Source organism: Delphinus delphis, chromosome 6, assembly GCF_949987515.2.
Source record: "Delphinus delphis chromosome 6, mDelDel1.2, whole genome shotgun sequence".
NCBI classification, from domain to species: domain Eukaryota; kingdom Metazoa; phylum Chordata; class Mammalia; order Artiodactyla; family Delphinidae; genus Delphinus; species Delphinus delphis.
In genome coordinates, this window is record NC_082688.1 from 29624579 (window position 1) to 29696667 (window position 72089).

General features: G+C 34.6%; 1 pseudogene; it reads left to right on the forward strand.

Moving 5' to 3' along the window:
* Positions 1-8600: 8600 nt before the first annotated feature.
* On the forward strand, positions 8601-53606 carry LOC132427640 (protein zyg-11 homolog A-like; annotated as a pseudogene).
* Positions 53607-72089: the final 18483 nt, after the last annotated feature.

The window sequence follows — 72089 nt, forward strand, 5'->3', positions numbered from 1 at the left end:
AGTACAGAGTGAAAACCATATAAAGCCACAGGGAGGGAAAGATGGTCATCTGCGAGCCAAAGAGAGGCCTCACACAAAACCAACACTGCTGACACCTTGATCTTGAACTTCTAGCCTCCAGAATGTGAGAAAAAAATTGTCCATTGTTAAATTCACCTAATCTGTGGTTACAGAAACCCTAGCAAATACACCTGTGTAACCGGCACTGAGGTTATAAACAAAAACAACAGAATGTTAAATCCTTCAAGGCCAGACATGGTAGATAAAAGAGATGTTTTGAACCTTTTTTATTGGTGTGTGTGTGTGTGTGTGTGTGTGTGTGTGTGTGTACACAGAGAGAGAGAAATACCAATTTCATTTATGTATGTCAATATGATGTCAATTCATTAAGATATGTTAAATATTCTATTGTGTTTGTTTGCCTGTATGCATATATATGTGACTTGCAAAACAATTCAGACTTGAATTATTTGGTGTCAAAAAGAAAATTGTGGTAGAATATGTCATTAGACATGTATATAGAAAGCCATGGAATAATGTACTCTAATATATTCAAGGGATTTTATATTTAGTGATTTACTGAAAAAAAATTTAGAGATTAGAAAATCAGAAAAATTTAAAAATATTCAGCATTGTGATCTTTCCAAAAGTTTGGGAAAAATGCTCTTTATTCTTACTGATTATCCATTGCTCCATAATTTGATTTTTATCATATGTAAATTTTAGGAATATCATACAAAGTTAAATGAAAATAAATGCTTGCAATGCAAACTAAGTAATTGAGAAAGTTTTGAGATGCTTGGTAATATGAAACATCAAAATAAAAAACTTCAAATCATAATAATTGCTATAAAATACATATTTAATTTTTCTGATATAGGCAAATATAGTTGATTTTATTTAAGATTTTGTATTCAATACCATTCATAAATTATTTATGAATTTTCATAATTTAGTTATAGATTTCTTAGATCTAGTTATGATTGGAAAATTTAATATTGTAAAGATATCTGTTTCCTCCAAGTTGATTTATACTTTCAGGGTAATTCCAATCATATGTCACAGGTTTTGTTGATATTGGCCAACTGATTCTAAACTTTCTATTAAAATGCCATGAAGAGCCAAGGTAACCATAAGGAAAAAAGAGCTGTAGGATTTATACCAACAGATATCAAGACATTATCCAGCAACCAACATTAGGACAGTGTGATTTTTGTGCAAGTGTAGACAAATGGAGAAATGGTATAAACTAAAGAATCCAGAAATATACCTACTATTATATTGATCCTTAATTTTTGACACAGTTGCCAATGCAATTCAATGGGAAATAAAACAACTTGTCCTGAAGTAGTGCTAGTTCACTTTGGAATTCATACTGGAAAATAATGCATCTGAACATCTAACATCATATACAAAAATCAATTCCAAGTGGATTGCATATTTACATGTGAAAACTATAGCAAAAACACATTTTTGACTAAGAGTAGGAAAAAATCTCTTCAAGATAAAAAATATTTCAAAAAGAAGAAAATATGAATAATTTGGACCATGTTAAAGTTAAGAAAATCAAAACATATCATTAAGAGAGCAAATATCCAAACTACATAGTGGGAGAAAATGTTTGAAATATATAATTGACAAAGACTCATATCAGGAATGTATCATGTTCTTAAGTCAGTGAATAAACGAGAGACAATATAATTGGAAAAAGGGAAAAAGACTTTATAGTCACTTCCCAAAAGAAGATATACAGATGTCAAACAGCTGAAATGATGATCAACATTAATAATTATAAATAAAATGTACCGTAAAATGAGATATCAGTACATTCCTGTCATAATGAATAAAATGAAAATATTTTCTGATTTTATGTCCTCCCTGTATTACTATTATATATCCATGACTCTTGCCATGTGATTTTTGCCAGACTTCACATTAAAGTAGGAAAAGTATTGCCTAACTCTGGACAATTGATATTTTTTTATTTAGTCTTTTTTAAATTGAAGTATAGTTAACACGGTGTTGTGTTAGTTTGAGATGTACAACAAAGTAGTTACATAGTTCCTTCTGTTGTACAGTAGGTCCTTGTTGTTGATCTGTTTTATACATTGAAGTGTGTATCTGTTAATCCCAAACTCCTAATTTATCCCTCCCCACCTTTCTCCTTTGGTAACCATAAATTTGTTTTCAATATCTGTGAGTCTATTTCTGTTTTATAAATTATTGCATTTGTATCACTTTTTTTAGATTCCATATATAAGAGATATTACTTGATATTTTTCTTTCTCTGTCTGATTTACTTCACTTAGTATGATAATCTCTAGGTCCATCCATGTTGCTGCAAATGGCATTATTTCATTCTTTTATTATGGCCGAGTGATATTCCATTGTATGTACACCACATATTCTTTATCCATTCATCTGTCAGTGGACATTTAGGTTGCTTCCTTGTCTTGGACATGGTAAATAGTGCTACTATGAACAATGGGGTGCACGTATCTTTTTAAATTAGAGTTTTCATCTTTTCGTGATGTATGCCCAGGAGTGGGATTGCTGGATCATATGGTAACTCTGTTTTTAGGTTTTTAAGGAACCTCCATACTCTTCTCCATAGTGGCTGCACCAATTTACATTCCCACCAATAGTGTAGGAGGGTTCCCTTTTCTCCACAACCAGTCTAGCATTTATTATTTGTAGACTTTTTAATGATGGCTATTCTGACCTGTGTGTGGTGAGACTTAATATTGAGCATCTTTTCATGTGCCTGTTGGCAATCTGTATGTCTTCTTCAGAGAAATGTCTATTTAGGTCTTATGCCCACTTTTTGATAGGGTTGTTTGTTTTTTGATATTGAGCTGTATGAGCTGTTTGTATATTTTGAAAATTGACCCCTTGCCAGTCACATCATTTGCAAATATTTTCTCCCATTTTGTAGTTTGTCTTTTTGTTTTGTTTGTGGTTTCTTTTGCTGTGCAAAAGCTTTTAAGTTTAACTGGGTCCCATTTCTTTCTTTCTTTCTTTTTTTTAATATAAATCTGATTTTTAAAAATTTATTAATTTATTTTTGGCTGTGTTGGGTCTTCGTTTCTGTGCACGGGCTTTCTCTAGTTGTGGCAAGTGGGGGCCACTTTTCATCGCGGTGCGCAGGCCTCTCACTGTCGCAGCCTCTCTTGTTGCGGAGCACAGGCTCCAGATGCGAAGGCTCAGTAGTTGTGGCTCATGGGCCTAGTTGCTCCGCGGCATGTGGGATCTTCCCAGACCAGGGCTCAAACCCGTGTCCCCTGCACTGGCAGGCAGACTCTCAACCACTATGCCACCAGGGAAACCCACCATTTCTTTATTTTTGCTTTTGTTCCCATTACTCTAGAAGATGGCTCCAAAAATACATTTCTGCAATTTATGTCAAAGAGTGTTCTGCCTATGTTTTCCTCTAGGGGTTTTCTAGTATCCAGTGTTACATTTAGGTCTTTATTTGATTTGAGTTTATTTTTGTGTGTGGTGTTAGAGAATGTTCTGATTTCGTTCTTTTACATGTAGCTGTCCAGTTTTCCCAGCACCATTTATTGAAGAGACTGTCTTTTCTCCATTGTGTATTCTTGCCACCTTCGTCATAGATTAATTGACCATGAGTGTGTGGGTTTATTTTTGGGCTTTTTGTTCTGTTCTATTGATCTATGTGTCTGTTTTTGTCCCACTACCATACTGTTTTGATTACTGTAACTTTGTAATATAGTCTGAGGTCAGGGAGCCTGATTCCTCCAGCTCCATTCTTCTTTCTCAAGATTGTTTTGCCTATTTGGGGCCTTTTGTGTTTCTATGCAAGTTTTAAAATTATTTGCTCTAGTTCTATGAAAAATGCCAGTGGTAATTTGGTAGGGATTGCATTCAATCTGTAGATTGCCTTGGGTAGTATGGTCATTTTAACAATATTGATTCTTCAAATGCAAGAACATGGTATATCTTTCCATTTGTTTCTGTGGTCTTCAGTGTTTTTCATCAGCATCTTATAGTTTTTGGAGAACAGGTCTTTTGCCTCCTTAGAATTGTTTATTCCTAAGTATTTGGTGTGATGATAAATGGGATGGTTTCCTTAATTTCTCTTTCTGATATTTCATTGCTAGTGTATAGAAATGCAACAGATTTCTGTATATTAATTTTGTGTCCTGCAACTTTACTGAATTCATTGATGATCTCTAATAGTTTTCTGGTGGTATCTTTAGGATTTTATAGTATCATGTCATCTGCAAACAGTGACAGTTTTACTTCTTCCTTTCCAATTTGGATTCCTTTTATTTCTTTCTCTTCTCTGATTGCTGTGGCTAGGACTTCCAAAACTATATTGAATACAAGTGGTAAGAGTGGGAATCCTTGTCTTGTTCCTGATATTAAAGGGAATACTTTCAGCTTTTTAACCAATGTATATGATGTTAGCTGTAAGTTTGTCATATATGGCCCTTATTGTATTGAAGTATGTTTCCTCTGTGCCCACTTTCTGGAGAGTTTTATCATAAATGGATGTTGAATTTTATGAGAAGTTATTTCTGCATCTATTGAGATGATCATATGTTTTTTATACTTTAATTTGTTAATATGGTATATCATATATATATAGAGAGAGAGAGAGTGAGAGAGATTTATAGGTAATGAAAAATCCTTGTATCCTTGGGATAAATTCCACTTGATCATGGCATATGATCCTCTTAATATATTTTTGAATTTGGTTTGCTAGTATTTTGTTGAGGATTTTTGCATCTATGTTCATCAGTGATATTGGCCTGTAATTTTCTTTCTTTGTGATATCTTTGTCTGGTTTGGTATAAGGATGATGGTGGCCTCATAGGATGAGATTGGAAGGATTCCTTCCTCTGCAATTTTTTGGAATAGTTTCAGAAGGATAGGCATTAACTCTCTTTAGATGTTTGGTAGAATTCACCTGTGAAGTTATCTAGTCCTGAGCTTTTGTTAGTTGGGAGATTTTAAATTACTGATTCAATTTCAATACTGGTTATTTATCTGTTCATATTTTCTTATTCTTTCCCGTTTCTTCTAGGTTGTGCATCTTACGGGCATATTGTTGCTCACAGTAGTCTTTTATGGTCCTTTGTATTTCTGTTGTGTCAGTTGTAATTTCTCCTTTTTCATTTCTGATTTTATTGATTGGGCCCTCTCCCCTTTTTCTTGATGAATCTGGCTAAAGGTTTATCAGCTTTATTTTTTCAAAATATCAGCTTTTAGTTTCATTGATTTTTCTGTTGTTTTTTTCCATCTCTATTTTATTTTTTCTGCTCTGATCTTTATGATTTCTTTCCTTCTACTAATTTTGGATTGGGTTTGTTCTTTTTTCTCTGGTTGCTTTAGGTGCAATGTTAGGTTGTTTATTTGAGATTTTTCTTGTTTCATGAGGTGAGCTTGTATCGCTATAAACTTCACTCTTAGAACTCCTTTTGCTGTTTCCCATAGGTTTTGGAGCTTTGTGTTCTTGTTCATTTCTAGGTGCTTTTTTATTTCTTCAGTGATCCATTGGTTGTTAGTTGCATATTTTTTAGTCACATTTTTGTGTTTTTTGCAGTTTATTTTCTTGTACTTGATTTCTAGTCTCATAACATTGTGATTGGAAAAGATGCTTGATATGATTTCAGTTTTCTTAAATTTACCAAGGCTTGTTTTGTGGTCTAGCATGTGATATATCCTGGGGAATATTCCATGTGCATTTGAAAAGAAGGTGTATTCTGCTGCTTTTGGATAGTATGCTCTATAAATTTCAGTTAAGTTCATATGATCTAATGTGTTATTTTTTTTCCTTATTTAGTTTCTGTCTGGATGATCTCTCCATGGATATAAGTGTGGTGTCAAAGTCCCCTACTACTATTGTGTTGTTGTTAATTTCTTCTTTTATGTCTGTTAATATTTGCCCTATATATCGAGGTCCTCCTGTGTTGGCTGCGTATATATTTACAATTGTTATACCTTCTCGGATTTATACCTGGATCATTATGTACACCTTTGTCTCTTATAACAGTCTTTATTTTAAAGTCTATTTTGTCTGATACAAATATTGCTACTGTGGCTTCCTCTTGATTTCCATTTGTGTGGAATACTTTTTTCCATCCTCTCATTTTCAGTCTATATGTATCTCTAGATCTGAAAAGAGTCTCTTGTAGGCAGCTTATATACAGGTCTTATTTATATATCTATTCAGCCAGTCTATGTCTTTTGACTGGAGCATTTATTCCATTTACATTTAAGTTAATTATTGATATGTATGTTCTTACTGCCATTTTGTTAATTGTTTGGATTTGTCTTTGTAGTTCTTTTTCCCCCTTTCTTCTTTTGTTCTCTTACGATTTTATGACTATCTTTAGTATTATGTTTGGATTCCTTTTTCTTTTTTGTGTGTATATCTACAATAGATTTTTGGATTGTGGTTACCATGAGGTTTTTGTACAGTAGTCTGTATATATGCATGATTGTTTTAAGTTGCTTATCTCTTAATTTCAAATGCATTTTAAAAACTATGCACTTATACTCTCCTCCCCTCACAATTACTGTATTTGATATCATATTTTACGTCTGCCTGTTTTGTGTATTCCTTAACTGATTATGGTGGATACAGATGATTTTACTAATTTTGTCTTTTATTCTCTCTACTAGCTTTATGTGTAGATGATTTCCTATGTTTTCTGTATGTTTGCATTTACCAGTGAATTTTTCATTCTGTAATTTTCTCATTTCAAGTTATGGCCTTTTCTTTTTTGCCTAGAGAAGTTCCTTTAACATTTGTTGTAAAGCTGGCTTGGTGGTGCTGAATTCTTTCAGCTTTTGCTTGTATGTAATGCTTTAGATTTCTCTGTCAAATCTGAATGAGTGCATTGCTGGGTATAGTATTCTTGGTTGTAGGTTTTTCCCTTTCATCACTTTAAATATATTGTGCCCCTCCCTTTCAGCCTGTAGAGTTTCTGCTAAAAATAATCAGCTAATAGCCTTAAGGGAATTCCCTTGTATGCTATTTGTTGCTGTTAATATTCTCTTTTTATCTTTGTCATTTTGATTTCAGTGTGTCCTGGTGTGTTCTTTGTGTTAATCCAGTATGCGAGTCTCTGCCTTTCTTGGACTTAGCTGACTGTTTCCTTTCCCGGGTTAGGGAAGTTTTCAGCTGTTATCTCTTCAAATATTTTCTCAGGCCCTTTCTTTCTCTCTCCTCCCTCTGGAATCACTATAATGTGAATATTAGTGTGTTTGATATTGTCCTAGAGGTCTCTTAAACTGTCCTCATTTATTATCATTCTTTTTTTTTCTTTTTTCTGTTCAGCAGCAGTGATTTCCACTACTGTGTTCCAGATCACTCATCTGTCCTTCTGAATCATTTAGTCTACTATTGATTCCTTCTAGTGTATTTTTCATTTCAGTTATTACATGCTCCATCTCTGTTTGGTTGTTCTTTTTATTTTCTAAGTCTTTGTTAAAAACTTCTAACTTCTCACTCTGCATCCATTCTCCTCCCAAGTTCTTTGATCCTCTTTCAGATCATGACTCTGAACTCTTTCTCAGGTAGATTGCCTGTCTCCACTGAGTTCTTCTTCTCAGCTTTTACCTGTTTCTTCATCTGGAACATGTTTCTCTGCTACCTCATTTTGTCTAAGTTTCTGTTTGTATTTTTATGTATGTGGTAGGTTAGTTACATTTCTTGACCTTGGCAAAGTGGCCCTCTGAAGGAGACGTCCTATGCATCCCAGCAATGTAACTCCTTCTTGTCACTCAAGCTCTGTGCTCTAGTGGTTCCCCCTAAGAGGGCTGTGCAGGTCTTTCTTTTGTGGGAGGCAGACTACGTGGGTGGTCTGGTAGGCTTGGTTGACTCCTAGTCTGGTTATTTGCCAGGGCTTTATTTGTACACATGCTGTTCGCTGCTTTTTAGTGGGGCCTGGTCAGGAGGTGGATGCTTGTGGAACCCTAGGTGGTCCCAGGGCAAGTGCTGGCTCACAGGTGGGCAGAGTCAGGATATCGAAGACACTAGGGCTGTTCCCACACATTGGCAGGTGAAGTCAAGTCGTGGGGTTAATGCCTGACTACAGTCATGCGGAGCTGTTTCCTGGAGTTTGGCTTCAGGGCCCAGGGATCCCAGAGTTCATTTCAGATTGTTGGCATTGGGGACCTGGTTCCTGACACAATTGGGCATTGAGTCCAGGGTGTTCTGAAGGTTGTGTTGGCCTGCTAGTGGGCAGGGCAAGGGCCCAGCTGGTCCCAGGGTAGGGTCTGGCCTATGTTGGTGGACTTGTTCCACAGGCTACGGGATCATAGTTTTCTTGCTTCTGGTGTCTGGCCTCTGGTGGGTGAGGTTGGTCTGGAGGCTTGTGCACGCTTCCTGGCAAGAGGAGACAGTGCCTGCCCACTGGTAGGAGGAGCTGAGTCTTGGCCCTCTGGTGGGCAGGGCCATGTCCAGGGTGGGTCTAGTTGTTGCCATGGGCCCAGGAAGACTTTAGGCAACCCGTCTGCTGATGGGTGGGACTGTGTTCCCTCTCAGTTATTTGTTTGGCCTAAGGTGTCCCAACATGAGTGCCTAGAGGCTGTTGGGTGGGGCCAGGTCTTGGTGGTAATGAGCCAAGATGTCAGCTGCCAGCAGCAGCAGTGTTCGTGCAGCTGAATGTTCCCGAATATGTCTGAAAGCAGTATCCATGTCACCAGGGTTAGCTGCTGCCACCCTCTGCCTCTCCAGGAGACTCTGTAAGACCAGCAATTATGTCTGGCCCATGTTCCTATCAAATGACTGCTTTTTCCCTGTGTCCTGGTGCACATGAGATTTTGTACATGCCTTTTAAGAGTGGAGTCTATATCCCCCAGTCCTGTGGGACTACTGAGATTAAGCCCCACTGGCCTTCAAAGCCAGATGTTCTGGGGGCTCTACTTCCCTGTGCTGGACCCTCAGGCTGGGGAATCTCTTGTGGGGCTCCGAACTCTCACTTTTTGGGAAGAACCTCTGTGATATAATTTTTCTCTAGTTTGTGGGTTGCCCACCCCCAGGGGTAATGGGATTTGATTATATTGCCAGTCTGCCCCTCCTACCCATCTTGTTGTGGTTCCTTATGTCTTTTATTGTAGAAGGTCTTTTCTGATAGGTTTCAGTTTTTTTCATTGATGGTTATTCTGCAGACAGTTGCGATTTTGGAGTCCTCGTGAGAGGAAGTGAGCTCAGGGTCTTTCTACTCCACCATTTTGGCCACTTCAGGCAATTGATTTTTCACTTGCCCACATGACTTGATTTTGCCAACAGAATGTGGGCAGAAGTAACACTGTGCCAATTCTGGGCAAGAGGCTTAAGAGGGTGCAAGGTTCCTTCTTGTTCCTTTTGTGGTCCTTTTAACTGTTACGAAAAGAACATGTCTTGGTCCAAGGACAATGAAAACATATGAAGCAAACCTCAGTCAGACCTTCAGCTTGAAGCAGAGCCCTACAGCTGATCCTGTGAGCAAGAAAAGTAGGAGTTAGTTATCGTAAACCACTGAGAATATGCAGGAATATCTGCGTAACATAAGTTGGTGATGCTGGAGAGTATTAGGAACTCTCATTCTATGCTGGTGGGAGTTAAGTTCTAACAAGTTTAGAAACTATTTGCTGGTGATTGATAGGTAGGTAGGTAACTTGCTAGTATAAATTTATAGATATAGGTATCCTATAAGTCAAAAAATCCACTTCTAGTGAGAGACCTGACAAAAATGTGCACATATGTATATCCAAGTCCAGACTTTAAAGGTTATTAACAGTACCTTTCTAATCAGCAAAAACTTATAACAAACCAGATGTTCAGCAATAGTGGATGGATAAAGAAATCATGGTATATTCACTCAATGGAAAAATCTTTAGAAATAAAAATACTGCTTCACACAACGGCATGAATCTTAAACATAAAGTTAAGTTAAATAAGCCTAACACAATAGAGGCAATACTATGATACTATTTACATGAATTATAAAATCACCCAGTTTATTCTTCAGTGTTGAAGTAAAGATAGTGGTTACTTTTGAGGTAGGGGTAGTGTGTGGATTGGAGCATGAAAGGGTCTTATGTGGAGCTCATAATATTCTATTTTTTCATTTGGATAGGGGTTACATGGATGTGTTTACTGTGTAAAAGTTTGATGAGCTGAAAGCTTATGGGTTGTGCCTTTTTTGTATTTTTATGTTTGTAACTTTTTAATATTACTTCAGAAAAGTATACTAAAAAGAGAGAGAGATTTAGCCTTTGGAGTTAAAGTTAGACTGACTAGATTTTAAAAACACAGGTTTTACGACTGTCTTAAAATGGTTGAATGGTCAATTTTCAGATGATTTCCTTTAAATCAAAAGAGATGTTTGGGGAATGCACATGTGCCTCCATGCTGTTTCTGTCACTAGCCAGAACTACACACAAGATATGGGATTGGATTAAAGAAAAGCCAGATTCAAGTTGAAAATCTTCCATACAAAATTCTCAAACTTATATGTGGTTTGAGTTGACCAATAAAGACTTAATTCACTTCATTCTCTGCTGTCTCTCAGTTTCCATATCGAAAGTAAATCCCAGAGGTGATGGATATGTTGTTGACTCAGTGGGAGGAATCCTTTCACGGTGTATATATGTATCTAATTATCATGTTGTACACTTTAAATATCTTACAATTTTATTTGTCAGTTGTATCTCAATAAAGCCGAAAAACCAGGAGGATAACACATCTGGGATTTAAGAAATAAACCAATTTAGGGAAAAAAAACAAACCCAGTAAATCCCGGAGATAGCACTGACAACCTCTTTATAATGAGCCTGCCTCTTTTCTGTCGTGTGTGCTATTGCATATCATCTTAGACTCTGTGCTCTATTGTTACAAAGCAAATCATACTCTTACGAGTTGTAGCCACTCAGGACTTCAAGTGCTTCTGTCTACAGCTCTACCTGAAATTCTACTCCAGACTTGGATCCAGGGATTTGTGTAGCAGAATGGGGAACAAATCAGCCCAACATTGTTTCACTATCTCTTTTGCTCCTTGGGATAATCATTAGGCAATTTTTTTCCTCAATGAACCAAAACATGATAATATAACAGCAGTAATAGTTAGGTGCTTACAGTAATTTTCCAACTACTTCTCATGCTTGCATCTTTAAACTTTCTTCCTCAATCAACCAAGAGTAATCCTTAGGACACCACATCTCAATTTCCAGGTTTTATTGCCTTGTCACTAGCAATAACAGAATACAAATACATCATACATATTATATTTACAATTTTACTAAGTATTTTTAAAGTAGAATGTGCATTTTCCTCCCAAATTTCTGGTAATTTGACTTAAAACTTAACAAAAAGGGAGAATTACTGATTCTATGGAAATCTGTTATAGTATTTTTCTTTTTTTCTCTTTTTCTTTACCTGACCTACAAAAGTTTTATCTGATTATCGATAATTCTTTATTTACTGACATAGGGGCAACTGGAACAACAGCAAAATAATAAGCATCTGAAATCACTGGACAATCTCCCATACATTTTTACAATAAAAGTATTTTAATTCTTATAGTATTCTCTTAGTAGTAATTACTTTATCCATCTTACACACATGGCAACTGAGGTTCTCAAAATGATATGGTGTATATCAAATGGTATTTGTTTTGGAGAGAACTAATTGAATTCATTGTTCAGCTTCTGCATATATGATATTTGTAAGTTAGAACAGATAATTTAATGATTCTTACGTTCAGTTAAGTATACATTTATATTTGTATTTTTTGTTTTTTAAAATTATTTATTTATTTATAGCTGTGTTGGGTCTTCGTTTCTGTGCAAGGGCTTTCTCTAGTTGCGGCAAGCAGGGGCCACTCTTCATCACGGTGCATGGGCCTCTCACTATCGCAGCCTCTCTTGTTGTGGAGCACAGGCTCCAGACGTGCAGGCTCAGTAATTGTGGCTCACGGGCCCGGTTGCTCTGCGGCATGTGGGATCTTCCCAGACCGGGGCTCAAACCCGTGTCCCCTACATTGGCAGGCAGATTCTCAACCACTGCGCTACCAGGGAAGCCCTTTGTATTTATTTTGACAATCAAATAGAATAGTATAAAAACGCTAGCACACTGTAACACCTCAATAAATATTGGATACATTTCCCTCAACTTCAGAAGACTAATAATGTCCAGAAAGTAAAAAATCTTGTTAATGGCAAAACCGTATTTCAAACTCAAATCTGTCAGGCTCAAAAGCTTGTAATTTTTATTCCTTAGACAGAGGGATTTTATAGAATTATGGTAATACTGGAAACAGGCCAGATTTTCTACCAAGTGCTCTAGATGTGGTGACAAGATATTATAAAATAGTATGTTATTTCCACAGGTTTTATGGCTGAGACTGTAAAAAAAAAAAAAAAAAAAGTTGCCACAATTATCCAGTCAGACATAAAGTTTATATGTATTTAAACTGACTGTATATAATAAATTTGTTATTAAAATGACTAAAACTTTAGCTGTTCAGTATATAAAATAGCGGTAAAGGCTAAAATAAACAATAGAAGCACTGAATGCCAAATGCCACTCAAAATGTAAATGTAGTAATATATTAATATAATTAAAGATAAAATTGGTCTCTAATTTAAATGCAATTTGATGACAAAAAGAAACAATAAATATATCAAGAAGAAAGATTCCCCAGTGTTGATTGTTACAGCACCAAATATGCCAGTTTTATTGTACTAAGAGTAAATCCTGACAAAATAGACAGTTTCCTGCCTTTTTTCTCTTCTCCTCCTTTAAAATAATTGATAAGAATCACAAAGAGGGTGAAGGACAGCAAGCAACAATTCAAAATACTGTTAGGTTTTACTATGGAAAGAGACTCAGGATATCAGTTGAGTGAATATTTTCCAGTATGTTATCTAAAGACACCTGTGAGGTACCAGATTCATTTGGGTAAAACAAAAAATAAATCCCAGGCATACTATTTTTAAAGTGTGTACATATATTGTGATTATATACATCCAAACATTTGTTAATTGTACGACTCACACAACCATTAACTTTATGCACTTTCTCAAATGATGCGTGACAAAGTACAATTATCATCATGTAGAATAGTAAATATATTTTAATATTAAAGCAGTAATCTAAGGTTCCACTTCCATTATGGCTGAGAGAATCCTATCAGATCAGTCCTCTCAAGGTACTAACCATAAATTCTAAAAACCAAAACATAAAACCTGCTTGAAGGCACTGGAAAATGAACAAAAGCAGGCAGAAACTGGAAGAGAGTTGACAATTGAAAGGAAAAAAAAACAGCCTTGGGTAGGCTTTAGGATTTTAGCCTAAGAATAAGTCCCTATTTGTGCCATGTGAGACAGCTAAAATTCCAAAGAAAACCTGCAGTTTTAGTGGCTTGAAGACACGGAGGGTAGAATTCAGGGAAACTAAAGCTGTTGAATATTGGGGCAGGAAATCCTAGAAAAAAGAGAGAGCACAAGAGTGAGGGAACCCAGATTCCTATGAATAAACTCTGTTTAAATATCCACTGAAACCTGAGCCATGAATGCATGGGGCAAAATCCAAATTATCAAAAACTGAACAAAAATTTGAGCTGCCGCTCTCCACAAAGGAGATAGAGTTTGCAGTTTGCCTCTTCAGATTAACATAACAGAATCTATCATTTTTATATTACATACAGGGATGTGTGTGTCCATATTTAGTTCTTATACTCATCAAATCCCAATAGTAAGGAATTATTCTCCACTAACAATGTGATCTCGTGTACAAATCCAGTCTCTCCAGATATTTACATAGGTTCCCAGAGTAATTTGTCCACAGTTTCCCCATCCTCTAAACAGTTCTAGAATATTGGTCAACACTTGTCTTACTGCATGCAAGGAGGACATGAATCTGGAGGGGCAGAGACAGAATGCTATAGTCTGAATGTGTCTTCCCCCCTTCCCCAGATTCATATGTTGAAAGCTAATCCCCAGTGTGATGATATTTGTAGGTGGGTCTTTGGGAGATGATTAGGTCCTGAGGGCAGATCCCTCATGAATGAATTTAGTGCCCTTATAAAAGAGACCCCAGAAAGCTTCTGTACAGCAAAGAAAACCATCAAGAAAATGAAAAGGCAACCTACTGAATGGGAGAAAATATTTGCAAATCATATATCTGATGAGGGGTTAATATCCAAAATATATAAAGAACTCATACAACTCTAACAGAAAAAACAATCAATTAAAAACTGAACAGAATATCTGAATAGACATTTTTCCAAAGAAGATAATACAGATGGCCAACAAATACATGACAAGATAATCTACATTATTAATCCTCAGGGAAGTGAAAATCAAAACCGCAATGAGATAACCCCTCACACCTTTTAGAATGACTATTATCAAGAAAACTAGAAGTAGCAAGTGTTAGTGAGGATGTGGAGAAAAGGGAACCCTCGTGCACTGTTGGTGAGGCTGTAAATTAGTGTAGCCACTATAGAAAATGGTATGGAGGTTCTTCAAAAAATTAAAAATATAAGTACCATATGCTCCAGCAATTCCACTTCTGGGTGTCTATCCAAAGAAAACAAAAACACTAATTCAAAAAGATATATGCACCCCTGTGTTCACTGTAGCACTATTTACAATAGCCAAGACATGGAAAAAAACCTAAGTATCCATGAATGGGTGAATGGATAAAGAAATTGTATGTACATATATACAGCTATATATGTTATATATAGTTATATACATAAACTAAGCTCAGATACAGAGAACAGGTTTTTGGTTGGGAGAGACAAAAGGTGGGGTCTGTGAGAAATGGGTGAACTGTTCTTGGTGTTGTTTTTTGTGTTTATTTTTTTTTTTAGTTTAAATAAATTGAATACCAAAAAATTGCTCTAATTTGCAAAAGTAGCTAAAGACAGAGCTAATAGCTAAACCTAATTCTGTTTGACTCAAAAGCCTATGAAATTTATACCACAAAAACTTTCAGGAAAAATAATTCTAATTCTAAACATACTGTTTCATCATATGTTTACCCAAAGGAAATGATAAAAATCGTTTTTTTTTTTTAATTTAAAATTATATGTATGGTAAAAGAGAGTCATCATTTTCTGAAAATGTGGAGAGAATGTTTTAAATTTTTTTTAATTTTAAAGTACAAGAAACATTTTATGTCTGTACAGTTCTATTGATAAACTGGTTATATCAACCCAAGATATAAGTAAGATTATCAGGGAACCTTAGCTCATCGTAGCATTTTCATTGAGGCACAGTCTGCAATTTAAAATGTTCAATAAAATGCTTTTATTACTGTGCAAGCTGTACATAAAGTGTTGCATTTGAATATGAAAGGAACACTTTCTGTTTTCTAAAGAGGCTATCAACTAGATCAAGATGCATCTCCATTATTCTTACCTCTCCCTGCAGTTATCAATGAGGAAAACTAAATACTACTTTAAAAAATGAAAAAAATTAAATTTCCAGGTTATAAGCAGATTATAGACGAGGAAGTTTATAATCTAAGAGATGACTTGTTTAAAAATATTTTAAGAGGAACTCAATGAAAAACAGATGATGGTGTACTAAAGAAACTGTTCTGAGTTATATGAGATGAAGGTTGAATTTGACAGGTTCTAAAGATCATGCAGATCTTTGAGTGTTCATATATGAGGAGTATGTTATCATATAGGGACTTGGGCTCTGGAGTCAGACAGACCTAACTTTAATTACTCTTCTTAATTGCTCTATGTAACTCTGTGTATACAGTATTATATAAATTTTCTCTGACTCAGTTGTCCTATTCGTCAAACGAGGATCATAAGAAATAGTGTGTATATATCATAGAACCGATGTAAAATTATATGAAACAATACAGGTAAATATCTATTGGAGAGCTGGGCTTTTTGTAAACAAATTCTAGTTGTTGTGTGGAAGAAAAATGTGAGGATTAGAAAAGCAGTAGAATTCTTTATATTTTACATACTGAAAGTTACTAAGTCATTATTCATAGCATTGCCTCAGTTCTAATCAGTTTAAGCCTAAAGGCAATACTTGAGTTATTTGAATTGATGCCATTTGTTAGAAAACATTTTTTCAAAAATGATTCACTGAATAGGCCCATGATGTATCCATCAAAATTTTCAATTCCTCATTTGCCCACAGTAAAGTAATTATACACTATCAAGATTTTACTTGTTTATTTGGAAAATTGAGTAAGAGAAAACATTTAAAAAGAAAACATCATTTGTTCTTCTGTGCTAGACCCTTTACACAGTTTATTTCATTTAACCATTTTAATCTCTCAAGGTTAGCTATTCTAAGTCTCTTAGGTGAGAAACTTGATCTTATTAAAATAATTAGTAAATTAAAATAAATCACCATTTTCTATAAAATTATTTTCATTTATACATCTTAATTTTGACTCCAGGAAGCTGCATTCATACATGCTTTGCTCAGTTTTTACCTGTAATCAATATATAAGATCCTTTGTTTTGAGGTAATAAATCACCATTTGATTTTTCATGACAGAAGACAAACATTTCCCAGGGTCCTGGATTTATCAACTCCTGTCCTTCCTGAAATCTTAACCAAAGTCTGACTGTTCTTTTTCAGTGTTCTTTGTTTTTCATTCTCTGAAACTTAACTCTTCTTATTAAAATCCACTGCTACTATGTAATTCAAATACTTCTACTTAATTTTGTGAAAACACTCATGATTATTCCCCTTTAACTGTATTCTTACTGTTTACTTAGCTGAGGATGGACAGCTTCTTGTCTTCTTTCTCTTCTATAGCATGCCATGGTGATAATGTACAGATTTCTCATAGAGACTTAATTTCTTATATACGGATACCCTAATGCAGCATAAGGAAACCTCATTGTCATTCTTCTTAGGAGGTAAAGGAAACAGAACAGAATCAGCAGGAAAACAACCATGTTCAGCAGATTGGTGCTTCTTGCATTGGGATTTTAAATTGAGGATGCTGAAATTAGGATGAATTAGGAAAAAAAAACAGTACTCTGGTGGGTTCATAGAAGTTCAGAAATATATTTAGTCCCATTACTTTAAGGAAATGATATAGAGGAAAAGTAAGCCAAGTAAACAAAGAATACCACATACAGAGTACAAGGTCTTACACAGTTACATTTAAGACTTAATCTTGCCTATTGGCTTCCTGGCATTTTGCTTGGAATCACTTTGCATTTGGGTAAAATTAAAGTTTTTCTACTCTTAAGTCTTTCTAAAGAGAAAGATGATATGTCTTTCAATTTATGCTAAGGAAAAAGGATTAAGGAAAAAATAAAGAAAAATGATAAGGATGTACATAAATGAATGGGCAGTTATTCTTGAATAGAATTATAAATTAGTACAATTTTTCTGGAAGAAAATTTGGCAATATCTATCAAAGTGTTAAATTATCTTAGATCTTCAAACTTTACTTTTAGAAATATATTGTAGGGACTTCCCTGGTGGCAGTGATTAAGAATCTGCCTGCCAATGCAGGGGACACGGGTTCGAGCGCTGGTCCAGGAAGATCCCGCATGCCACGGAGCGAGTATGCCCATGTGCCACAACTACTGAGCCTGTGCTCTAGAGCCTGAGAGCCACAACTACTAAGCCTGCGTGCTACAACTACAGAAGCCCGCGTGCCTAGAGCCCATGCTCTGCAACAAAGAAGCCACCGCAGTGAGAAGCCCGTGCACTGCAATAAAGAGTAGCTTCTGCTCACCACAACTAGAGAGAAAGCCCGCATGTAGCAATGAAGACCCAATGCAGCCAAGAATAAATAAATAAACAAAAATAAATATAATTAATTAAAAAAGAATGTATTTTAAAAAAGAAATATATTGTAGGGTAATGATAAATAACAAGGGCAAATGTATATATTTATATTAATATGCTATATATTTATACATAGTAATATATATATATATACATATTCTTGTATAACAAAAGTAGTTATAATACATAAAATTACTGTGTGTTTACTAAATACAAGCCACTGTGGGTTTTGCTTATTCTACTCATTAAATCCTGAGGGCATTGTTATTATAAGAACAACAACCACTAACACTAACACTGATGTTCCATGTAATGTGACTGCAAGGCCCAGCCTTTTAAAGAAATCACATACTGTAGTGGAAAACTAGAAGAAACATAGATTCTAAAAAATAGAAATTTAATTATATAAATTATTAGACAAGTATATAATGTAATACAAGTAGCCATTTAAATGATATCAAGGAGACATATTCATGGCCCCGGAAAGAGTTCAAAATATACATAGTCATATATGTATTTTCCAACAAGATAGCTGTTATGAAACTGTATGTGTAATTTCATTTCATGGTATGTATATGCATGGTATGTGTATGTGCAGATATATGGAAATATATATATACATATGCATGAATTGTGTGTATATCTCAGTGTATATATGTACATTCATATGCATACATACACAGACAAGTATACATATACTTGTTTCTATACATATTTGTATTTGTACACATGTATGCATGTATATGTAGATGAATGTGTCTCCTGATATCTTTGTGTATGTATAATTATATATACAATAAAAGTGTGCATATGTATATTATACACACACATAGAGACATGCAAACATATATATGTGCATATCTGAATGCATATATGTGTACCCATGTGTGTATATATGTACACAAATGCATATATGTATATATGCACCTATGACTGCATGTGTGGTGTCTATAAATGAGCAGATATCTTTGTATCTAATATGATTGTTACTAGAGGTATATCTATTTTATATATATATATATTTTTTTAATGCAGTATATATTTTATTACTTTGTACTAATACATTCTCATATTACACAGGCAATTTAGTGGACGAATGTTTCTTTTGATATTTGAATAATCTGAAAGAACACAAACAGAATTATACATAAAAAATACTCATTTTGATAACAATAACAAAAAAGACAAGTTAAATAACAACATGATTTCTAATAATGTCACAAACATTCATATATACATGTATGCTTACATATAGCTTACTTTAAAAACATTTGCTGGTCATTTTGTATCTGAAAGACTGAAAGTTTTGCCAAATAATTTATGGATATATTTTCCAAGCTGGAGAGATAAGATGGTATTGACACTGGTATTGATGGTATTGATCAACCATCACACTCAATCTTTTGAAAAGAGAAAAAGTTTAATTTGAAATATAACCACAACAGTGCTGATTCACCAAAGTTGTACTTAAACTTACATCATTTAATGCCGGCCTGTAGACAAAGTAGTGGTTTTTAAAAACTACTTTTTCTTCTGTCTGTTTTCCTACCTAAATTTCTTACTATCATAAACTTCTTAATTGCTTCCATTGGGTATTTTAAGAAATAATTTTATCTGTAAAAAATGACTATTTTTCTTCTCAATATTTTAATCTTTTAAAAATATCTTGTTCTATTTCATTTGCTAGGAGCAAAGTAGAAATGTAAAATCAATGTCGAAATCCATAGTTTGTACTTGATTTTAATAGGATTGCTTTTAATGTTTCTTCAGTAATGTATAATGTAGAGGTCTGTTGGATGATCTTAACTTTTCAGTTATGTGAAAAAATAGATATACCTGTTTGCATTAATTTGTTTGAGATAGATTATGTGTCAGTTGCAACAGCGTGAGTCAAACTAAACAGATACTCATTTTCTTTCCCTTATATCTATCATAATTATAAAATTCACTGTTCCTTTGATTTCTGAGAAAACACATCAAGTATGTTAATCCTTTCTTCACAATTGCCAAACATGAATTTAAATTTAAAATGTGATGATTTTAACTGTTTGCAATTATTTATTATCACATCTTCTGTTATAAATTACTTTGCATCCTGCTTTAAATTATTTCACCTTTAAATTATTATTCATTATCATTCCATATCATTAAAGAGACTTCACTCCTTGGCTACAAAACGTGCTAATATATGCTAGTGGGATGTAATTTTTAAAGTGTCTTGTTTTCTGTTTTCATAGCTTTTTTGTGTGTGTGGTTTTGTGGAAGTCACACTGTATACCTCTAATTCAAGATGTCAGAGCTCCAAAAACACCTTCTCACTTATCAAATAACTTAAAAATAGAGGGTCAAATTTTTAACTTTTTTCCTAATATTACATAAATAGCTGGGTAGATGGATAGATAGATACATAGATGGATATTGGTACAGTTATAAATGTGCATAAGCATACCCCTCATTTATACACACACACACACACACACACATGCACAACACATGTATATGCACATATGTGTATGGATGCATGCATATATACTACATATGTTTGTATGTGTGCATGTATGTATGACATGGCTGTGTGGTAAAATAAAGCAAAATCTCATGGTCATGCCAATATTTCTTAAACATCTGTGAATTCCTCTCAGATCAACCCCTTCAATCAAAATATTTATTTAGAATTTTTATTATATATACAAAGGATGAATTCATATATAGTTTTATCACATATTTTTAAACATTTTTTTGTTTTCTTTGGGTTTGAATATGAATGTATGTTTAAACCTGATCTGATTTCCTGAAAATAAGTGAAATTATGGTAATTAAAGGGCCTACATTATAATGTCATTGTAAGAAGTGTTAGTTAATATATGCAAATAATTAAGAATAGCGTTTGAGCAGAGCATTATTTAAGTTCATGATTAGCCATTTTCATCATTATTATTATTCACATTTATTTTCCATTTTGTAAATAATCTATAATAGTTTATTATTTCATTAGTTCATTATTTCACTTGGGACACTGATATTTCAGTTAATATGTGAAATTGACCTGTAATTTATGTTTCTCCTAGATTGTTGGCATTTTACACACACAGGTGTGTATGCACACAGGTACACTCATGTTTTATTAGCCTCAAATCGTTTTTGGAACATTTCTTCTTTTGTGTATTTGTTGAAAAAGTGTATGTTTGGTGTTATCTACTTCATGAAAGTTTGGTGGAGCTTGTAAAACAGAGTGTAGGTTTTCTTTTGATAGAAGATTTGTATCTAAAAAATCAATTTATAATTATAGTATTATTCATACCTTCTATTTTTTTTTGAGACAGTTTTGGTAAGTTGCATTTTCTAGGAATGTTTTCATTTCACCTAAATTTTCACGACTTGATAAAATTTTTACAGTTATGTTTTGTAAGTTTATTTTGTAAGAGAATTATTTATTTGTCTGTTTTATAGGACTACTTTTTGTCTCCAGGTATTAACCTTATACTATATTTGTGCCTTAGTGAATAGTCTAGTTTTTCTTAATATTTTCCTTTTATATTGATTGGATAAGTATAATTTTAACAACTTTTAAGCTAAATGTGTATGCTTTTCAGTATTCCCTATCTTGTGATCTAAGCATTTAATGGTATACTTTAAGTGTTGCTTTAGATGTCTCCTGTGAGTTTAAAGTTTAGTATTTTTATTATCATTCAGTTTGAAATATTATATATTTAGAGTTACTTTTTCAATTGTCCAATATATTTTTTATCTTTTTTTTATTGGAGTATAGTTGATTTACAATGTTGTGTTAGTTTCAGGTGTACAACAGAGTGAATCAGTTATACATGTACATATATTCATTCTTTTTTAGATTCTTTTCTCATATAGGTTATCACAGAACACTGAGTAGATTTCCTGTGCTATACAGTAGGTCCTTGTTGGTTATTTACCTTATATATAGTAGTGTGTGTGTGTGTTCATCCCAAGCTTCTGATTTATCCCTCCCTGCCCTCCCCTTTGATAACGTGTTTGTTTTTGATATCTGTAAGTTTATTTCTGTTTTGTAAGTTCATTTGTTTTCTTTTTTTAAAAAATTAGTTTTCACATATGAGTGATATCATATGATATTTGCCTTTATTTGACTTACTTCACTTAGTGTGATATTCTCTAGGTCCATCCATATTGCTGCAAACAGCATTATTTCATTCTTTTTTATGGCTGAGTAATATTCCAATGTATATATATATCCATTCCTCTGTCAATGAACATTTAGGTTGCTTCCATCTCTTGACTGCTGTAAATAGTAATGCAATGAAAATTGGGGTGCATATATCCTTTTGGATTATGGTTTTTGCTGGATATATGCCCAGGAATGGGGTTACTGGATCATATGGTAACTATTTTTAATTTTTTTTTAAGTAACCTCCATACTGTGCTCCATAGTGGTTGTACCAATTTACATTTCCATCAAAAATGTAGAAGGGTTCCCTTTTCTCCACACCTTCTCCAGCATTTATTGTTTGTAGACTTTTTGATGATGGCCATTCTGACTGGTGTTAGGTGATACCTCCTTGTAGTTTTGAGTTGCATTTCTCTGATAATTACTGATGTTGAGCATCTATTCATGTGCTTTTTGGCCATCTGTATGTCTTCTTTGGAGAAACGTCTATTTAGATCTTCTGCCAATTTTTTGATTGGGTTGTTTGTTTTTTTGATATAGAGTTGCATGAGATGTTTTTGTATTTTGGAGATTAATCCCTTGTTGGTTGCTTCATTTGCAAATATCTTCTCCCATTCTGTGGGTAATCTTTTCCTTTTGTTTATGGTTTCCTTTGCTGTGCAGAAGCTTTTAAATTTACTTAGGTCTCATTTATTTATTTTTGTTTTTATTTTCATTACTCTAGAAGGTGGATCCAAAAAGATATCACTGAGATTTATGTCAGAGGTGTTCTACTCCTATATTTTCCTTTAAGAGTTTTGTAGTGTCCAGCCTTACATTTAGGTCTTTGATCCATTTTGAGTTTTTGTGTATGGTATTGGATTATTTTTGTTTATGGTGCTAGATCCTTTTTATCTTTTTTAAATTCCATTTTTATTTGTTTGTTTTCTCACTCTACTTGTTTCTTTATACAGGTGTGAGTTATAATAAATCTTCTAATCCAGTTTTTTTTTTTCACAATAGTTACTCTTAATGTTATTTTCCAATTCTTAATGAAGTCTAAAGTAAATTGGTACCTTGTCTCCTGAAAAATACAAGGGCTTTAAAATACATGGTCTCCTATTACTTCTCTCCTCATGTGACATGTCATTTTTGTTCTGTAGTTTCGTTATTTTTAATCACACAAATTCTTATTATATAATTTATGATTTCACACAGACCATGTTTCAACTCTTCCTGTCAGTTTCACCAGTTTCACTGTGTACCCTTCCACCTTGTAGCACAGATGTTTGGTCTGAGATGGTTTTAATTCTTCCAAAAAGTATTCTTTAGAAGTCCACTCTTTCAATAATTATCAATTTCAGATATTATAATATTGAATATCTTCTGTCTTCCATTTGCTCTGTTCCTTTCTACCTAGAGTCTCATAAGATAATATGTAAAATATTCTCATCCTATCCTCCAAGTATCTTATAATATTTTATATTCTTAGTCATTTTGTATTTTGTTATCAATTTTGTATAATATCTTTATTTCTATCTCTTATGTCATTTACTTTCTTTTCAGCTTTATTCATCTTTCTAGTTACACACCCAATGAGTTTAATATGTATATACATATATACATATATGTAATTAATGTTTTGCTAGTTCACTCGAGTACATATTTTTCTGTAGCTATTTCGTACATGACTGACATATTCAGGATTTGATTTACATACATATTTCATATCATAGTTTTTAAGATGTTGTATCTGATAACTGGGGAATATTTCACACATACATTGTATATGTGGTTGCCAAACAGATTCACATGGGACATAGATTTTATTCAGCACCAATGTTCACTTATGAATAAAAAAAATGATACATACCAGGAATTGCAGTGTACACACTGCAGTTAATTGCATCATCAGTTGCATCACCAGTATTGGTTTGGGTCTTTGGTTGTATTCAACAGAAAGTGATGCTGAAAACATTAATAAAAAAAAGAGATTTGTTTGAAAAAATGTTGAATACTTAGTTTAGGTTAGAATATCGATCAGTAAATAAGCTGAGTGAAAAATTTTTAAAAAGTTTAATTATGTTTTACCAGTAAGAGTCTAGCTAGGATGCTACAGAAGCTGCAGGACCTTGTCAGCATCTCTGGACATCACTGCTGAGTAAATTTTAGAGAGATTTTTAGAGACAAATCCTGTCACAGGAACATCTAGAAAGATTGCCTTTGAATCTAGAAACAGAGACATTATTGCATACTTAATATGCTCCAGATCCTCTGCTAAGTACTTTAACTGTATTATTTAATTTGTACAAGGACTTTGAGATTGTATTATTTTCTTTTATTACATAAGGGAATTGAGGCTCATAGGATTTAAAAAAGTAATGGTCATACCTCTAATAAAAGTAAAATCCAGATTATGTACCTATATTTGTCTGATTTTTTCCTCTGTGACTGCTAAATATTTCTTTATTTCACTGTCAGTTTTTTAAAAACTGATGCCCTGTTAAGGAAGACCTTCTCAAAACAATTGATAGGACTTTGGCATAATGGACATAAGAAACAGTTAGAGACCAGATATCACTGCCTGACAATTTGAACCCCTGGGATGCCTTTTTTTTTTTTTTTTTGCATCTTGAAAGCTCTGTGATCATAATCTTCTGTCTCATCCAACAACCTTGGTCTTTTATGCTACGTTAACTTTCTGATACTGGCCAGGTTTTCCATCTCACCAACATAGCAAGATTATTCAGGACTCATTCTTGTTCCATTTAATGGGACAAGCCCAAAGAATATTTCTTGGAGTTCTGGAATGAAAAATTGATTGGATTTTTAAAAGTTGAAAAGGGAAGAGAAAACAGTTATAATTTTAAAAAGAGAAAAATAAAAGAAGTATTTCTAGAAACAAATAGAAATTTCTTTTGACTGGAGATTCAGAGTGTTCAAGAGGAGCTGTCACTAAAACTCTCAGAATCCCAGGAACAAAGGGAAGAAGGAAACCAAGTAATGTGTAAAAAAAATGTACATCTTTACAAGGAAGCTCAAAATATTGTTGAAAATAGCAAAAACTTAGAAACCATCTAAATTTCCCTTAATTGATGATTGGCTAAATCAGTGGTTTCCCTCCAGTGATAATTTTGTCTCTCAAAAAACATTTGGCAATTTTGGGAAACATTTTTGATTGTAACGTGTGCATTGGGGACAGCTACTGGCATTTCATGGGGAGAGGTCAGTGATGCTACTGGGCATCCTATAATGCACAGCACAACCCCCACAACAAAAAATTATCCAGCCCAGTATGCCAGTAGTGCCAACAATGAGAAACCCTGAATTAAATCAATCGGAATACATGAATACTATGAATATCAAGGAACCATTTAAGAGAAGGCAGTAAACCCATGTACATACTGTCATAGAAAGATCCTCAAGCAATTATATATTTGAAAAATAAAAAAAAAAGCTAAATGTTTAATATTATTCCTTCATTTAGACATTAAAAACCAAAAAAAAAGTATATATGCTTAGGTATATAATGATAATGGTAGATATTGAACCTTTACTAATTGCCTGTCACTGTCCTGAATGTTTTAAATGTATTCAGTTATTTAATCCTCACAGCAATCCTAACATATAGGTACTATTATTATCAACATTTTATATATGAAGGAGACACAAAAACGAAGGAAATTTGCTCAGTATGACACAACAATTCAGTAAAGAGTCTGGTACACGAGTCCATACAATCTGGCTCCAGGGAGCATATATCTTCTATACTTTCCAATAATATTAATTTAAAAGACAAGAAAAAATTATTTTTAAAAGCCTACTAAATTCTGGGGAAACAAATCAGGGTGTGAAAAGCTTGGAAATAGATGCTCTTTTATTTTTCTCTCTATACGTAGGTGCAGTGTTTAAATCTTTTCAAAAATATTTCTTCATTGTAAATTTTCAAAGAGTAAACAGGGACACCCAACATAGGACAAAGCAACTATACTAACTTTAAAAAAAAAAAGGGGGAAACTTAAGCTAATGTGTTGAAATGTTTCATAAAGATTGATTAGGTAGCAACTGAATTTAAAAGGCCAGAAAGCTACATGTAAAAGAATGAAACTAGAACACTCCCTAACACCATACACAAAAATAAACTCAAAATGGATTAAAGACCTAAATGTAAGGCCAGACACTGTAAAACTCTTAGAGGAAAACATAGGCAGAACACTCTGTGACATAAATCACAGCAGGATCCTTTTTGACCCAACTCCTAGAGAAATGGAAATCAAAACAAAAATAAACAAATGGGACCTAATGAAACTTAAAAGCTTTTACACGGCACAGGAAGCCATAAACAAGATGAAAAGACAACCCTCAGAATGGGAGAAAATATTTGCAAATGAAGCAACTGACAAAGGATTAATCTCCAAAATTTACAAGCAGCTCATGCAGCTCAATATCAGAAAAACAAACAACCCAATCCAAAAATGGGCAGAAGATCTAAATAGACATTTCTCCAAAGAAGATATACAGATTGCCAACAAACACATGAAAGGATGTTCAACATCACTAATCATTAGAGAAAGGCAAATCAAAACTACAGTGAGGTATCACCTCACACTAGTCAGAACGGCCATCATCAAAAAATCTACAAACAATAAATGCTGGAGAGGGTGTGGAGAAAAGAGAACCCTCTTGCACTGTTGCTGGGAATGTAAATTGATACAGCCACTATGGAGAACAGTATGGAGGTTCCTTAAAAAACTAAAAATAGAACTACCATATGACCCAGCAATCCCACTATTGGGCATATACCCTGAGAAAACCATAATTCAAAAAGAGTCATATACCACAATGTTCATTGCAGCTCTATTTACAATAACCATGACATGGAAGCAACCTAAATGTCCATGAACAGATGAATGGATAAAGAAGATGTGGCACATATATACAACGGAATATTACTCAGCCATTAAAAGAAATGAAATTGAGTTATTTGTAGTGAGGTGGGTGGACCTAGAGTCTGTCATACAGAGTGAAGTAAGTCAGAAAGAGAAAGACAAATACCGGATGCTAACACATATATATGGAATCTAAAAAAAAAAAAAGTTCTGAAGAACCCAGGGGCAGGACAAGAATAAAGTCTCAGATGTAGAGAATGGACTTGAGGACATGGGGAGGGGGAAGGTTAAGCTGGGACAAAATGAGAGAGTGGCATGGACATATATACACTACCACATGTAAAATAGATAGCTAGTGGAAAGCAACCATATAGCACAGGGAGATCAGCTCGGTGCTTTGTGACCACCTAGAGGGGTGAGATAGGGAGGATCAGAGGGAGATGCAAGAGGGAGGGGATATAGGGATATATGTATATGTATAGCTGATTCACTTTGTTATAAAGCAAAAACTAAGATACCATTGTAATTATACGCTAATAAAGATGTTAAAATAATAATAATAATAAAAAAAGTCCAGAAAGTTTCTCCACAGTCCCAGGAAGGAAGGGAGAAATGGAGGAAGGAAGGGAGAGGGGGAGAGAGAAAGAGAAGGAGAGAGAAAGAAAGGGAGAGAGAGAAAGGAAGGAAAGGAGGGACGGAGGGAGGGAGGAAGGAAGGAAGGAAGGAAGGAATAATATAGGAAGCAGTTCAGCTAAAATAATGATGATAACTGATAGTGCTGTAGAATAATTGTTGTTAAATAGCCCAGAAGGATGTTACTTGATTCACCTGTTTTTTTTCTTTTTCTAAGAGTTTTATATTTGACGTTTCAATCTCATAAATGCATTAGAAGTAGCTTTTATAAGCTTTAATATATCATTTTCAGCCCTTGTATATCACTTTTTTTTCTTGTGATCTCCTATCATGGAATTTTATTTTTAGCATAGAAAAAAACCTGAGTTTTCTATGTTTATTCATGATAGCTTCAGTTTAGAATAATTTATATTCATTTTATTTCTCATTTTCATTTTTTTTATGTTGGCCACCAAAATGGAATTTAGTTACTTTATGCAGAATTCCTAAATAAATACATAAATTAATATTTAAATTAAGCCAGAATAATCTCAAATACATAGGAAGATACTTTATGATTAGAAAGTATGGAAGATGTCAACAATATGCTGACTTATTCACTAAGCAATTGGTAAGACATAAATGGATAAACAGATAGAGCAGATCTATTATCAACCACCCAAATTCTCACATTGTGATACTGTATCTAATTATCTTGAACTGGGAAACGAAGGCTTGATTTTTGTCAGGTAGATACAATTCAACAATTTTTCCAGAAGGTTGGAGGTCATCCTGCAGATGGGAGTCTCTTCATTGCAGTTGATAGTATGATAGTATGCAACTTGATAAGAAACAACTGTGATCAGCTTTTATTATGACATTGAGATAATAAAAAAAAAGGTACCAAATCTTTGGCACTTGCCTTCCTATTGATAATATTTTCCCTGACATTTGAGAGCATATTGAGTAGTGAGCTTTGGACAATGAAACATCTTATGACCCATGAGAAATTAAGACATCTTTTTGTGTATCTATGATTGTACACTCAGACTTCTTGATGCGTTTGTTACTGTTATTGTTGATATTGTTGCTGCTTTTTGTGAGATTTTTTGATTTCATAATGCTAGTGGTCTTTTTTTTTTAATATTTTAATTTATTTTTGGCTGCTTTGGGTCTTCGTTGCTGTGTGCAGGCTTTCTCTAGTTGGGGCGAGCTGGGACTGCTCGTTGTTGTGGTGCACAGGCTTCTCATTGCGGTGGCTTCTCTTGTTACGGAGCACAGGCTCTAGGCATGCGGGCTTCAGTAGTTGTGGCACTGGGCTCAGTAGTTGTGGCTCACGGTCTCTAGAGTGCAGGCTCAGTAGTTGTGGCACATGGGCCCAGTCGCTCCGTGGCATGTGGTACGCTCCCAGACCAGGGCTCAAACCCGTGTCCCCAGCATTGGCAGGCAGACTCCTAACCATTGCGCCACCAGGAAAGTCCCAGTGCTAGTGGTCTTATAGATAACTTGTTAAGTTATGCAGTCAAGAGTGGATTTTTGTGTTCTTTTGCTATTCTTTATTCTTTGTATTTTCAATCATGAGAATGTATTTCTTTAATAACGAAAAATATTAAAATAATATTTTAACATGATATGATTACATAATGATAGTGAAAGTGCACAATTTGGATTTAAGGAAACTGAATCTGGCTCCGAGGCTTAGAGTGGTATCATTTTTTTAGTAAAGTTATTTAGTTTCTCTGAGACTCAATTTCTTGATCCTCAGGGTAGAGACAATGATGCCTAAATACAAGTTTTGTTGAAAAATTAAAGGTACTATTTATTTCTGTCTAGTAAGTAAATGACTTACAATAAATGTAGTTATCATTATGATGAAGATATTTCACATTAATTGACTCAAGTGTCAGATATCATAAAACGGTCCTCAGAAAGTCTGAGTATCTCCCTTTCCCTATGATATATATAGAAAATGACCTCAGGCCCCTTTGGAAAAGAACCAGGGAAATATTTTATATTTATATATTGTAATCTTTAGAAAGATCTATTGCTACAAACTATTATAATAGACTCCCCTTTGTAGAGAGAGTTGAGTGCCCATATCCAATCTTATATTCTGTCCTCACAGACCAAAACTCTCAAGATACACTTTCATACGTGTTCCTCCTGGTTTTTACAATTCCTTTGGCACGTAGGCTGAGAAGAGACCTGTTCTTGATAATCAGCCTAGAGGCCATGAGTGTAATGAGAGCAGATCTTAAGGAGAATCAACTTTCTATGATGAGGTGTTTTCCTCAGGTGAGTTCATTGCACGGTTATCCTGGAGGTTTCTTTTCACAGGGCGGTCTGGAGGCACAGTGTTCTTAGGTTCATCTATCCAAATGTCCCCATCTGTTTCTCAGGACCCTACAGTTTTCTGACATTGCTCTTATTTGCAGATATGGCATCATTAAAATTAGAACTTAGTCATAATTTTGAATCTAGGCTTCCCTGTGTCTGCCAGTGTCTCTGTGCATTGCATTCGTTGTTGGCTTCCCTGACCATATCATTATAGTTTTCAAGGTTATCAGTGGGTTTAAAAGAAATAAGACTACCCCAATCTAACAATTGCTGTAATTTTCCAAGTACCATTTATTGTCATAGCCATCATACTTCTATTTCTTATGTTCCATCTACTTCATTCTAATAAACCAAAAAGGACGACTTTAGTAATTCGCTATCCCTGCCATTGTCACAACTGCTGTTGATTGTTATTGCCTCATACTTTCTACCAGCAGTGGGATCCTTAGTGCCATCAGACCAATTTGGAGCTCCAGAATCCCATCTTGATTTTTGTGCAACTCTCTTAATATAACCTCAAAAAACAAAGTATGAATCAGGAGGTTTGTATATTATTGCTTTATTAGGGAGTATAATTCAATGAGTAGGTGTAAAGGACAAAAAAAGAAAAATGAGAAAGGCAGGAAAGCCTATGCAAGGTTACATTACAGTTGACTGCTGAGATGTCCAGCTGACTAATTCCATCATGTCTTTCAAGAAACCATATATAAACTCCATCACAGGGTAGTCCATTAGAGTAGGCGGGGGAAAGAGTTTATCCACTGACTTCAGTCTCTAATTGATCAAATATTTCCTCATGAAGTTTTATCTCCTCCCCATTTTTGGTTGTACCAGGCTGATTTCAAACAGGGCTATGTGGTGTCCTGTATCAAAGGAGAAAAAGCCCTGGGGAAGGAGTTGATGGGCTCAGAACAGCCAGCTAAGAAGCCAGGATTGTTAAGCTTGTACCTGCAAGTAATATGAGAGACCAGGATTGTTTGTCATAAATGTTTCAATCTGTAACTACAGCAGTAGAAGAGGCAAACATGGTTTCATGACTACAGAAAGAGTGCAAATCAGGAAAAAAATAAAATGTGCAGATATGGGAATGAGGTACATGATTGAATATAACACAGAAATATATGATTAAGTATCCACCATCCAAATTCCCACTAAGTCAGGTCATGATTTTTACATCATCCCTATTCCCATGTGGTAACTAGAGTCACACAGCCTCTGACAACAAAATATCAGTGATTGTTTTTTTCCACCCTGTATCTATTACCATCCCATTGAAATTAAAGCACTCAATCATTTAAACTATAGGATTTCACATTATAACTAAAGTAATTTTCAAAGTTGCTGGTTGTCCAGTCAAGCCCTGAGTGATTGATTTCTTTCCCCTTGTGTATTTTAAATAGAGGTTGCATAAGCTGAACACAAGCTAAATTCACTCAGTATTTTTAACTCCCCCAATATTTTGATTTTTCTTTCTACACTATTGCAAGGACATTTGAGGATCTCACAGTTTTTAGTGTGGGTCACCTTTGAGACAACCCTGTTTATGTACAAACTATTAGAATGAAACAATCCATTATCCATAGAACTTTGAAAACTTGATGAGTGCAACTACAATTATATTTCTCCAGCATTAATAGAGAACTCTCATATCACATGCTCCTAGAGAACATGTTTTGTTATCTTCTTCCTCCTCAGGACACCCTTGGACCTGACTATTTATGGTTCTGAAGACAGTGTAGGGAAGCACAAGTGGAACTGTATTGTTTTTGCAACAAAATGACCTGAGGCAAGAAAATAGCAAAATTGTAAAGCAGGGATGAAAGTCTCAGTGCACAAAAGAGAAGAGACTTCAGTGGACAAGCAAGGCTCAGTGTTGGATAGGGCATTAGGGAACTCAGGTTGTCCTGATGTCATCAGACGTCCTCATTTCAATTCTCCTTACATAACTTTAGCTGACTTTTCCTTATAGCAACAGGTAAGGTTTTACATTCTTCTGAAATTACAATTTGGCAATTCCTCTGATCAAATTTAAAGGTTTGTTCTTAGCTATTTTAGCTTTGCAGGTAAAAGAGATCAGGGAATTTAAGTATGTTTATAGAAAACCCTTTAATTTCACCCTAGATATTTGATCTGGTTAGTAATTTTATTTTCAATTCAGAGATACCCATACTTCCCTATGATCCTTGAATTATTCATATTCTTTATCCTAAATGATTACAACATAAATATATTTTCCTAAAGCTTTGACTTCTATGGACATTTGATACTGTTATCATAGATACTCATTTAATTAGCCATTACAGCATTATTTTACGTGAACTGCCAGATTTCCATCAAAGACTTTGAATGCAACATTTACATCCTTATTTCTCCACTGAGTTTGACAACTAAATATGGACTGTCGTTCTTTCTGGATGATTTGGTGTCTTTATGCATCGTTGGTTTTGATCTGAATCCTTGGTATGCAACAGAAAAGTGATCATGGAATCATTAAGAAAAAAAGGAGAAATGTATTTGAAAGACTATTGAATACTTAGGTATAGAATATCAGTCTTAGTCAATGAGTAAACAGAAAATAAAGATGCAATGATTATGTTTTATCAGTGAGTCTAGTTATGATGCTTCAGAAGCTGCAGGACCCTGTCAGCACCTGTGGACATCATTGTTGCTACATCATGAGTAAATTCTAGTTACCCCTTCACTTATTCCACATTCAAGGATACAGTTAAGAGCATTTGATTGACCATGGTGGTTCACATTTTTGAACTCTGAATGAGTAGTAACAGGTCTAGAAATCCTGCCCTCTTTTAGCTGCTATACTGAAAATAGACATATCTGCCTCCACTGAAGTTTGTAAGAAAATATACAATGGGAAATTATCTAACAGTAATACAGAGTTTTGCTTGCTGACTAGAAAAACAAAATAATAAGTGTTCATTAACATTTTTTTGCTAGGTAAATTTATAGCAAATAAAATATCAATTCTGTGTTTATGGACTATTAGGACATATTTATAAACGAAAGCCTCAAAAATATTATATATCAATATGAAAATGTGCTCTAAAAAAGTATAACTTCTTCAACTCAGATATGGTATTATTTTCATTATATATTCTAAAAATAACAATCTCCAAAATATATTCTAAGTGTAAAATATATACTTATGGTTGTATAATTAGTTTGCACAGTAAACCATAATTAGTGTATAATAGAATTCATAATCCCAAGAAACATTTTATCAAGTAGATAACCTAAAAGTATACATAAAATACAAAAGCAATATATGACTATACATGTATATCAGCTTTTAAAATTATTGTTATTGCTCTGTAAACAGCCATATTGAAAATGGAAAGCAATGCCTATTTTATATCAGACATACATTACATATTTACATATATACTTTTCCTTGGAATATTAAGCAAATGGTTTCCTACATAAAACTTTAGGAAGGAAAGGAATAATTTAAACTTGTAGAATACCTGGAGAGCTATAAATAATTTTGAGTGCAAAAATACCATTTTAGAAAATATAATTATTTTTCATAAAATTAATAGTTGCTCATTTAAAGAATATCAAAAGTACACATAATTTAAAATGTCAAGCAAAATTAAAAATAACCTCACTTATCATTGATTAAAAGTTACTGGAATGCCAGAGTGTTTCTTGCCAGTAAGAGAAAGTGTACCTGCAGGAGTGGGTATGTGGCCACCATGGAAAAGTGCTTCTCCGATCTCCTTCAAGAGAGCCTACTACAAGGTGCATACTAATAGTCCCTGCTTCCAGCCCTCTGGATTCACCACCACATTGGTGCACTGAGGCTATGCTCCCCTTGGGCTGTTCCCAGAAAATGATTGGACCATTCTTGTAGGATGCATGACTGCTCTAACTGAAACTTGGATTTGAGGATACTCCACAGGCTTAGATGAAACATTTTTGTAACTCCATTTCAGTCTGAGAATCTTCCTGCCCAATCATCCTTCCTTCCCCTTTCTTGTCACAGCTTCTAGACCTGCATCAGTCTAAAGGCTCTTCTTGCTGTCCTTTTACCTCCCATTTGCCATTCACAGATATTTCCCCAATAAATCACTTGCACATCTATTTCCATCATTGTGTCTGCTTTTTGGAGGAATCAAACTGATATGGAGTATCAGTACCTTAGAGAGGGTCTTTACCTTCCCAACAATCTTCATCATTCTTTCAAACAATTCCAATAAATTAATAGTAGAAATAAAAACAATATTCTCCCCATAAAAAAGAAAAAAAGTGGATTCCAGTCAAGTTCCCTAGCCCTCTTGTCCGATCACACACCTTTCCTAATTCCTCATACAATGAAATTCTGAAGTTGTAATTGCAAATAGACCATTATGTCTTTGTATTTACTTACTGCCCGCTTAAGAAAAGCTGTAGAATCTCAAGAGAAGGATGACTATATACAATTTCAGTGAGAATAATCTTCTGCATCTGTGAGTCAGGCTATGTTTGGTGGGAAAGTTATGAAGAATATTTTAATTTTCCTTCAGGTGGTCTCTTATCAGTAAAGAAAAGTCACAGCACCCACTTTAAGATTCACTTTCGTTCTTTCCACTGTTAAATGAGGTTTTTACGCAGTATGCCTAAGTTGCCCCCCACCCACCCACCCATAGCTAATAGTCTTAAGTTTGTAACTGGATCTCTCAGCAATTGTTTCTGTTTACAACATACCACCAACTGAAGAGAATCCTGATATCTAAAACTCAAATATTCAAATGGACCCCTTTCATAACGTTTCTTTCTATCCCTTGAATCATCTGAGGGGCTACTGGTGTTGTCAGAAAGGTAGATTTAATTAGAAATCTGGCAGCGACTTTTTGGAATTTGACTCTATGTCAAGTATTCCTGTGACAAGAATGCAAACCAAAACCTGAGAGCCTCTCATCCAAACCTTTGACTTTTATTGGCACAGAGGGTCAGCGGACTCCACTTACATTCATGACAACTAATCTGTCAGGTTTCATTTGAATTTTATTTCTCCTTACTTTTGATATATCTCAATTTTCCTTGAAATAACATGTCTTTTCTTTTGTAATTTTTATCTCCCATTCCCCTTCCCTCTCACCTTTTTGTTAACATGCACTGAGTAATTCTCTTCTCCTTTCTACACTAGGTATTACCCAGTGTTTACCAAAGAGATTATTTCAGCACACAGGTGACATCTGGCAATATCTTGAAATATTATTGGTTGTCACAACTTGGGGAGGGGATTTGCTGCTGGCTTCTAGTTAGTAGAGGTTCAGGTTGCTGTTAAACATACTGAAATGCATACTGAAAAACATACTGAAAATATTGGGATATTTGAAGTTAAATGGGTTTGTTTAGTTTAGGAGTTCTCAGAATATTTATTGTATTAATGTGTGTGTGATAAATATCAAAAAGAGTTTTAGAGAATATATTTCTTGTCTCCACAAAATTCTATCTCATCCCTTTATGTTATAAAGTAGATTCAGGGTGCAGTGTCCTCTGGCTGGTCTAAGTTGATCATGACCATCTTCTCTTTCTTGTTTCAGGATCAAAGAACTAAGTTAAGGAGTGTATGGCATTTCCTTTGGATAGGACTGCATTTACCAATGGACCTGTGATTCACCAAAATATAACAGTAAGTTTTCTGATGTCTTTTGTGATTTCTTTTTTTCATTCTGACAGATCTCTAGGAAGAGACATTATATTGTGTTCATTTTTGAAGATTGTTGTTCAGATATGTGAGACATTTCTTTGACTACTGGCCTGAGAATGAAGCTGAGAATTAGAGGAGGTTAGGGGAAGAGAAGTAAACCATAGTGAAGTGAACCAAAATAAATTATTTAGAATTAATTCAATCCTGAAACTTGTCTTTTCTTTGGACTTCCTAGTTATGTGTGATAATAAATTTCCCTATATTTAATTCTCTTTGATTTATGTTGACTGCTGAAAAATATTCTTACATTATGATGTAAAAGAGTTTTTGACGATTAAATAGTTTTGTTCAGAACACCAATTGATAGGACAAATTTTAGAAAATCTACCATGGAAAGAAAAGGATGGTTTATAGAATCAGTTTATCTGGCTTTAACTCCTTTATGATTAATTAGCAATTTACTTTGGCAGGTAATATAATCTATATATGCAATTCATATTCCTATTTTATAAAATTATGATAATAAAACTCCTCATATTAAAATGAAAATTGTTTAATCATAAGTAAGATAATATGTGTATTGAACTTACCATAGTACTTGACAGATGGTAGGTACTAAGTAAATTTTGCCTATTGTTATTATTTTACCATGATTAGATATTACTTAATATAATGTAAGATAAAAATTAAGTTGATCAGGGCATTAATCAAAATTATCAAGACAGTTTTTGTGTCCTTTAAATAGTATCTTTGTTCCACTGTTTTGCTGAATGCTTAATATATGTTGTACCTCATTTAATTATTACAACAACCCATCTTACCAATAGGAAAGTGAGTTCCATTAAAATTTTTAGCTTTTCCAAGGTCAGAAATCATTGTTTATTTTTTTTCTACTAAGTTTTAAAAAGAAAGGAAAAAAGTTTGAGAAAGTTTTTCATGTAGTGGATGACTAAGAAAACAGACAAATGCACTTAGTGACTCCTAGATAAAAACAAAATAACTTTAAAGAACAATGTTGGGACAATTGAAGACATTTGTGTACAGACTTTGTTAGAAAAGCAGTTAGATGATGGCATCGTATCAATGTTAAATATCTTGATTTTGATAATTATATTGTGGTGGTGTAATAGAGTCCTCATTCTTAGGAAATACATACTGAAGTACTAAGGAATAAGAGAGCACCATGTACCCGACATACTCAAATTGTTTAGGAAAAAAAGAAGAAAATATATATATATAAAATTCACAATCATGTATTGGGAGGGAGACAAAGAAAGAGACAGAAAAGGGGAGAGAAAAAGAGAGAGAGAGAGAGACATAGAGTTAGAGGGAGAAAATGATCATGATAAAACAAATGTGGAACATTTTAATTGATGAGTCTGAGCAAAGGATATATGAACTTGTGTACTGTTTTTCCAACTTTCCTCTAAGTCTAAAATTATATCACATAAATGATCATACACACACATGCATGCACTCACATATACTGATTTATTCTTGGTACCTGATTCTTATCTGTATAATGAAGATATCAGTGTCTTACTTTCTAGAGTTCTATACAAATTGATATAGTAATCTCTCTAAGCACATGTATAGAAATAGGAAATGTTTTACATTGTTATTTTACAATTAAACAAGGATCGAATATTTAAGTAACTTGCTGGAGAGGAGAGCATACTGCCAGAAATTAGTATGCTATGTGTCAGAACACATATCTTTTGATCCCAAAACTAGTAACATTATTTTAAAATTTAATTTGAAATCAATATAACTGTAGAGAAAAATAGTGATATGACTATCTGAAAAGCTTAATTTAATTATTTTGTAACTTTCTTGCACATTTTATTTGATTTCTACCTGTTTGTGTAATTCCAAATAGAATTGATAATGATAGTAAATGATAACTTAGATTTCTAAATATTTTAAGCACATATTAGTTTACTGGAGTTCATTTCTAATCAATTTATTAAAGGTGCTGCTAGCATTATTTTATACTTTGCTTCAGTTTATGGTTTTCATAAGAAAAAGAAACAAAAGAAAACAAAAATGAGAATCAGATAAAATTGAGCAACATAATCTAAAATTCTTTCGAATATGTCATCATGATTCCAAAAGAAAAGTTTAATGAAGATAAATATTTCAGGTAGAATTGTCTGTCATATATTTGGTAGGATAATTTTGTCCTAACTATAAAAATTCACTGCTGTAATTCACTAACATTCCATTAGCCTCTGAAGGAAAAAATATTTGAATCAGAGAAAAGTGATGAATATTAAATTTGTCAGTTTTGGGCCAAAAAAGAAACAAATTAAGGAAAACAAGGTCAGCCAAGTTGTAATTTACAGGTTTGATATAATTGAGACTTGAATATTCCTTACTTTGCTTATTAGTTATTTATGAAAGTGAATTATCCATTGTATGTCTCACAATCAATATAGAATATAAATGAAATAGATTATATCTCAGGAAATAAGGGAATATAGTTGTACATGTCGGCATGAATGGAAAACCTGCTGTATTCATACTTGGTCTTTCACATAAGATGGCGAAAACAATCCTGCTAAAAACAAGAATTTTTGATTTATAAAATATAAAACAAAAAAGGTCTATTTAAAACATTAGAAAGCTGCTTAAATGAGAAATCGGCAAAGGTTTTGGAGAAGTGAGAACATCAAAAAACTGAGCTGAAATTGTGCAGCTGCTTTACTTGTGGGGACATTTTTCAATTTTGGACAGAGGCAAACAAAACGATGTCTGGAATGAAAATTTAAGCTCTTCCTGACAAATATTCACAGTTCAAGGAAGTAGGGAAGGTTCATAGTGAACACAGTCTTCAAAGATTGCCAAGGGCTATGTCTCTGGAACAGAGGTGACCCTGAGGTGAATAGAACCTTTCCAAAATTGAAACCCAGACTTAAGCTAACTTTGGTCTAATTAAGGTGATTCAGTGCCACTTTATCAATTTGGAGCAGGAAATAATGAATCATTTCTGGGAAAAGAATATAACATCCAGATACTCCATAACATTATGTATACAATGATACTTAATTCAAATAAATGCTAGGTATTACAAAGAAACAGTACCATATGAATGAAAAGTGGAAGAAAATTAGAAAGAAAAGACAAACTTATAGGTGATCTATATATTGGAGTTAGTAGACAAGATTCTTAAACAACCATGATGCATATATTCAAAATATGCAATAATGGAGGACATAGATAATAATATGGAAAGTTTTAACAAAACTTGATTCTATAAAAAGAGATCAAGGAGAAGCACTTAAGGAATAGCAGAGTAAGGATCTCTTAAAATTGTCTCCTCCATAAAGGCAACGAGAATACTGGTAAAAAAAAAAATGAAAATGAGAATTGACATTTTCAGAACTCTTGAAATTAAGGTTTGCAACAATGGTAGCATTTATTTTTTAAAAATTGCTGAATCTGGGTAAGAACAGTCAGCTTTGTGGTGTTTTAACTTGTCCTATTACCACCCCAGTCCTGCTGTAGCGTTAAAAATTACTTCACAACCATAGTTATTGTGAAAAAGAACAGCCTACCCACTGGAGGGGCAGGCAGTATATGTTCACAACAGTCCCTCCCCACCACCACCCGCATAATGGTTACTCTTGACCTGTGGGGCAGATCTCTGGAAATGCTCCATTCACAGGGATTGTCTTTATTCGATCTGACTCAGCTCTATGCAAACAACCTGTTGTTTGCAGAAAACAATCAATGATTATTGTTTAATGTTGAATCTCCCTGAGTCAGCAATAACAGTAGAGGCTTACTAAAACACTTAAAAGGAAAAGCTGTGGCATAAGATGCCCATAGCAAGCTTTGTAAAGCTCCCATATATTCCTGAGAATGTAGAACGAAGCACACATTTGCTGGACTGTGTGTAGCAGGAAAAGTGTGACTTTTAACCCAATTAAACATGGACAAAAGATTTGAAAAAACAAACATTAAAAGATGCAAAGCATCCACACGTCATTAGGAAATTGCAAATTTAAAAAACAGATAACTACACACCCATTAGAGTGGCTGAAACCCATAGCACTGATAGCATCAAATGCTGGGGAAGATTAAAGCAACAAGAATTCTAATTCATTGCTAGTGGGAAGGAAAAATCGTACAGTCATTCTGGAAGGCAGTTTAGCAGTTTCTTACAAAACTAAACTCACTCTTACCATACACCAACTGTGCTCACTGTTTACCGAAATGAATTGAAAACATACACACAAACACCTGCACCCAAAGGTTTATAGCAGTTTAATTCTCAGAAATTAGAAGCAACCAAGACATCCTTTGGTAGGTGAATGGATAAACAAATTGTGGTACATCCATACAATGGAATATTATTGAAAGATAAAAGAAATAAGATATCAAGCCATGAAAATACATGGAGGAAGCTTAAGTGCATATTGCTATGTGAAAGAAGCCAGTCTGAAAAGGCCACACACTGTATTCTAGGTATACTACACTCCATAAAAGGCAAATTATAGAGCTCATTAAGAGCAGTGGTTGCTGTGGGTTGTCTGGGAATAGGTGGAGCACAGGGGATTTTAGGGCAGTGAAACTCTTCTATATGATATTATAATGGTAGGTACATATGTATTAGCCATGTTTTTTAGTTTCTCTATCTGATATTTTGACATCAGGGGACTCCCTTGACCAGAGAGGACCTGCTCTTCCCAGGGTTAGTGGATTCCTAGGGTTAGCAAGGGACTGTCTTGGGAACCTCCTTCATTTATGCAAAATAATCACTCCAGAGCCCATACCCTCGCCTGCCTTCTTGCTTATATGGGCACTTAGATTTGTGACACTAATTCCTTCTGCTAATATTCCCAAGGTCAGGCATCTAAAAATATAGACAATAGCAAGCTTGGAGAGGATATGTGGATTTTAAACAATTCTACATTGCTGATGGGATTATAAAATGGTACAACCACTTCGGAAAAGGTTGGCAGTTCTTCAAAATGTTAAAAATAGAGTTACCATACTACCTAGTAATCACACTCCTAGCTATACAGCCAGGAATATTGAAAATATATGCCTATTAAAAAACTTGTCCATGAATATTTATAACAGCATTGTTTATAATAGCCAAAAATGGAAATATACCAAATGTCCATCAACTGATAAATGAATAAACATAATATGGTATATCTAAACAGTAAAGTATTATTCAATATAGACATGAATTGCTGATATATGTTACAACATGAATTAACCTTTAGAGATGATATACAATGAATTGTACATTTTAAAAGAGTACATTTATGGTATGTTACTTACAGCTCAAAAACTGTTATTAAAAAAAAGAGGATCAAGTAAAATTTCTAGAACTGAAAAGTTGAATGACCAAAGTTAGATTTACAAGAAATTTATTAAAAGTTTTCCCCTTGAGATCAGGAATTAGATGATATCTGCAATTTCCTCCCACCTTTTTCTTTCAAAATTATAATGAGTTCTTTAAATTAGGCAGAAGAAATAAAAAGCATAAGGATTATAAAGAAATACATCTGTCACTGTTGTCACAAAACATGATTGTTTGCATAGGAATCTAAAATAATCTACAGTTAAACGATTAAAATAAGTGCAGATTTCATAAGGCAAAGCAGGGGAGGAATATAGGGGATTCAAAATAGGACAGAGAATGGAGAGGAAAATAAGAAAAATAAAGTAAGTTCATTAACTGTTATGTAAAATCAAGGAATAAATATAACATTTTAAGCTAACAGATTACCCAGTAAATGCTTAAGCAAATTTAAAAGACTAGCAAGCAACAGACTATTTGCTAAATTTAATGATGAACAAAAGAAACAAGAAGGGGGGAGAGAGGAGCAGATGTAAAAAGGCAACTTTATTAATAATCACAATAGGGAGCCTAGGCATACTGTCAAAAATTAATATGTGGAGATCTAAAAATATATTTAATATGTTTATATAAGTAACCATGAGAGCAAAGATATAAGTGGTACTAAATTTAGAAGTACAAAGAGTAAAGAAGAGACCACAAAATTCAGCTGTTTAATTTACATATATTATTTTAAGTTTGCTTTTTATACACATGTATGTATAGAAAATAGAAAAATAATATGGCAGAATTTAGAAAAACTTATAAGTCATGTCATGTGATATAAGTTCGTTTAACACATCAAACAAAACAAAATAATTTTTGCATTAACTTACAAAGTAAAATTTAACTGTATGCTGAATATGGGACACATCTGAAACAAAATAATGTGCATAAAAGTATGAGAAAGGATATATTAGGCGAATGTGAATTAAAAGGAAAGAGAGGGTATTATATTGATATTATGGAAGGTAGAATTGGACCCACAATAAGCATTTTTAAAAGTTCAAAAAGGACATTTTATATTAATGAGGTCCCTAATTAATCATGAAGTTATAATTATTAACAAATATAAAGCAAATACCAGCAGTGAATTGACAAGGCAGAAACTACAAGACATAAAAACTACAGAAGATATACTCTAAAACCATTCATCACTGAAAGAAACTCAGGTTCCTTGAGACACTAGTTGATTCTAGGTCTGGGAACAGAAATGGTCAAGTCTGGGATATATTCTCAGATGAGCAAACAAATTTTCAAAAACTAACAGAGTTGGTTCAAATGGATACAGCAGTCCCTTAATGAAGCCCTCACCATCGTTGAAGAACATTTGGAAAAATGAGAGATTAAAAATAGAAATAGTTATAATGGATCAACACACATAGAATATTGAGTTAAAATTAGTGACTCTATACGATACTTTAAAAAAACAAGAAAAATGGTATGTCACTATTTAAGGTGCTTATTAAAAGAACTCCTTAATTTGAAAAAATAAGTAAAATAGAAACCATTAAGCATTTATCCAGCCTTTCCAGTAGAAAATCTTTTGCAGTGTAACTGGATTCTTATGTCAAAGAAGCATCAAACTTCCTGTTGTGCTTTTATGTGTAATGATATGTGTAATGATTCCACACCCTTGGGGTATTTGGATCAAAGAGCACATAGTTATGAATTCTAGCTTAATTGTAAACTTGGGAAAACTCACTTAACAATTCATTCCCACAATCAGAGACTTCCCAGTTTTAACACTTTTCCTTTGTTCGGCAATTTTGTGTCAACTATTGTCCTTTCTTTCTTTAAGGGGAAAAAATTACAAAACGCTGGGGTGTCATAGACACCCAAAAGCTAACACCTTATCCAATTAACTGGCTTATTATTCTTCTATCTTATTGCTAAAGGTAATATGTTAGCAGGAAAATTCAACAATAAACATTTAAAGTATAACTAAATTTGGGAAGTTGAGAAATACTCTATCAGGATGTAAATGACGAAAATGCACTGGTACTTCTACTCTGAAGTTATTTTATTTTCACTAATATGAAAACAATAATCAAGACTATATTAATTTAAAAGTATTATGAATTCTCTTTTCACTCATGTCAATCGTTGATATTTTCCCAAATCACTGTTCACCTTAACTATTAGAAAAATAGCTCTATTTTTTAAAATTTTTATTGAAATATAGTTGATTTCAAAGTGATTCAGTTATACATATGTATATGTATATATTCTTTTTTTACATTCTTTTCCATTATAGGTTATTTCAAGATATTGAGTATAGTTCCCTTGGGGATTAAAATATACACTCTACTATATATAAAATAGATAACTGACAAGGACCTACTGAATAGCTTAATTTTTAAAAGCAGTGCACAATGGCTTGCAATACTTCTCAGGTAAAATCTGACTGAAATGGGCTTAAGATAAAGAAGGTATATTAGAATAATGTTCCCCACATACAGTGCTTCACTGTAATCATCAACTAGGAGAATCAATTTAATGGAAAGGAAAACACTTCGCCAAATTAAAAAGTAGTGAATATCAATCTAGTAAAAATAAGAAAGGCAAATCCATAGTGACAAAAGTTCAGTCAATCACCAGGCTTCCAATAGCTAATTTAGGACCAAGTCAGTGTGCACAGGAGTTTAATGAACCTTGAAGTAAGTCAGCATAGAATTGAGTAAAACTTGGAAAAACAGTGTTGAAATTAGCACACATGCTGGGGACATCAGTGGAGATTTCTAAGTTCTATGTGAAAAAGTTGTCGAGAGAAGATGGAAAACTGGATCTGAATGCATGGAAACTGAGATAAACCTCAACTTCCAAAATAATTCTGGCCTACCATCAGTTGACACATAACCTCCGCAGGCAAAAACTTGAATTTTGGTTGAAAACTTCAACCAGAATTACCATAAAATAAAATTCTTCCTTAAAAAAAATCAGTCATTTGCCTTCAAACTTCAGTTTTCTCCCATTAGGCCTCATAATATGACTGATTGTCAGTTGCCAAACTGAACTTGTAAAGGGAAATGAAAGTTGATCGTGTCAGGTATAAAACCACTATTTGGATAATATTCACATGTGAATCTTTAGTGACAATCTTCACCCTTGGCAAAACTGATTTAAGCAGCCTCTCTGTTCCATCTGGCGACACAAGTTCCAACTAACTTCTTTAGACTTCACCCCAACAGCCGCTTCTCTCATCCTGAACATTTCATATACTTCTGAGTATACCATATTGTTTGATTAGTTAGGGCTCCCTTCATTATCAGGGATTAAAAACAAGCTTGAACTAGCTTAGGCCAAAAAGGAAATAAGAGCATATTGAAGGATGGTCAGGGTTGATGTAAGGAGTCTGGGATAATTGGATATAATTGTTTTAACCCTGTTGGGACTGGTCTGTTTCCTGTAGTGTTGGCTTCTTTCTACAAGTCCACTTCCTTCTTGCATCTGTTTTGTTTTCTTCAACTGTGAGGCTAGAAATTTGGGGTTCCAGTGTGTATTTCTGCGCTCCCACATTCTCAACCTCATCTCCAGTGTGAAAGAGCTGTAAGGGAGGAAAACTTCTCCTTCTCTTCTAGATTCTTTGCCTGGCCTGATTATTAAATTGACACAATACAGATTAACAACAGAAAATAAAAACTTTCATTGTGTACATATGGGAATGCCAAAGTTGTGAGGCTCTCTGGCAGTCAGGAAATTGAAGCTTATATGTCATCCTGAGCTAAGGAGAAGGGAGTAGGGGTCTGCGACTTCAAAGGGGAAGAAAATAATTCACAGGAATATGGGAAGAGCAGATGTTTGGTAAACAAATGTTTGCCGTGGGCTTTCCTGGTGGCGCAGTGGTTGAGAATCTGCCTGCCAATGCAGAGGACACGGGTCCGAGCCCTGGTCTGGGAAGATCCCACATTCCACGGAGCAACTGGGCCCGTGAGCCACAACTACTGAGCCTGCGTGTCTGGAGCCTGTGCTCCGCAACAAGAGAGGCCGCGACAGTAAGAGGCTCGCGCACCGCGATGAAGAGTAGCCCCCGCTCGCCGCAACTAGAGAAAGCCCTTGCACAGAAACGAAGACCCAACACACCCCAAAATAAATAAATAAATTTATTTTTTAAAAGAAAAAGAAAGAAAATGTTTGTCGTGCTCTGCAGATAAGTCTTTCTGATGTAAAAAAAAAAAAAAAGTCATCTTTTGTAATAACTCTCCTCCTGATACAGGCTCCCTATCTAAAATCTTTTAGGCAGTTGAGGGGGAGGCAAAAAGCTCTTCTTGAGTCTGTTGGGCCTTGATTGTCAGTTCCATATAAGCCATATGCCAAAGTGGCACATTTTGGTGTGGCCTGTCCTGAATCCCATCAGAATCTCTCTTCTCATCATTCCAGCAAAATATCCCAGAGAAGAACTTTGATTTGAACTACCTTTGTGTGAAGGAATGACTCAGAGACAAAAGAATTGAGGAACGAGAACTCTGTTTACCAGAAATGCAAGGGTGTCAGACTTAGAAGGACTGAATAATTAAATAGAAAATGCAAAAGACATTTAAAGGGAAAAACACAATATTACCAGTTAGTCTATTCAGATTTGAAAAAATTTTTTTTCTCATGATTATCATATTTATAAAGGTATCAGCTTTGAAAAAGTCAATGATAAAATCGTTTTCCTTAGAGAATCAATAATTTGTAGGAAAATCTAAGGAATTAGTCTGGGGACAAAAGCAAAAACCCTGTTATTTTCGGTTTATCTCAGGGTACAAAATGCTCACCACTCACTTCCCACCAAAGGACTTGCTATCCACACTTGGCTAATGTTGGCAGGGATATGTGTTAGTTTTGTTCCCATAGTTCATACTTATCAAGTGGTTATCCCTAAAACATGTCCATTCCATAAGTTTGTTTTGTGATTTTATAAGCCAGTATCATTAATTTTATGCTTTATTTGACCAGTTTCATTTGCATAGATGTAACAAGAGGTGTTAATTCACAGAAATCTCCTTACTTTGATTAACATAACTAGAGCCATACATTTAAATAACAAAAATTCAACTGAGCAAATTTTAGAGATAAAATTGGCTTTATTAAACAATTTATGAATTGGGCAAAATCCCATGTAACAATAGAAAAGAACTCAGCTCTGTCAAGCTACAGAAAAGGAAAGTTTTCAAAGGCAGAGAAGGAGAGGAAAAAAAGGAAATTATTAGCAAGGAATGCATTGTTTTAGGCAAGGTCACCTTCCTAAGGGGAATGAAAAGGGTCTATCAGCAGATTTCCTCCATGCTGACCAGGAAATTCCAGGTTGGATGGTTAAAGGTCATATTCCTTGTGGGGGTGGGTGTTGAAATTGCAATTAGGTTAAGTATTAACTCTGGGTCTTCTGACCTGGGGTTTAGTACAAGTGACTCCTTTTTGGGCCTGCTGTCTCCTTTTTTAACACATATATTGTTATGGCTTAGAAGTTATTCCTGTACAGAGGCCTCACAGTTTCCCTAAGCTTATAACTCCATTGTAACTTCAGAAATATTTTCTTTTTATTGTTATTAGTTATTTACTGAGGTCAGGAACAAAGAACCATTCCATGTACCTCAGCTGGGCTATATACCATAGTATCTGTAATCTAAGGAACTCTAGAATAACTTATAGATAGATTTCTGTCTCATCATATGCTATCCTTTTACGGTGCTAGACCAGTCATATTGTGGATTAATTTGGGGAGGGGCTTTATGTTTTTCAATAGTTTGTCAGCATTTGGACTCATCCTTACTTCTTGACTTATTTTTTGTTTCCCAGGACATTTCTTCTTTTCCTTTTTTTCTTTTTCTTTTTTTAACATCTTTATTGTAGTATAATTGCTTTACAATGGTGTGTTAGTTTCTGCTTTATAACAAAGTGAATCAGCTATACGTATACATATATCCCCATATCTCTTCCCTCTTGCATCTCCTCCCACCCTCCCTATCCCACCCCTCTAGGTAGTCACAAAGCACCGAGCTGATCTCCCTGTGCTATGGGGCTGCTTCCCACTAGCTATCTGTTTTACATTTGGTAGTGTATATATGTCCATGCCACTCTCTCACTTTGTCACAGCTTACCCTTCCCCCTCCCCATATCCTCAAGTCCATTCTCTAGTAAATCTGTGTCTTTATTCCTATCCTGCCCCTAGGTTCTTAATAACCTTATTTTGTTTTAGATTCCATATATATGTGTTAGCATACAGTATTTGTTTTTCTCTTTCTGACTTCACTCTGTATTACAGACTCTAGGTCCATCCACCTCACTACAAATAACTCAATTTTGTTTCTTTCTATGGCTGAGTAATATTCCATTGTATATATGTGCCACATCTTCTTTATCCATTCATCTGTTGATGGACACTTAGGGTGCTTCCATGTCCTGGCTATTGTAAATAGAGCTGCAATGAACATTTTGGTACATGACTCTTTGAATTATGGTTTTCTCAGGGTATATGCCCAGTAGTGGAATTGCTGGGTCGTATGTAGTTCTATTTTTAGGTTTTTAAGGAACGTCCATACTGTTCTCCGTAGTGGCTGTATCAATTTACATTCCCACCAGCAGTGCAAGAGTGTTCCCTTTTCTCCACACCCTCTCCAGCATTTACTGTTTCTAGATTTTTTGATGATGGCCATTCTGACCGATGTGAGCTGATATCTCATTGTAGTTTTGATTTGCATTTCTCTAATGATTAATGGTGTTGAGCATTCTTTCATGTGTTTGTTGGCAATCTATATCTTCTTTGGAGAAATGTCTATTTAGGTTATGTGTTTCTTAATTAGCCTTCATAAAGTGTTTACATTTTGTTTTACACCTTATGTACTCACTATTTTAAGGAAATGGGCTTGCGTATATTTACCAAGTCCATTGTTTTCTTTTTTAATTTATTCTTTACTGAACAATAGTTGAATTACAATGTTGTGTTAATTACTGTTGTACAGCAGAGTGACTCAGTTATATACATATATACATTCTTTTTCACATTCTTTTCCATTATGGTTTGTCACAGGATATTGAGTATAGTTCCCTGTGCTATACAATAGGACCTTGCTGTTTATCCATTCTATATATACCAATTTGCATCTGCTAATCCCACACTCCCAGTCCATGCCTCCCCCAACTCCTCCCTCTTAGCAACCACCAGTCTCTTTGCTCTGTCCCTGATTCTATTTCTATTTCATAGATAGGTTCATTTGTGTCATATTTTAGATTCTACATTTAAGTGATAGCATATGATATTTGACTTTCTCTTTCTGACTTCACTTAGTATGATAATCCCTATTTGCTTCCATGTTGCTGAAAATGGCATTATTTCATTCCTTTTTAGGACTGAGTAGTATTCCATTGTATATATGTACCACATCTTTATCCATTCATCTGTTGATGGACATTTAGGTTGTTTCCATGTCTTGGCTATTGTGAATAGTGCTGCCATAAACACAGGGGTGCATGTATCTTTTTGAATTATAGTTTTGTCTGGGTATATGCCCAAGAGTGGGATTGCTGGATCATATGGTAATTCTGTTTTTAGTTTTCTGAGGACCCTCCATACTGTTTTCCACAGTGGCTGCACCAATTTTATTCCCACCAACAGTGTAGGAGGGTTCCCTTTTCTCCACACCCTCTCCAGCATTGGTTATTTGTAGACTTTTTAATGATGGCCATTCTGCAAGTCCATTGTTTTCTAATTCATTATTGACTTTGTTGTAAATTAGTCTCATATTTCCTGTGGGTTTATTTGTTTTATTTTCAAGCATCTTGAGTAGGACTTTATTTTTATTTACTCCCATAATAAATTAAAGGAAGTATATCTTCCAGTGGTGAAATATTTCCTGAATTCCGTAAGTTTTAATATTATGCATTCTCATTGCCATTTATTTCTGAATACTTGAGAGTTCAACTTTTACTATCTTTTCTTCCTTGATAATGATTGAGATTGTTTCACAGTTTCCTAGAATTTTAATCTGGGCAGGGAGAGATCTATCCCATTTGTTCTTAAGTTCTAGATTTAACAAATTTCATCAGAAAATAATTAACCTAATTTTAAATACTTGTGGAGACAGTAAGTTGAAACTTAACCTACACTCTGTATGCATTCTATATAAAAACATTTTACATGTGGGATCTACAGTAGTCAAAGTCATAGACACAGAGAGTAGCATGGATGTTACCAAGGGCTAGGGCCATGGGGAAATGGGGGAATGTTGGTCTAAGGATACGAAGTTTTAGTTATACAAGATGAATAAGTTGTGGAGATCTAATGTAGTATGCTGTAGGGGAGGAAAAATAATTTCCCATCTATCCTTCTAGGTTCTTGGCTAAGACACCCCTGTAACAAAAGAGAGAGTAACAGGAGAAAAGCATTTAATTTAACTTCATACACGTGGGAATCCCAAAGATACCAAGCTCTCTGACCGTCAGAGTGTTAAGATTTATATGCCATCCTGAGCCAAGGAGAAGCAGGGAGGGGTCTGGAACTTCAAAGGGGACTAAGACAATTCACAGGAAGATGGGAAGAGCATATGTTTGGTAAACATATGTCTGCCTGTTTGCTGTGCTATGTGGCTAAGTCCTTCTGATGCAAAAATAAAGTTATGTTTGCTAATATCTCTCTTCCTGGTACAGGTGCCTTATCTAAATTCTTTTAGGCAGTTAAGGGGTAGCTAAAAAGCTCTTCTTGAGTCTGTTGGGCCTTGATTGTCTTCAATTTGAAATAATCCATAATTCACATGCCAAAATGACACATTCTGAGACACCCTGCCCTGAACCCCATCAATATATATGCCTAGTACATTATATACATATTACATAGTATATATAGTATATAGTATAATATAATGTAATATATATGCATCATGCATATATATATACACATATGCAGTGTGTATGGTGACTATAATTAACAATACTGTACTGTATACTTGAAATTCAAAATTTGCTAAGATGATAGCTCTTAAGCATACTCATGACAAAAAAGAAACGAAAGTGGTAACTATGCAAGGTAATAGATATATTTATTAGCTTAATTGTGGTAATTATTTCACAATATTTACATGCATCAAAACATCAAGCTGTATATTTTAAATGTATGTAAATCTTATTTGTCAGTTATGCCTCAATGAAGCTGGCAAAACAGAAATCATCCTGTGTTAAGGTAATTTTAGTATATATAATTTAATATAGAATCCATATATTTGTGCTCATAAACTATATGTATGTACATATATATCATGTTATATTCAACTTTCTTCATTTGTACATCTAAAGGTCATCATCGCTTGTGCATCTAATAGACTTATCAGATTTACAAGTGTACAAAAGAAAATTATAAATCACACTCTCCGTTTCTTCAAGACTACTTCTTTCTCCAATTTTTCTTGTATACATGAATGCTAAGACTTTTCACCTAGTTTGTCAGGCCAAATCACTTAGTAGTTAATTTATTCATTTGTTTCTTCCACTATTACCCTATTTAATTCATTAAGAAGTCTTATTCATTCTATCTCAAATATAAATATGTACTGAGTCTGTTTCTCTCCATATCTCCTGTTACCTCCCTGGTTAAAACTATACTAATATTCACTAAGCTTATAACTGTAGCTTTCTAATTGGTTCCCCTCCCATTAATTCTCAGCATAGCAAACAGAATAGCCTTAAAAAAAAAAATTAGCAGCCCTACATTTTCCACCCTCTGCCAGTTACCATCCTCATTCCATATGCTTAAATTTATCCAGTTGCTTTTCATTGTTCCTTGAATAATATCCAAACATGTTGTTGTGGTCTATATAATATAGCTAATATCTATCTCTTAAAACTTCACTCTTCACTGTCCTCCTTAATACTGTGCTACAGCCACTCTGTCTGGCTTTTTGTTCTGTACAAAGCATGGCTTATTTCTACCATTGGGCTTTTACACATTTTTTCCCTGTGTCTGGAATTCTTCCCCACACAACCCCGGAATTTTATGTACCTAGCTGTATCTCATTATGGTTTGATAAAACAGTCCATCCTCAGAGAGGGCTTCCCTGACCGCTCTTTTTAGGTGAATTTCTCATTCAGTCTCTGAATGTATAATCCCCAATTAATTGATTCCTTTTATGTTATGTTCACTTTCTAAGTTACCTTATTAGAACTTAATACCATGAAGAAGAGGAACATTGTAGTCCTTGTTCACTACTCTATCCTCAGTACTTTGTGTGAAACATAAGGTAAAACAATAACTATTTGTTGAATGACTGCTATCTCTTCACACCAAATGATACCCTTCACTTCTCAGAAAACTGTGTCCCTGCTCACAAGAAGAGAGCTTGATCCCTTGATCCTTTCAACAGAAAATGCCCTCAATAGTTGGTCTACTAGCTTTAGGATGCCCTAGGTTTCTGCTGGATGATCATCAATGTTTGCCATTTCCCAGGCTTGTAAGCATAGTTAAGTGAGGAATGAAATACTCTAACCCAATTCAAAGCAATAACCTAAGATCTCAATTGTGGTCTTTAAAATACTATTCTTACTGGTAGATGGTTTTTGGTGTGATTGATCCTACATGAAATGATATAATTTTCTAAAGTGATATATTTTTCTTCCTTTTAGATAAAAACCCTCTCCCATACTTCTAATCAATAGGTCCCTCGTATTGTGCCTTAGGGCATTTAGTTTCTCTTCTATTCATTTAGTGGAATGGAAAGTATTACAACAGTTTTTAACATCTGCCTTCTTAGGGACTCTGAAAGACTTCAGTTAATTAGTTCAATTAAGTGATCTATTTTTGCTGCTGGAGAGTGGCTCTGAGGGCTAAGAATGAGAACAGACAATTCCTTAATTCCACTTAATTATAACATTTATTTCTCACATTTTCCTTTATAACAGCATAATGTTAGATTTTGCTTTTGGATCCAATCAAAGCTTATTATCTCCATCTTGCTGTAATAAAGTTATTATACCTTTCTGTATTATATGCTTCCTTGATATTTCCTTCTCTAGTTCTTGTTTTGTAAGCATTTTTGAAAAGTATTTTTTGCCATTTTTATTCTTCTTCAATGATTTTGAAATTACATATTCTTATTTCAATTCTGATCCCTCAAAAAATTGTGTGACATAATAAATGAATTTTTTTAAGGTACTAAGTAATGGGATAATTTTTGGGGGGGTAACATGTTACCTATATATAAAAACACAGATGCACTGTCTTTGATACTGTGCATCAATTTGTACCAAAAATAAAAATCATCCCAGTGAAAAAGAAAAATACTACCCCTCTGAACATAAATATACTACCTAGAATTTTTGCTGATATAATCAGAGATTTTTTTCATCCAAATTATTATTCTTACATATTAATGTGTTTTCTTTCAGTTATTTGAAGTAACATCTGAATGCTTTTATAGCCATGTTAAGGATTATTATTGAGAAAATTTTATTATTTTTTATCATCTCTACTTGTTTTATGATATGCCTTTTATTTTGATTATTTTCTTGATTTGAAGCATTGCCTTGGAGCCATTAATTATTTGATCAAAATCTCTTCTCTTTAAACTCTGTGGTTGTTAATCCATTGCCTTACCATATTTTAAATATCCTGCCCCCTTCCCCAGTGGTGATAATTTTAGGATTTATCTGATATACTTTAATGTCTAAAATTTCATTGGAATATGTCTTTGTTGTAGTTTCTTATTTTTTTAATTATTCATTAATTATTTCCATAGGAAGTTTTGAAATTTACTTTAGATCAAGAAAATTGTATCCTATCATTTCAATTTGGTAGATATTAAAACATTCCCAATAGGAGTGCAGTGTGCCCTATTCATAGAGTAGGCCCATATTACATCTCACAGGAATCCAGGTCCAGCTTGACACCTTCTCCCTTCTTGGGCATCATGGTTTACTGGTTCACTTCTTGCACCACAGCTTCTGGAACAATACCATTGTCCCTCTCTACTTTCAAAAGGATGCCCTGGGCTGCTACATGGTGCAAGAGGAGGCATCTCCTTACTCTGGCTAATGTCTGCCTGAAAGATCTGATTGTTACCTTGGAGAGATTGTGTTCTGAAAGATGTGGTGGAATACAAAGTCTTTCGAAGCTATGGAGTTTCCCTCAGGGAGTAACCAGTTAATTCCTTGGTGTGGTGCCTTGACAGGGATCCATGCCAGTGTTCCATTAGACTGGTATGATGCTGCCAAGTTTGTTACGAGATGGCTCTGAAGGCATGCACATAGTGGCAGTGAGCTTCCAACTCTTTTCTAGCCGTGCAACGCTCATCTCAGCAAACTTCACAACCTAAAGGAAAGCTCTTCATGGCAATCAAGGATCTTCTAGCAGTAGGAAAACAAAAGAATACTGAGAATTCACATGATGTCGCTCTCTTGTTTACTTCGAAAGCACTTTGGAATCTTGAAGATGAATCTCTAGCTGCCTGCAAGCAATTTATTGAAAACTGAGGACTGGCACTCTTCACTCAAGGCTTGGAGAACAACATAGCTGAAGTCAGAGAACTCTCTTCCAAGCTAGTGACTGAAGATGTAGTGAAGCATATCAGTAGTTTGCTTCACAGCAAAGAAGTGGGAGTCAGTTGTTTTGCTGCAGGCCTCATATACCATCTGATATCTGATTAACAGCCTTGAATATTCCATGATCTTCATAGGAGTGCTCTTTTCCAGGATCTGCATGGAAACATCCAGAAATGGCCAAGTTCAAGGTGTCATATGACAGCATTTGTGACCTACAGATACTTCTTGGTACTGATGCTGAAAACTCAGCTTCTGTGCACCAGAGCCAAATTGAATCTCAGAGACAGATTTTTGTGTGAAATAGAAAAGAATAGTTTTATTGCTTTGCCGGGCAAAGGGGGACACAGTTGGCTCGTGCCCTAGAAACTGTGTCCCAACCAGGGGGGATTTGGTGAGGAGGTTTATAGCAATGGTTCAAGGGCGGGGTTGCTGATAAGGATCAGGGTATGTGTAGAGCCTGCATTGCTTTAATCTGGCCACAGGTGGTCTCCTGATGAGCTTCTATGGTGCTCAAGGTTATCAAACTGTGAACTTCTCTCTGGAATGAAGAATGCTTCATCAAGTAGTGACATCTCCCAGTTGTTGGGAGTTTGAGTTCTGCAGAAGAGCTCAAAGATATTTTCATGTGTACTCGAGTCAGAACCAGGATCCTGCCCCAAGGCTGCGCTATTGTTTCTTGACTGCTCCTCCCTTGTCTCTGTATCCCCTCCCTTCCCTGACTAGCAGCCATTTGAACCTACCCTTTGGAACTCAGGCAAGGTCATGGAAGCTGAAGCCTAGTCCCAAGAAATGGGGACTACAGAAAGGCTTCCACGCCCAGGAGCCCCACAGGGTCCTGCTCAGTTTCAGTACTACTCTGGTCACTGTGGGCTATGTATCGTGTCTGCTGTAAAAACCCCAGCAAATACTGCAGCTATTGTGTGGCATCTGGGAGCACAGTGAGGCAAACCCCAAAGCGCAGGGGATCGCAGCCTTCATTCTAGATGACTTCAGAATTTACTTCAGCAATTTTCAGAAATACCCCTCTGTGTTGAATGATCTTATTAACCTAAGGGACTCCACAGATATATAACATAGGTAATACATATAGAGACAGCTTTAACAAAATATATAATGTATAAATATTACACACAGATATGTGTATGTGGTGTATATATATAATATTTTTTACTTCATAATTTTGGTTGTAAATGGTGGTACATTTATTTTAAAAATGATTTTATTAGTTATTTGTTGTTGCTTAACAAATTACCCCACAACTTAGAACTTAAAAGCAAAAACATATATTATCCCACATAGTTTCTGAGGGGTCAGAAGCCTGATATGGTATAACTGAGTCAAGTCAGATGATTCTGTCTCAGGATCTCTCAGGAGGTAGCCTTTACCTTGTTCAAGAGGGAGTCAATAATTTCAGCCCACAGTCAAGGTCGTGCACACCAGGACATGGTATCATTGGGAGCCATCTTGGAGGCTGGTTACTACAATTTCACACTTTAAACTCAAACTCAAAGTACAGTAAATCCCTCCTAATTACTGTTTACTAAAAATATTTAATAAATATATTTGGTTTGTCACCAGAAGAAAAAAGAAAACTATAGGCAATGGAGTCTATTAGAAAGTGCCTGGGTGGCAACCTGGGTTCCGCTGCTTCTTCCATTAGTAATTAACTGTGAAACTTTCAAAAAATTATCTGTTTGCGACACAGATTCCTCATCCATTTATTTATTCAACAAATATAAACTAAACACTTATGCATTACTCCAGATGTTGGGATACATTAGTATAAATATTCCTGCTCTTATGGAGATTACCTTCTAGTTGACTTCCAAATCAATATGTAGCTGTAAAAATCAGGTTAGAGATCTGTTTTCATAAAGACAAGTGAAAGTCTAGAAAAAGTTCCAAAGGCCTGGGTTTAAAGCCAGAAAGTAGGACACAGATAATTCCCAAATTGCAAAGTATAGAGCTAAAGGCAATCACAAAATCAAAATGTTTGGACTTCATTTACATGGAACAGCATTAGGGAAGAAGCTGAACATAGGGCAACCACCAGAGCAAAGGGGTTCAGGATTTGAAAATAGTAGAGCTTGAAGCAACTCCTCAAGTCTTTACTGAGTAGTCATATGTAATTTTTATTGGGGAATTTAAATTAAGCTCTGTGTGGGAAGGGAGCTGTTAAAGAAGCAATTCTAGCTTGATCAACGTACTAAGACTATGCTCCTGTTAATTGTACAGCAATATATTTCCCAGGATACATGGCAGGAGACACTAAGATAATGCTGTGTAATCACAGGGTTTTAGAAAATGTATCTTCTCACTGAGGCCAACACTTTTCCATATAATATTTCTGTACTGATTAACTAGGGGGGTTCACTAGGAATGAATCTTACTGGACCTCATATAAAGATGGCAATATTATGAAAGTTGAAGCAAATAAGGCAGGAACACTCCCCCAGCGTACAGGGATTTCTAGCATATTTCATGAATTTCTTTCATAGAGTGTTTTGTTACTGAACCAAACTTAGGTCTGCTTGTCCACTGGCAGTAAAGCCAGTCTGCTGACACCAGGTTGTGATGAAGGAAAGAGCAGTGTTTACTGTAAGGGGCCAGGTAAGGTCGGGGCAGCTAATGCTCAAAAAAACACAAGCTTCCCAGTGGTTTTCAGGAAAGCATTTTTAAAGGCAAGGTGAGTGAGGGGAGTTGCAGGGTATGTAATCAGCTGGTGCACAATTCTCTAATTGTTTGATGGTGAGTGTCATAGCTAGCAGTTAACATTATCAGTCCTCAAGCTCCAGTAGGCCTGGGGGCTATGTGCTCATGGTCATCAAGTCGTTAACTTCTTCCATTTGGTGGGGGTTTTAGCATCTGTAAAACAACTCAGGAAATGTGTATCAGGTACTGTTATCTAAGTACTGCAGAGAGGAACTAAAGATTCTGTGACCACTGTATGGCTGATTTACTGTTTAGATTGTTGCCAGTTCTCCTGGGCCGACTGCTACTTTTGTCACTACGGTGTTCACATGCTTTCAATCATTAATTCTTGAGCCAGGCTTGTGTGACTCAGGGGAGGCCTGGGAGACTACAGGTTTCCACAAACAAGAGGCAGGCAGAGGACATGGGGGGAGGAAAGGCCCCACAGGGTCCTGCTTAGTTACATTTTGTTGATCTTTTTTTGTTTGTTTGTTTGTTTGAAGGGGGAGGGGAAGATTTAAAGAACTCCTAGATTTTATTGCATAGTCAGTATGTGCAGGAATCCTTGTGAGTATGTGTAGGGGGAGGGGCTCATATTTGTGTGAAAAGGAGTGTTCTGAGCAGAGTAATATGTATGTTCTCAGCTGAGGGTGTCTTTAATTTCTCAATTAAATACTTCATTTAAACATCAAAAAATGGCAAGCAGAAGTTGGAAAGGCTTCTGGAAGTTTAGTACAAGAGTACTCTAAATTCATCTTTACTGCTGGTTGAACAGAAAGAATCAGGAGAACAGGAATCTGGAGGGTGGTGCAGAAGGATCCAGGGGTTTGCATTTCTGGGAATATCCTGCCATCTGTACAGCCTGTAATCAAATAAGGCACAGCTAGTGAACAGGGCTCAGGCACTGGGAGCCTAAGTATTGCAATATCATTGTGAAATACAACAAAAGCATAGGGTCACACTGGGTCCCTAGAGATCAGGGATTGCTTTGAGGGTATAGTGGAACTATTCGCAGAGTTGCTGGACTACAATGGATATTACTTCTCTTGATCTCAAAAGCTAGATAGAAATTTTAGCATAGATTCTCATAAGATGGGATTAGATTACTGCAGTATCCAAACCAAGAGGGGAAACACAGAAATAGGAAAGCATAATAAGATAAAGAACCAAAGACTGGGGCCTTGAGAGATTTCCATAGCTCTTGGGGGTATACAGATACCTTGTCAAGAGCATTAAGACAGCTTAGGTATACAGTCTTTAGGTAATAGGAGCCATAAAAAATACTCTTTTATTGTCGTTGTTTTTAAATTGCTGTCTCATTATATGTAGACAAACACTTTTTTGGAATTTTTTTAATTATATAAATATTCCTTGAAGTAAGTTCCTAATACTATATATGTATTCGTTATAAATGAGAATTAAATAGGTTAACATACGTGGTTGTATTACTTTGAAATGTTTAGGGCAAAAATGAAATAAATTGGGATTAAAATATAAATATCGATGGACTTCCCTGGTGGTGCAGCGGTTAAGAATCTTCCTGCCAATGCAGGGGACACGGGTTCAATCCCTGGTCCAGGAAGATCCCACATGCCGCGGAGCAACTAAGCCCATGCGCCATAACTACTGAGCCTGCACTCTAGAGCCCATGAGCCACAACTACTGAGCCCGCGTGCCTAGAGCCCGCGCTCCGCAACAAGATAAACCACCCCAATGAGGAGCCTGTGCCCCGCAACAAAGAGTAGCGCCTGCTCGCTGCAACTAGAGAAAGCCTGCGTACAGCAATGAAGAGCCAATGCAGCCAAAAATAAATAAATATTTTTTTAAAATTGCCATCTCTCAAACCACTAAAAAAAAAAAAAGTTAAAAAAATACAAATATTGAAAAAAATATATATATAAATATTGATACTTGATTTAATACTTGTATTATGAACTAAAGGAAAAAGAATTCCTAAGAATTAGCATTGATATTTCAAATTTTTGCAATATGATATCAGTAAGTTGAATAAAGAAGGAAAAGAAATTTTGAAAGTGCTGACCCACTGATTTAAAAGAATGTGTGGCAGAAGTTGAAATAAACAAGGAAGTAGCTATTCCTAATGTTTCTGTTATCTTCTACGCAGTAAGTACTCCCAAATGTCCATTTTTTTTTTCCATTCTCTCTTCTGTGCGTCTTATTCTCTTATAATTAACTATTTGCCATCTGCTTTGGGCATTCTCATTGACATAGGTACCTGAAATCCAGTGTCTCAACTGCACTCAAACATTTCTATTTCTTTGTGAACATCCAGAATGGATGTTTGTTTCTTTAAGGAGTAAGAATTTTGCAGTGTTTGCAGTGCGTGATCCTGCTGTAAAATGTCTTGATTGTGATATTGTTTATGAGAGGATATATTGCAGAGGGGTCTCTGAAGTTTGATAGCCCAGGTTCGCTTGAAGTTCACCACTTTCTTCACATAGCAGAGGTCCTTGTTTGCTGATATATTTTCTAATTTCTCAAGTAATAACGTATGTGTCAAGAGAACAAAACAAGTCAAAATAAAATCATAGAAATGAAAATAGTGACTCATACATGTTAGGCCTTCAGCAAAATATGTAATTAAGGAAATGAATGAATGGAACTAAATCCTTTGTAAACTGATAATGAGATATATTCAATGGAAAGTGTCACTTTTCCTCAAAAAGTTAAAAAAGAAAGTATCAGATTTCTTCCCCTTAATATTTTCAGTTGCAAAATAGCATAAGTAACCTAGTAGAGACTAATGTATTGCACATTTGACAACTGTCAGAATTTTGACCTCTGTAGGGGTCATATGATCCTAATCAGCCTAATCTAGATGATAAATGTTAAAAGCTGGTATTTCAATGAAATGAACATAGTCTGAAGCCATTCTGGAACAGAAAGTGTGCTGTTCATTTTATTTTCCCAAATGATTATGTTATCACAATATGATTTACTAACAAATCCTTTTCTCTCCCTGCTGATTTGAAATCTAAATATCAAGAAAAATTTCATATATATGTCTATAACTTTCTGGCTCACAATTCTTTTCCATTGCTTGCCCTACTAGTCTCTATGCCAGAACTATAACATTGTAATTACTATATCTGTCATATTTTAGTACGTGGGGGAACAAGTTTCTTTTGATTTCACTTTTTTGTAAAAAATTATTCTATTCAAAGTTTTATTCTTCCTGCTGAATATAAAACTATTTTAAAGTTTCATTAAATAAGTACTTATATTAGAATTGTATTTATTTATATATTATATTAATTTGCATAGAATTAACATCTTACTAATTTTGGGTTTCCTGTTAGGGAGTCAGTCAGGTCCTATTTTGTGTCTCTCAAAAAATTTGTGTAGCTTCCTTTATATTGGTGATTCTAACTAGTTTGTTTTTATGATATTGTTCATTACAATTGTTTTTATGAATTAGGTCTTGCTTTCTGTTGCATTTTTTTCAGGATAATTTAGATATCTAGGGAAGCTATACTTTTCATATATTTGTTTTATAACTACCCATTTTACTTTCATGTTAGATAGCATAATTGTTTTCAGTGGATTCTCCCCAGGTTTCAAGTAGATAGTCATGTCATCTTCAAATCATAAATGTTTTTGCCATTTCTTTTTTTAAATTATAGGTCTTATTTCCTCTTCATGATTTATTATATTGTATATAAAATCCATAGTTATGAATTGCAGTGATGATAGTGAACATATTTAAATGGAATGCTGTGTTTCACTGAGAGGTTTTGATTTCAAATAATTACTCTGAAATAAATTAAGACTTTTCAGATCATGTATTTTTGAATTTACCTTATTAACATGGAATGTTACATTAATAGAATTCTTCATATTGCAGAACCATCCTTTGATACCTTTTTTTATATGGCTCCTCTTCACATAATAGACAATATAGCCTCCCTCACTTTTTCAAGATTTACCACCTTTATCATGAGTATTTGAGTAAAAAAAGTCCATGTTTTATTTCCACTCAGAAATTAGTCCATACTCTAGTATATTTCATTGTTTTCTGGCTCCTAAGCAGTATTCTTAACTTCTGTGGCTGCTCTTTTCTCTTCTTCCTATGAGAGTCCGAGCAAGAAATACAGATTTTATTTTCATTTACTCAAAACATTGCCAACAAAAGTTGTTGTGCATAACACTCTCTAAAAGATTTCAAATTCACAATCAGAATTTTCTTTATTTTCAGAAACGATCTGCCATAGTCAGTTTTTCGATGATTATATGTCTCCTTAGACTGTTTACTTTCATTTCTGTGACCTCTATTTCCTACTATTGTCTTTTTCATAATTCAAATCACAATTTGCCATACAGATAGTGCTATGTAGTAGGCATATTTTGCTAATAATTATATGTTGGCTTTAAAAAGTATGAATTCACAAATAAAATTAGAACGTCACTTTTGTTTTTTAACTCTAAAATGTTTGTCAGGTTAATTCTGGCTTCATAAAACATTTTTGGAAAATTTTACATTATCCTTTATAAGCTTGAAGGTTTTATATTAAATTTTCTTTCTTACACGTTCAGTGGAATTAATCCTTCAAGCTACAGGATATGGCATCTTTTTGGTTATTTGCTATTCCTTAGCAAAATTCTGTAATTATTGTAATTTAATTCACATCTGGCCCTTATTCTGTTTTAGTTTTTCGCAAATATCTTTCTCTTCAAGTTTGGTTGGTATCCTTCTAGGAGCTTTACCTATCTTTCTTTCTTCCTCTCTCTCTCTCTCTCTCTCTCTCTCTCTCTCTGTCTCTCTATCATTTGTTTATTTTCCTGTTATATAGTTTGTCTTTCAAGTTAGATTGGACAGTTCTATTTGAATCGCCTCCAGTGTTTACCGTTCGTTATTTTATTATACAACTTTGTGTATACATGGGTAGTTTATACTTTTCAATTGAGCATGTTATTCATGCATCACTCATATAACATGTATCAATCATGTTGCATCTTCACATTATTTAGATGATGTATATTCGTACATAAATTAATAGATAAGCATATATCATTAATAAACAAAATACATGCATTACATACATTTATAATAAATACATATTTATTTTTGTATAACAATATATGAAACAATTTATATTAAACTACACACACACACACACACACACACACACACACACACACAGCATTATCTTGGCCTCCCCTACAATCTTACCTATGTCAATCACAGTGACATGTTAATTTTGACATATTTTGAGAGACCACTTTTGCATATTTCTAGTGATAACACAAATTTTATGATATGCATAAATACTTTTAATAATAGTATTGGCATATCAATTATATTTAAGGGAGGTTAGGGAAATTAGCTATGCTCAAGTATCTTTCTATTCATAGTTAGTTTCTTTTCTTCTCTTTTCTTTTTGTTTTTTTTGGGGTTTTTTTGGCTGTGCCGCATGGCTTGTGGGATCTTAGTTCCCCAACCAGGAGACCAAGACCAGGGATTGAACCCAGGCCCTTGGCAGCAAAAGTACAGAGTCCTAACCACTGGACTGCCAGGGAATTCCCCTCAAGTTTCTTTTTAACAATATGAATTTTGGCACTGCCTTTTAGTTTACCCACCACGTATCAAGTCTTAACTTACTCTTTATGTAACAATTAATGTATTGCTGCTTTGAGATGTGAACTCTTTGATGTTTACAAATGGATGACTATCTACTGTAACTACAGCTGAGTGTCCGGTATGAATAGTGTCTTGAGTTTCCCTGGAGATTATCAATATTTGATTTCTTATTAACTTAAACATGGAATGTAGTATGTGCTTATGTACTGGGTATTCAGTGTATGTATAACTGAGAAGGATTTGTACCACTTTGCATACAGAAAAGCATTTTCTCAGCTACATAGTGATACAGTACGGGGAAGACGTTAAAAAAACCTTGCAGGCACAAATTATTGGAACCTGTTTGGTCAGCAAAGATGTTATGCAGTCTCATGAAAACAAACTGCTGAAAAATGTCTTGTGCTTTCCTGTTTTAGAGTTACCTGAAAACATGGCATAGCCAAAATTGCATTAACTATGGATAGAGTCCTGTTTTGAAATGTAATTGGAAATTTGGCTGGAAGTTTTTTACAAGAGTATTTATAATAAATAGAGTCTAAAATTATACCATCCATAAAGGTTTGGTCAGAGAAATTGTTATATTGATTTTATGATGCCTTCAACAAATTAAACTTGTTTTCCTAATGCATGTACTGTTTAGAAAAATATTCATATATATCCTTATTAAATGTTTGTTGCTAGATTAATTCCATCATAATTCTCTTGTTTTATTAATAATTAGCTTCAAATGATATTTTTTTCAAAATATTTTGAAAGCTACTCCAATATCTTGGTTTAAATAAGTAATAGGGACATATGAAAGGACTTACTTAGTCAACCTTAACTCTTGCCTTTGTGCCAGCCTCTGGGTTAAGAGAAACTCTTTCGGAGGCATTGAAAGGCCAAATAAAGGAATAGTCATGAGCATTTGGCTTAAAAAATAAGGGGAAAACTTGTCCTAGATGAGCTGCCTCAATATCTGCAGAATATGCTGCTGTGTCAGGCAAATGAGTCAAAAGACATTTGACTGAATACTTAAAGTACAAAAAGAATTAGAAGGTAGGCAACGTAGATTCTAGTTCCTGCCCTGGCCTCGTTACTTACTAACAAGAGATTTTACCTATAAAATGAGATTTATGCTATCCTTTCCATCAGATAGCGAGATTATCATATGTGAGATGATATATGTGAAAGTGCTTCGTAATACTAGCTAAATAATATATACTGTCATTAATGAATTTTGCCTCATTTGATATGTCAGCTACCTTTATATATGACCTCATTTAATCCTTACACCAACACTATGGTGATTATATTTTTATTAGTATTTTGATACTGAGGAAAATGAAGCTTAAAAGTGGTTAAGTAACCGGCCCAGGTTTACACAGCAGAGATAGTAGAGCTGGAGTTTGATATGCAGATACGTCCATTATGCCAGACTGTTTCCAACATAAAGCTATTAAGAATCATTTTAATTAATGGTAAATAGATAAAGTAGACTTAATGTATATCTAAATTTTATTCTAGCTCCAGTATTCTGTGCTTCTAACTAGTGTATTTCTCAGTATACCTGTCAGAAGATTTTTGAACCTCATGTAAATTTATGAGAACTTATAAATGCCTAGTACTGTTCTGGGAACATTCCTGTCATAATCTAAAATAGAGATAAAAGCATAAAAGGATAACCAGGAAAAGAAGGAGAGAGAAGAGGGATTGCTCTGAGAACTTGTAAAAAATGGTATTAGCTTAGACAACAGTGTCAGGAATTAACAGTAATGTCTAAAGAGAAATGTTTTCAAGCAACATATGAGTTAATTAAAAGGAAAGTATTCCAAATGATTGTGATTCCCTATTGAACAGTCTCTGAAAGTAAAGCATCAGAAACACACTGCATATTAACACTATGATTAACACCTTATTGAATTTAACAAGGTTTGCTATGATAAGGATAAGAATACTGCTTTACACTTCATAGGACTTTACAATTTTACTTATCATTTATAAGAATCTGATCTCATTAAATTTATCCTCAAGTTTTACCTGGAGCCTAGTTATGATGACTGAAATCTGACTAAGGCTGAAGGGAAAGCATCTTATGTCTGTTGAACAATCACTACATACTAGGCACCCTCTATTCCACACACCTCATCTCATTTAAGATTCACAGCGGCCCCAAATGCAGATTTTATCATAATCATTCCACTATTGCTGATGAGGCTCAAGAGCTTTAAGAGGATACAAAATAAAAAACTAATATGTTTCTGAACCAGTACTTGAATCTTCTAAATCTATTATTTATCTTAAAATATTTACTTATTCAGGAAAGGTTGTCATGGACTACCTACCTCATCCCCACCAAAAGCATATTATAAAACCATTATCAAGTGAGTAAAATGAAAATACAACTTAAACTGGAGTTACATAAAGCTTAAATTACTGCAGCTTTAACTGGAGTTACATAAAGCTTAAATTACTGCAGCTTCTTGTGCCTCTTCCATGGTGTTAATAAGCACAGTAAATTTCTGGTATTTCACTTTCAGAGATTCATTGGAAAATTGCATTCTGTTGGAATTCCATCCATTTACTTAACTCATATACTTCCTGAAAATTTTTTTCTCTGGTCATTTATTACTCAGTCTTAAAGTCTTATCCTCAGCTAATACATACTGAAGATGATGATGAGGTTGATGAAGATGATGATGATAGGAGTGATAGCGATGACAGAAGTCTTACTATGTACCAGACACGAGGAAATTTTGTATTTCAAGAGGGAAAAAACACATACTTGGTCTCACAATTATACTCTGTTTTGCTGGTAAAAGTAGGTTTGAAGTTGAATGCCTGTGTTGTTTTATACTCATATGTTAAATGATGGTGTTTAATTAGTTTCCCAAATTTATTTTCCTGCTGATGTTTAGTTGAGGGACCAAAACTCAAGAAACCAAGTCTAGAGAAAGATGGCAATGCAATCCTTTTTTCTTTTCTTTTTTTTTGTTTTTAGTCTTCAGGCAGAGATACACTATTTCATTTTATTGCACTGGAGCTCTTTCCTAACTTTATTTAATTGCACCCAAGTTCTCTCAGGATATAATAAAAGTAGGAAATTTTAAGTTTAACCTTTTATTAAAAATGTCTTCATTTCATTTAAAAAAAAATCATGGTCATCTTGTGATTGAGAAGTTGCTAAAAATGTCTGAGAGACTGGTGCTTCAGTCCCACAAGATGTCCACTTGAATGAGAGCCCAGAAAACCTTCTGTGTGTGCATGTGTGCGTGTTGTGGGGGGGTGGTTGGTGGAGAGAACATCCTCAGGGAAGGAAGAATCCAAGTCATAGGTACAGTCCAAGTTTACTGAAGAAGGACTAGAAGAGAGGAGAAGATCTGAATTACGGAAAAGGTCTTTCACTCGTTCCTTTACCCGTATGTCTCCATGAAGTAGCCTGAAAGTGTGAGCTTTCCATGAAGTGAAATTGAAAACTCTATTTTACTCTGTGAATGCAGTTGTATATTCATGTAACATTTGGCTGCAAGTAGTCAACAGCCAGCTTAATCACAAAGGGTTTAACAATGGAATAATGCATGGTCAGGAAACACAACTAAACCCCATGAGGGATTGAAACCAGGAATTTGCATGTGAAGAACTCAGTTTATTATCATATCATTCTTCTCAGTGAAGCCTTGTTTCTTAGCTCTTGTATTTCTCTGAGTGTCGGTTTCATTCTTTTTACTCCTATAGTTTATTTACTTTAAGAATATTATCGTACATAATTTTGTACATATTATTAAAAGCCAGCCTCAGCCCAAACTTTCCATAATTTTATACCTGTCCTTTAAATGAGAGGTTCCCCTGATCAGTCTATATGACCAAACTCTGTCCCATAATTCTCTATCCCCTTCCTTTGTCTTAATGATCATATAGCTACCTCACATATTACATATTCATTTTATTTAAAAAATTTTCTCTCACCCTCACCAGACTAGAAGCCCCTGGGGAGCACATACATTATCTGTTTTGCTTCCCAGAGTCTAATATAATGCCTGTCAAGAGGTAAATATGCAGTACATGTATGTTCAGCGAATGCCAGACAAATCTCAAAGTCCAGTCACACACACGAAAATAACTGACCTGTAAACTAAGTAAATAGATACAGAATAGGTGAGCTCATGTGTGAGAGAGAGAGCATATAAAAGGCTCCCAAATACAGACTGCCTGGAAGTAAGTATTGCTAACAGGGGAAAAGCCCGACTGGCTGTCCTCCTTTTCCTTTCAGACTCAAAAAGATCATTACCAAGACCGTAATCAGCCTCTTCTCAGTAAATTAAGATTCTGCTGTCACTCCACTTCTTGGGAGAATATCCAGGGGAAGTGAAGGAGTGTGCAGCCAAGCCAAACCTCGCCCCCGTGATTTCTCTCCATATATCGAGTTGGCCAAAAAGTTCGTTCGGGTTTTTCCGTGAGATGCAACCACTATCATTTAATATATGAGTATAAAAGGACACAGACATTCAACTTCAAACCTACTTTTACCAACAAAACACATTATCATTGTGAGACCAGGTGTGTCTGTTTTGTCCCTCTTGAAATAAAAATCTCCTCGTGTCTGGTACATAGTAAGATGTTTTTACCCACTTTCTCCTTTTTTGAAATCACTTCAGATATTAAACTATCAGGATTTGGAGTTAGATAGAAGTGTGTTAAATTTTTTACCACTATGGACTGTTAGCTTAATGAGGCATTTAATCTCCCCAAATGACAATAATAGTACATTCCTGGGAGTTGTCACATGGAATAAAGAAGATAACGAATTTAACCATGCCTTATACTCTTCAGAGCCCTCCAGAGTGGCATCTTGTAATTCTCTGTAACAACAGCCCTCACCTCACTCAGATCAGCACATTTTCTCAGATGCCCCTTTCCTATCACATTACTTGTTATTCCCTGCCTTGGGTGGCCTATTTTATGTGGCTGTAGAGAAAAGAGTGTTGCAAAATAGATGCAGTATAGTCCATTGAAGGTCAAAGATAGATAGGTAGGTAGGTAGGTATGTAGGTAGATAGATAGGTAGGTAGGTAGATAGATAAATAGATTGATTGATTGATAGAATCAGTAGATTTCAGTTTCAATATTCATTACCTTAAGTTTCTAAGAGTATGAGTCAGCCAGTAAAATGTGGCTCTTGAGAAAGTGATACAGCCAAGTACCTCATAGAGTTCGTTGTGAATGTTAGATGAATACATTTATGTAAAGGGATCAGTTGGCGTTAGCTATTACTATTATAACTCTAGTGTATTTCCTCCACAGTCCTTTGGCTCCTCTGTCTGTAGTTGGGTACTGATGATGTCCTGAAATCACCTTCTAGGTGGCATTGTTGTTTTGAGGTTTGGGTGGGTTCACAAGAAATGTAGGAGTCAATATAGTGCAGAGATAAATATAGGGAACCAAGTGCCAGCCTGCCTTGATTTGTACTACTAGCTACTGAGTGATCTTGGATGAGTCGCCTCTCTGACCCTTGTTTTCTTCATGGGTAAAATGGGCTTATTCAGAATGCCTATCTCCTGGGTTATTGATAAAGCACTCACACAGTGCCCAACAAACAGTAAATGTTAGTCATTGATACTACTCCTTTTGTTGTTGTTGATGTTGTAATAGTTTAAAAAAACACACTTTGTTGTGAAATAGTGTTTATAATCAGATGTTTTTGTAAAGCCCTCTGTGATACCCCTCCTGTAACAAAAAAAAGTTAAAAAAAAAAATCTGATTTTAGATTGCCTAGAATGTTATTTCTCTTGTTCTATTCCAAAAATTCCACAGCTAGGAGTTCCTTTGAATAACAAGCATTCCTTTTCAAATAAGATGTTCTGAATTGGGAGATTGTTGGCCTTCCATAGTCATAAGAACTAATTCAATCAGCCTTCTTTCTTTTGAGTCTACCTGAGATCAATTTCACTGAGAAACTGAACTATTAAAGTAGAAGAATAACTAGATCATGGATTACTCTAGTGTCATGTATCAATCCACCCCCTTTAGGTTTATGATACGGTAAAATCAGTGGGAACTTGGAAGCTTACAAGGAAAAGCACAGGTATAGAACCTGGTAATTTTTTCCTAAGATTAGTCCTCTGCCTAGGAAACAAAGAAAAATCTTCTCTTTATCCTTTTAACTTTATTCAGGAGAGGCCACAACAGTGAGAGGCCCGCGTACCGTAAAAAAAAAAAAAAAAAAAAAAAGAAGTATGGTAAGCCTTTTGTTGAAAGAAGTGTACTTCCTGCTTTTAATCTAGAATGAAGAAAAGGAAAATAGAGGAAAATGGAATTAAGTTTGTGATGGTGAGATGAGGAAACTAATGTGTTAGATTTTCCCAGTGAAAGTAGAGAATGTGCTGGAGGGTACCTGGGAGGCTTCAGGAGCAAAGAAAAGGTATGAAATTGCGATTAGCAGTGATGGTCAAACTTTTTCTGTTAAAAACCAGATGGTAAATAGTTTTAGCTTTGTGGGCCATGCAATCTTTGTTACAACTTCTCAACTTTGTCATTTTAGGGCAAAAGTGATCATAGACGATAAAATGAATTGGTGTATCTATGTTCTAAAAAACTTTATTTACAAAAACTGGCAATGGTATAATTGGGCCTGCTTGCTGTAGTTTGCTGAACCCTGTTGTTAAAGACTGGGGAAATAAGTCTATTAGAGAAATATAATAGTGGAATAGCTGCACAGTCTTAGTGTAAATTTAAAGTTAGAAATCAGTCATTTAAATCAGTGAAATTAGTTGTGCAATTTCTTCTACAACAGTTTTCATATTCTCCGGTAGAAAAATAAAATAGACATATAGAAGATAGAGTATATAATTGGTAGTTCATCAAGAGTATAAACTAAAAGGAGACTGAGACAATTAATTGAGTGCATTTAAAGAGAAGTGATCATAAAGATAAGTCATAGAAACACATCTAGGAAAGGAGAAAGCCCATTAGGGCTAGTAGCTGGTGACAAGGGTGGGAATGGTCATGGAAGGTAGCTCTTTTTTTTTTTTTTTTTTTTTTTTTTTTGCAGTATGCGGGCCTCTCACTGTTGTGGCCTCTCCCATTGCAGAGCACAGGCTCCAGACGCGCAGGCTCAGCGGCCATGGCTCACGGGCCTAGCCGCTCTGCGGCATGTGGGATCTTCCCGGACTGGGGCACGAACCCGTGTCCCCTACATCGTCAGGCGGAGTCTCAACCACTTAGCCACCAGGGAAGCCTGGAAGGTAGCTCTTGATGGGGTCAAAGACTTTTGGCATTGAGGTGCTTGGACAAGTTATCTGGAAATATTTAGTGTCTCAGAGACTGGAATATTTGAGAGGAAGTGATGGCTAATTCAGATTATGACTATGTTAAGAATTGATTGAGGTGGAATTGAAAATATTGCCGATAAAGAGATAAAATAAATGAGATATCTGGATTAGCATATTTTATACATGTGAATATTTAAATTTCTAGACTAGAGTTGGGGTAGGGAGGAAGTTAATAAGCCAGAAACTGAGATCTTCCAAGAGGAAAGAGCTGTGGTATAGTGTTGGTAGATAACGGTAGTCAGCCTGAGAGAAAGGATTCACTGTGTTGTTGGATGACATGAGCTTCAAATAAGCAATGACTATTTAGGAAGGAGAGGTTTTTATGATTTATGTGTGCCCATGGGGAAAAAGGACTTGTGCAATAGAAACAACCAGTGAAAGTGAAGAAGGGAATTTGTACAGGTATGCCTAGCCTCAAAGCTCATGCTCTTAAGAACTATAACATTAAACGTGTTTTTGTCTCCACACTGCATGTCCTCATTAGGAAGTAACTGTTTTCCTTCAAAGGTACACAAAACAATCAGGTCCCTGAGGGAACCTCATAAAAATGTGAACTAAAGATTTTAATAACAAGTAATGCAGAATTAAACTATCATAGAAACAATTCATTCACTAAGGAAAATGTAACATAAACTTCTAATTTCAGAAGCCAGAATCTTCTTATAATGAAATGATCTTATTTAATTAGAGAATGTGACTATTTTTAATTTAAATTGAGAGCACTGTGTCATGGGACTTAAGTACATTTTCCCACACAAGCTCTTCCCTTGTCATGGAAAACACAGTTATTATTTTTGATTCAAAAAATATAGACATAAGTAGTTTTAAGACCAAAGACACTTAGACTAAACACTTTAAGACTAAAGTGTTGTAAATGGTAAAACATGGAACAGAAGTCAATTACTTCATGGAATAACTAAAAAGAAAAATCACCTAGTATATGGTAATTTTGAATATATCTTGTAAACTGCTAAGTTGATAGTAAATCTTGGGAGAAAGTTATAAATACCTCCATGTTGGTAACAACACCCTGTCAAAAAAATCACTAGTATCAAATAATATCACTTGAAATCTGTCAAGTTGCATTAGGTTTGGACATAAAAATCTCTATGCATGTATCTCAGTATTTAAAAATTCACAAAATTTTCACTTTAATAATTTGTATCAGTCCAACAGTAAATACGTACATTAATCTTAATACATTATTACAATTCAATAAATACATGAATATTAAATGCTAAATACAAAAAACTTCAATAACTTCAGATTGTCAGTTGAAATGACATTTAGATGCATGTATGAATATATAAATATACAAGTGTATACATTTAAATGTAACATATTAAGAATTGTGTCATACTGTCTACTCATTTATATGCTTTTACATCCCTAGATAGCCATATACATCATTCTTTCTGTCTAGAATTTTATTAACTACTTTGGACTATGGAATATGGAGAATATCTCAAGTCCTATTTCACCCAGTTATTTTTGTGTCTGTGATTTCGTAGTGTCCTACTTTCTTTTTGGATTGTGTTATGTACTACTGTTGCATAATGACCTCTGGGCAGGAGGCATTTTTTCAGTAGTCAGCCTGTTCTCATTTACCTAATAGAATGAATCATTCATTATCACAAGAGACAGAGAGAGAGGGAGAAGGAGGAATGGAGGGAGACAGGGAAGGAAAGAGGATGGAAACAGTATTTCTTATCTAATAGTAAAACATGTAATCTGTCTTTCCCTACTTTGAAAGAGAACTAAGAGAAAGTTTGAATCTTGGGATGTCTTACTGACATGATTCAAGGCCAACTCCCACAGCTCCAGTCTGTGACTAGGTCTCACAAAGTTTATACTTCCAGCTCATGTCCATTACTTGTTGTTTTCCCGAAGTATTTTCTTCTCCTTTTCCCCCTCCTTCTCATCCTCTTTTCTCCTCTTTCTTCTTGTCTAGCATTAGAACATCATATTTGTTTGATAAAGTTTCTCCGAAGATCCAGAGAGGAAAGTCCAGTTTCTCTGAACTGGTTTAATTTCTCTACTATATTTGGGGAAATTAGTTTGATAAATCAAAAAATTCATATATCTGAGTTTCATTGACCATTATGTAGTTTTCTTGATCAATGAAGAAAAAATGTACTACCGTATACTTGTTTATAAACCCTAAATAGTAGTGAGATTTTTGCTTCTATTTTGAATAAGAAAAACAAATATGAGGAGGAGAAGGAGAAAGGAGGGAAGAAAAACTGGAGTTTCATAGTCAAATAGCTAATAGAAAGTTGATATATATCCTACTTTTTTGCCCAATAAAAAAACTTAATAACATGCATTTTTACAGTCAATATGTCTATCTTCTTCAGTTAATGTGTTCACTCCTATAATAATGAGAAGTTATGAATCTCCCTATACCTTTACATATAAAGTTTGCTTAATAAATAATTGTTAAATAAAAATATGACAATTACTTTAAAACCTTTGATCAGGAGGGAGTGAAATTAAAAAGTACACAAATGTACACACACACATATACAATACAAGGCAAGATGTTCAAAATAGCTTATTTGAACTCTCTAGGCTTCCAGTTGTTCATGTTTCTGTGTGTGTGTGGAGGCGGGTGGTGTTTAGTGGTCATAGACTATTACTTGAAAAATAAAATGTCATACTAAAAATAAAGGTAGAGAAATAAAAATAACAAGCCAATGTTTAACTCCAAAGACATTTTCCATGGCTTTACCATAGGGCTTATCATTAAATAAAGGATAGTTTCCCCTCTTTCGTGAAAGGTCTAAGTCTTAGCCCATATTTAATTGGGTTAACTTTTTATTACTCACTTATGGAAGATTACTAGATATTCTAGATAAAGCTTTCTATAAATAGTAATTATTTTAACAACTGTAAAACTTGCATTTTCATTTTCTTATGCAGTGTTTTTCACTGACCAGAAGTTATACTTTCCAGGAAGTCTAATTTATTATTTTTTCTTTAACAATTAGGAATTTTTTAATTCTATGTAGGAAATCTTCACCTATCTCATGATCATGAAAATATTCCAGAAGCTTTATAGTTTGAGCATTTATAGTTATATCTATGATTCAGTTTTCATTTATGATATGGAGTAGAGGTCAGAGTTATTTTATTCTACTACCTTTTGTTGAAGAGTTTCTATTCCTCATTGAATTGTGTTGAAACACTTGTGAGAAATCAATTGACTGTATAGGTTGTATATGTGAGTTAATTTCTAGGCTATTCTGT